The sequence below is a fragment of the Aedes aegypti genome, unplaced genomic scaffold (genome assembly GCF_002204515.2).
Source record: "Aedes aegypti strain LVP_AGWG unplaced genomic scaffold, AaegL5.0 Primary Assembly AGWG_AaegL5_hic_scaff_920_PBJ_arrow, whole genome shotgun sequence".
Lineage (NCBI taxonomy): Eukaryota > Metazoa > Arthropoda > Insecta > Diptera > Culicidae > Aedes > Aedes aegypti.
The window spans coordinates 179298-243612 of record NW_018736624.1 but is presented as its reverse complement, the minus strand read 5'-3'; the positions used below and the strand labels follow the sequence as shown (position 1 = coordinate 243612).

Sequence of the window (64315 nt, the reverse complement as noted above, 5' to 3'; positions counted from 1 at the left end):
CAGAATGCGGTCTCAAAGGTAGTCAAAAAAGAAGGAATCGCAGTCCGTCTTTCGGCCTGGACCGGCCACAATACTACACGCAAACAAATTTTGTTGTATAATCTACCGAATCCATGGTAGAATTAAGAACTGCACCAACGATTTTCAACCGACTACAAAAATCTGTAAAGTTTACTATAATCTGGTGAAAATCACTGAGCAGTGCAGTAAATTTGACTATGTCCATAGTAGCATCCACTACAAAGCATTGTATTTCAATCCGTGACACCCACCGTACAACTAAGTGTGGTCAAAAGTATGATGCTAAACTTCTCAAATCAAGAATGTTTCTAGTCAAAAATACTACAACTCTGGTTAAATCAACAGAAGAAATTTTCTTGTGTAGTGATGTTGACTATGTTTTGGTAGAGTTAACAGATTAATGTAGTCGGTTGAAAATCGTTGGTGCAGTTCTTAATTTTACCATGGATTCAGTAGTTTCTACAATAAAATTCATTTCAGTGTAGGTAGTGTGAACACAGAGAACAGACGTTGATCTTTTCTCGTCAGCGTGTGTAAAGCATTGTACTGGTCATTTCAAAGTATGTCGTTATGCTCCTGTTACGCGGTGCTGTCGTCAAATTGAGAACGCTACAAATTTGCCGCTTCTTACACTTTGACGCTAGTGTCGATAACCAAAATTGCCACTTGTCGCTAGCGTTGCTTTGTGTTCTAATGCATTTTGATGTTCACTAGTGACATCGTGTTGTCGAAACGAGTTTGTATGTCGGGTTGTCTGCGTTGGCGGCGCTGATGTTTGATTCGAACCTTTACACATGGTTCAGATGAAATTTTGTTCGTACCTCCATGTCTGTTCTCTGTGGTGTGAAGGAATCGGTTGGAGAGTAAGTGTCTCTGGAAGTGACGATTGTGAAACTTTCATGTAAGCTACTAAATTGTAATATGAATGAAGAGAAATGAATTTAAATAAAATATTGCAGCATTGAAGCTGACGTTTCGCATACGCTGTTCTGTTGATCGAATTAGAGACGACTTCTCCCAACACACTGATTTTTGTCAGATTTCATGAACTTCGTTTACTGACTTTTGTCAGACTTCAAGCAAATATTTGAGCATCCAAAAATGTGGCCCGCCACACAATTTTTTTTCTGCTATTTGGCCCCCGGTTCAAAAAGGTTGGGCAGACCTGCTTTAGTGAGACAAGCACAAACTTTATACAAATACCATACAATAGTGTTTTCCTCATACAATACAACGAATATATTGCTGCAATATGCTGCAGGTCGAAAATTAGCACAAGTATGGGTCAAAAAATGAAACAATGGGTCGAAATATAGCACAAAAAGATAAAGAATTTATCCTGAAAAATACAAAAAATATAATGAAATACCTCCTGAAAGAAGCAATACATGAACAAACAATATGTTTTTTTTTATTCAATTGTCAAATTTGAATATTAATTAAGGCGTTTTTGAAGGTTTTATAGGAGTTTTCGTCACATTTGCGAGTTTCATGGGTCGAAATAAAGTGCTTTTACCCTACAAGCATTGCTTAAAATTGTCTCGTTTTTTCTCGTAATTCATAATCAGCATATACATCATCCCCCTTTTGTTCATGTATGTATGAGCTTATTAGAATTTCAAATCATTTCAGTTAAAGTAGATTTGTTGTCTACTCTTTAGACACGGCAACATTTTCAGAAATTTTTTCGAGATACTTATTCTTTAGATTTGTTTGGTTCTTCCACCATAGAAATCTCGATAGATTTTTCAAACGTTCCACCATAGATTACTCCAAGGATTCAGGAACTCTTCCAAAGATTCCACCAGGAGAGCGACTAGTAGACCTAAAATTCTAACACATTTGCCAAAGGTTGCTTCTAAACTCCTTTCTTTAAGACAATGCCATGAATTTCTTATTATTTTTTTCTCAGGATTTGTTGAAAAAATGCTCTGGAAATTTCTCCAGTGTTTTTTTTTTAAGAATAGAAATTTATAGAAATTTCTCTAATGATGACACTAGAAACACCTGCATAGTTTCAGAAAATGTATGGTATTCCAAATGGATTTTCTCTGAATTTTCTACAAGGAGTTTTACTAGAAGTTCTCAAAGAAGCAAATTGAGACACAATCCAAGGATGTTTGGAGGAATTCTACCTTAGTATTCTAATTCTATAATTCTAATTCTGTTGGACATTAGAGATTTTCCAATGCACTCGACGAATACTCAAGACTTTTTACAAGAGGTTATTCAAAAATTTGTAGTGCAATATTCGTCCAAAACTGCTCACAAAATTCCTCCTGAAGTTTATCAAGGTATTCGTGCAGAAATTTTTCTAGTGATTGTGCCACACTCAGAGATAAAAATAGTCACAGAATTATTAAAGTTTATGCATTAATGACTACTTTATATCTGCCTCTCTTTCATTCTGCTGTGAATTTCTACACTAAATGTCATTTCGCGAATAGGCGAATTAACGAATAGGAATGCAATAGACCATTTCCGTCTGATCTAACCCCCAGTTTTTGTTTTTTTTCTTCGAAAGACAATCATTTTTAATGAATATTAACGCTTTCAGATTTTGTTTATATGCACTCCTGATTTTCTTACAAATTTTTGAAAACATGGATACTCACCAAATTTTGAAAAATAATTCGAGATGCGGCACAGTTTGTTCAACCCTATGGGTATCAGCGTGGTGATTTTGCAACAGTTTTTCGATTTCACCCCTGCATTGGGATGCTTGTTTACATTTGGAAACGTCAAATCCAGTGCGCGCTCAAACTGACCGTGATCCCGGTCAGGGCGCCCCAAACAGGAGCGCCAACGAAACTAAACTGAAATTACTCAAGCAAACGTTTTTGAACCAGGTTGGAACTTGCGCAAGCTGTTCCGAATTACAGTTTCAACCCCAATCCGATTCAGGTCTTCCTTTGGGAAAATATATTTTCCTCCACAGATTCAAAATTCAAAACCACCCAACAACAAATCTCTCATCCACCCAACAGTTACGGTACCGGTAGTTTTATTAGAGGCTTTTTATATTATTCATGCCGACAAATGCCTAAATCTATCTGTTGGCTGTTGATCCGGAAGACTTCTTCCGTCTTGAGACAGCAACAGCCGCGCAAAGAAATTTTCCTGCCTCTAGGCGGGAATCTTCCGGCTTATTCAATCCTCATCGGCACAAAACACAGAGATCATGCATCTATCGACTACAATCCTTGCGTTTCAGAACCGTGTAGTGTTCGCCCGGTGCGGTCATAGCCGGCCGAAGCGGTGAAGGTGGTTTCCGCGGTGATTACGGAGACTTCAGGAACCGTGAAGGAAGGAGGGAGCGAAACCAGCGGAGCCCATTATGATGAGTGAAAACATAAACAAAAATCATCTGGTCATGCCCAGCTGATCTTGAATTCACCACAAAGTGGTGGAAAACCATAGGGGAAAAAGGGGTCTGCATTTTTTCGAGGTGAAACAAATTGTAGGGGACCGAGGGGTGAACTAACGTGCCGCAAGTTTTTCATTGTTTTCTAATAGTTAAAGGCTCCAAAACGTATCGGTTCCTTAGGAAAGTTTGTTCAGTAAATTGACAGAAAGCATATAAGCCATTAAAAAAAATTCACGGAAATGGTCTATTTCCTGCAGATATGGCAGATTGAAAATAGTCATAAAATACTAAAATTTAGTAATTCTGTGACTACCCGTGTTTCTGAGTGCAGGAATACCTATATAATTATTCCAAAAACCTTTTTAAGCTTTCATCTAGGATATCGAACATAAACTGAATTTTTATATTCCATGCAGAATAAAAAAAAATCGAAAAACACGTTGGAAAAATTTTAGCATAAATAAATGAAAATATTCTTGGGAAAACTTTAAAGAAATTACAAAGCATTCTCTTAAAAGTTCTTGGAAATATGATGGATATTTTTCAAAAGAATTCAAGGATACTGAGTACTAAACGTTTTTACCAATGATACGAGGTCTATTATCCAAAACTATCCCCCAGTGGTGATACTCAGCAGAGCGTTAATGATTAACGGGTCGTAATGATTAATTAAGTGATTAATGATTAAATTCAATTTTATCATGATTAATGATTGTGATTGATTTTTAAGCTAGAGTATGACTAATGATTATGATTAATGATTAAATGACAATTTTAGATGATTAATGATTATGATTAATGATTAAACTCAGTACGATTAGTGATTATGATTAATGATTACATTCCTAATGTCAAATTTGATCAAAATTTTCAATTTCAAGACAATAGTTTTTTTTAATTGTCATTTATCGTACATAGATAGGGAAATTTTTCATTCTTGGACCTGCTTCGTTATATGATGATCAATTTCGCCCAAGCGTGTGATTTTAATTTTTTGATGTGATAATGTTTAGTTTTACAGCAGTTTTTTAAAATTATGTTTTTCAGTCATCTTCTAACGAAATTCCGTAAATATCAGGATTGCTGTTTGTCTTTGAAACTGCGGATATCGATTCGTAAATTAGGATTGTTCCGAATTCAATTCTGGGGTGTACTGGAGTAGCCCCATAAAAGTCAGAAGACACTTTCATATTGAGTCCCAAAAGTTATTAACGAATAATCAAGCTTCATTGTTTTGCAGACTGAGTCTAAAGGAGGATGGTTCAAGCGCAGAGCGTTAAGTTAATCATGATTGAAAAATTCCAAATTAGGATGATAGTGTTGTCTAATAACACAGAACATCTAGATATAAGAAATGAATGTAATGTATGAAATAATACTAATAAAGAAATTAAAAAATAATAATAATAATTTAAAAATTGATGATTGAACGAAAAATCATGATGAGAACTATTTGATTCAGATTTTTTTAATCATAAGTGTACCGATAAATTTTAAAGAGTGTGATGCATTCGTTGCATACTTGAAGGTTTTTTTTGTGCATCTCATGTCCTTTAATTATTGTTTTTATGATTAATCTTTGATTAATCAATAATCATTCAATAACGGATGATTAAATGCCCGAAAAGATGCACTAAATGACTTGAAGTGTGCAACCAGTGGGTTATATACTAACAGTGGATAATGATGAATATTACTCATGATTAACAGACAATTTTATTTAAAAATCTTTTGAACTTCGTTATGGCAAATTAATCACAGTTTTCAATCACATCAATCACAAATCGTGATTAATTGCTCTGGTTCAAGAGCAAGTATCCTGGAGTATCCATTGAATTCATTCTCAAGGGAATTAGTTTTTTGTATTTTCTGAATCTTCTTCTTCTTCTTCTTTCTGGCGTTACGTCCCTACTGGGACAGAGCCTGCTTCTCAGCATAGTGTTCTTATGAGCACTTCCACAGTTACTAACTGAGAGCTTACTATGCCAATGACCATTTTTGCATTCGTATATCGTGTGGCAGGTACGAAGATACTCTATGCCCTGGGAAGTCGAGAAAATTTCCAACCCGAAAAGATCCTCGACCGGTGGGATTCGAACCCACGACCCTCAGTTTGGTCTTGCGCGTTTACCGCTACGGCTATCTGGGCCCCAATCTACATTAAAGTTTGATCCAGAACCCAAAATTTCAAAATTGTCCGTGTCCTGAAACTATTTTAATTACGCGTTCGATGTTAGTATGGGAATCACTTTTGAATTACCCCAGGCAAATTTAACTTCGAGCGAGCTGTCATTGTTTAAATTGAAATGTCTTTGAGTCTACGGATTGAAATCTTTTTTGATATAATTGATATACTTAGAAAATGTGATCTTTCGAACAGGCTACAATACACTGCAAATATTTCATCACTAAACAATCCAATTCTTGGAGAAATATTGGGCGAACTCAGTTCGAACATTTGCTAGGAGTTTTCTAACGAGATCTTTATGAAAAACTGGAAAAATATTCTTTCAAGCAATGTTTTAAAAAAAATTCGCCTTTCCTTGATTTGAATCTTAATTTCAGTAAAAACGGTTTGCGATTAAAAGTTTGCGAAGTTCATAAGATTTTATATCAGATTTATTGCTAATCAAGGGAAAATTTCATCATTATGTAATGCATAACTTGTTTTTTGCATACTTCAAGGCGTTTATACTTTTTATACTATAGCATACTTTTGGGCATTTAATCATTAGCTTTTAAATGATTAACCATTAATCAATGATTATTAATAAAAGTAATAATTAAATGGCATCTTCCTAAGGCACTGTCCACAAATCACGAAATGCTCGAAGGGGGAGGGGTTTGGCTCATACGGTGCGACTCAAACAAGATTTTGAAAATGTTAATACAAAAGCATTACGAAGAGGGGAGGGCTTTCCCCAGGGTTAAAACTCAATTTTAGCGCTACGCAAATAGCAATCCTTCATGTAGAATGGTACCACTCACAAGCTTCCAACCGTGTCTTCGGATTCGGATCATATAAACTAAGAAATGCATCGTCTTACATGGAGGAAATATTAAAGAGTCTTTTTTACTATTATGATAACGTCTTCGGATACAAAGCTAAGCCATGCTGTACTTGGTTGGATTTGGACGTTCCTTGAGCATAAACTCTCATTGTTCGTGTCACAAGATATAAGAAATGCAAAATTTATTTACACATCAGAAGGCAATGTTGTAAAATTTGTTAAATTTTGTTCAATGATTGATTGATGATTGATTAAATGTTTGACTTATGATTAAAATTATGATTACTGAATAAAATAAGCGATCTTTATTATTGATAATTAATGATTAAAACATAATATTGCAATGATTATGATTAGTGATTAATGATTAACTCTTGATTTTTTGTGATTAATGATTAACATTTTTGATCAATCATAATTATTAATCATGATTAAATTTATGATTAATCATTAACGCTGTGGGTGATAGCATAGTTTTTATCTTTGTCATATTAAATGTTTGCTCAAAAACGAAAGATCATAACAGCCGTGAATCGCAAGTCAGTGCCATCTGCATTTTCAAAATTGAGTTGAGTTCAGTTTTCAATGCTCTTTCAACTTCACTAATGCGATATGATTTGTCCGGAAAATAGGATAAAACAGCAAGTCAAATTGTCCTATAATGAAAAGTAATCGCATACCAGTCCCACTACAGATTTCCGCACCGTGTAACATAAAAATGAATCTTGTTTTGATCATCTTTATATTTTTCTTTGAAAGAAATCTTAATTTACATACAGTAGTTTCTTGATTTTATCACTGCTTGTTTTAATATCGCTTCAATATATCACTTTCGATTTTAGCACGGTTTTCTGTTCAATTTTATCACGTCACAATAAGTGTATGAAGTTCATATATTTTACATAGAAAAGTAACCTCAAACAACCAACATATATCTATCTGACCCATCTCTTACCTGCTTTTTGTGTCATTCGATCTATTTCCGCTCAAATTTTGATGAAAATTATATGGCAGAAAATGCATTTTCATTATTCACACCAAAAATTTTTGGATCCGTGATATAATCGAGAAATTACTGTATTTCATAACGCCAAAAATGACCATTTTCGACACCCACTCACCCCCTCGTAACGCTTTTTATATGAATTTTCTACTAATTTTGTATGAGCCGTAACAACACAAGGACACCCACCAACCCCCTACAGCTAGGGTTACCAGATGTACGTTTTTTAGAGTACCGTCGATGGGGGTGACAATGGGTCTAGGGGGTGAGATTGGGTCAAAACGGAAAAATATGTTTTGTGAAATATTTCAGCTAACAACGCTGATATTACTAAAATTAATAATTCATAGGTTAGGGAACATATTATTACACATAATTCATAACAATATACATTTTTAGAAATAGTAGTTTTTGTTTACTACATCAATAAACTTGCATGTTGAAACTAGATAAAATTTACAACATTAAATTTCTCCTGTACAAAGTATCACGCATGCACTCTAGCCTCTATCGTTGTATTGGTAGAATGGTGAAAGTCTATTCATTACACATCACAGGTATTTTCCGGAATCTGTTTGATTTTCCCACAAAAAAATCATTTTTTTCGGTACGATGTCTAAAACATTGAAAATGGGGGTGAGATTGGGTCAAGCAAGAACGATAGTAAATGAAATTCCAAGTCCACTTTTTTGACATTTTACGGTGCCGAGTGTTCTCTTTTTTCATTAAGATGTGTTTATTCTTTCTTAATACAGCATCTCTGAAACATAAAACAAGTCTACTTGAGGATTCCGTGCATTGAATAACAATATAACGCATTTTGACAACTGCTCAAACCAGCAACTGTGTTTCGTGCGCAGCAACATCGTAAATTTTTATCAAAAAGGTGTTTTTTTTTTAATTTGATTATTTATCAGTGTTTTCATATTATAGAAACATCTCACGGAAGTATAAATGAGTTGGATCGCTGAAATACTGGGATTATGACGTCAACTTCTGCCTGAAATTTATTGATCGTGGAATGTCGCACCGAAATTTAACTATTTGCGAAGGTTTAAAATAATCACTGTTTCAGTACACCTTTGGGGAAACTGAATGGGCTTTATAGCAATGGGGATGAGACTTTGAAGACAATTTGAGGGAAAAACCAAGAAAATTTATGTAAACTTGACGATAAATGTTGGGTTTACATATTTTTTCTCATAGCTCTTCAATTTTCAGTATAATCTTTCATTTAAGTGAGTTTATCATACTTGTGAAACGTCTTAGATATCTTTTTGTCTTGTTTGCATCGTTTTTTGACAATATTTTTCAGTTGTGAATGGTTTTGAAATCATATTCTCAAAAACAAGCTATTTCAATTACAGTGACCCAATGTCACCCCCTCTATGGGGTGAGATTGGGTCATTTTTCATTCACTTGTGGTGCCGCTGTGAATAAATATTTGTCTTTAAGTTTTTGAACAGTTGTTAATGTACCATCAAAGTACATACACACCAAATTTGAAGTTTATTGGAGTTAAATTGCGATAGTTATTCAAAAAATAAATCACACATATCCCTTTTTGACCCATTGTCACCCCCAACGACGGTACATGTACTCTTTTTTGCCTCAAAAATGTGTGTACTATTCTTTTTGCTAAATGGGCTCAAGTGTACTCTTTTCTAGTTATTACTGACGATCGCCGAACAAATCAAATAATCTTTTGGAAAATCCACATGTTTCCCATGAAAACAGGATATCCAACAATTTTCGTTAAATAATAGTTGAATCGAATTGGAACGATTAGCTCAAAAATAATTAGAAAGTATTCATAAGCTCATATACCTCACTAAATTTAAAAAAAGTGACCATGTGGTAACACCATTGATTAACAATTAACTAACTATTGATTTTTAGTTTATAGTTTATTATTAATTTCGAATTGGATTCAAACGATTTGGAACAGCTTTTATTCATGCACTTTTATTAGAAACGTCGTTAACCAATGGTCCAACGGTTGAACAAAGTTGTGGGAATTGAAGGGTTTAACTTTAAAATATAGTGTATTAAACAAGAAAATAAACTATCAAATTGATTAAGCTTACATTTTTTATATGCTTGAACAATACCTTAGAAACACTCAATTATTATTATTATTATCTTTATTAACGAGATTTGCAGCCCGAGGCTGGCTCATCTCGAGAAACACTCAAATGAATAACAATGCTTGAGATTCTTTTCAGCTCCAAGGTTGAAAAATTTGCTCTTTCTAGTTCTAGTTTTCTGAATAAACAAATATTTTTCTATAGCTAAGTATGCTGTTCCGCTCAAGAAAACTAAACATTTCTGCTCAAGAAATGGTCAAGAAATTTCCTACAGTGAGCTCCATTTGAAATGACATATTTTTCAACTGCGTACTGCGATCAAATGCTTTTCTTGAGCATTTCTTGCAAGAAATTTCCCACGCATCGAGATAGGCGATTACTTTTCTGTTGAAGTGCATACTTCGCTTATATCTGGAAAGGAACCATCTTGCTAAGTACCAACAAATATTTGATAGACTATAATGTTGCCAAATAAGAAATATTCTGATTCTACGTTCAAAACTGAGCCAGAATCCAAAGTTTTATAATATTTGCATTTATTTGCTTTTTTAAAAAGAGACGTAATTATTAAATATTTCCAAATTTTTCAAAATTGCACACTCGTCAATAAAGTTAAGGCTTTAAGGCTAATCGTACTCTTTAGTATTCTTTTCCAGAGTTGGAAAAATCTACTCTTTCCGGTGACAGCAAATATGGTAACCCTAAGCCTACAGCGTTATGAAATTTGTGAATAAGCCCTAAGTTATGCGAGAATTATTGAAAGCTTCGAACACGATTGGTCGATGGAGATTCAAAATTTTCTCTAAAATATTTGTAACACCGCTTTCAGTTTCACGAAAAAACTCCACTTCAAACACCCCACTGTGCATCATACCGCATCTGACAAGGAGCGCTCCATTGAAACGTTCTGAAACGCAACAATCCGCAGCTAACGGTACCCACCGTAGTCCAGACAGTAACTGTTACCCACAGCAGCGCTCGACAGCCGAAAACAACAGTAAAATTACCGCTCTGTCGTCGCTCTTGCACAAGCCTCGCGCACACCACTACATCCCCATCCCCATCCGTACGAGCAGTTTTTGAAGGTAAACAAGTCCCCGGCCGTGATGGTGTGCGTGAACGCATGAATGAAATTGAATGTGCTGTCAAACTCACCGTCCAAATCGAACCCACTGAAGAAAAGTAGGCAGGATTCGCGATTCTCCCCACAAGAAGAGAAGACGACTTTTTTACTTTTTCGGTGCGTGTGTGGTTTCGTTTCTAGAAGAAAAAGAAAAATAGCCTCCTGGGCCAAGTTTCGGTGTTATCGGTTTCGTGTTCTCGCGTCGCGGAAAGAAAAGTGAAAAACGTGCGTAATTTCGGCGGGTTTTTGGAAAACGGCGCGCGCGGTTCAAATGTCCGGTTCGGGAAACATCCGGCGAGGGAAATAAAATTCACGGTGTTGGTTCTGGCTGGCGCGGTAGGCGCTGAAAAAAGTCAACCACGAAGACCTCCAAGACGAAGACGAAAGGCAAAAAGAGCTAGCATCTGTCCGGATCGGAGAAAGGTCTTCCGGTGGTGGCCACTGGTCACATTGTCCGCCGCGGTGCATCAGCAGGTGAGTGTTCCCTAAAGGGTCCACGGGGGGGAAAATCTCCCTCCTTCAGTGACAGCAAAAAGATCCATAACCTCTCGTGTGAGTTGTGGAAGACGTCCCTCCCGCTCTCAGTTGCGTGTGCGAGAAAGAGACGGCCATCGAAGGGCTAAGAACTTGGCTGTTTGATAGCGCAGTGAAGAAGACAATCAAAAGTCGCAACGAGTGAAACATCTATTCGGAATCGAAACGACAAGGAATTGCAGGAAAAAGTCCTAATTTCAAAGTTTTAAAACCAAAGAAAGAGCAACACTTGGACGTGGAAAGCCGAAAAGGGATTTGACGAACGACATTCAACTCGAATCAACCGGAACAGGTTTGTTATGGTTGGGAGAAATGCCTTCACAAGGTGGGATTTGCATGAGTTCTGCTTGTTGGATTTGTTTACGTGATCGGCAGCTTGTCCGCCTTCCGGAACCATGCGTACCGGAACGGATTTCGCGGGATCAAACCGAACAACATCATTTCGATCAGGTACTTTCAGGATATCCCGCGAAAATCGCCGGAAATCGACCGAAGCAGCTGACAAACATTGGAAACGACGGAATAGAGGTCATTAACCCTTGCGTTCAGAGACCAAAGCAACAACAGCATATAGAGCCATAGAGTGGATATCGACACGGGCAGCAGCTTCTAATAATCGGTGGAATGTAACATTCGAATTGAGATATTTACGAGAATGCGTAGTAAAATTGTTTTTCAATGCCACGGGCGAAGCGAAGATAAAAATGACGAAGCAAACATTACAAGAAGACAAGGGTTCGCTTCGAATGGTTATCAGAATGTAGTTGTCGCTGTCGAAAGCTGTGATTCGGAAACTGAGTTTTGCCACCAGCAGAGAAGCATTTCTATCGCCAAAGACGATCTGATAAGGTTGTTATCGCTCGAGTGGATGGTAGAGAAGAAAATGACGACGATGCAGGACCGGAAAATCCAAACGTTTCGGAGTTTACTTTCCGAATTATATGTATCAGTGTACAAAGAGGATTTTAAATCAGTGCATTCGGATTATCTTTTCGTCATTCAATAATTTGTATTAGTTACGAGACCGTTCTCAGCTCAAATCCTGCAATGGAAGGAATATGGACTGCAGTTTGAAGACACTGAGTTCAAACATAAGATTGATCGTACAATCGTTCCACAGTTATGGATAGCCCACAGATATGAATCAGTGTTGTGTTAAACTTCCCTTGAGGGAATTACAGTCTTAGTAGAAGGAGAACGGACGCCATTCAGCTAGATCAGAGTCGTTCGAGTCGGCTAGCAAAGCTCACAATAGTGATCTTCGATCTTCAGAACGATTCGGCTGGAAAAACCTTCGTACAAATGTTTCTAGTTTGAGTAAAGTTAGTCGGCTGAGCAAAATCCTTGCAAAATCTAAGGATTTCCAAGTGAACAAAATTAGTTTGCCTAATGGAGACTTAACTTTTTCTGATGAAGAAGTTTTAGAATGTTTATTCAATACAAACTTCCCCGGATGTGTGCACATAGCATCTACGGATGAACCAAATGTCTGTTCACGTATTTATGAGTCTCTGGCTTCGGTTTGCAGTATCGTAACTACTGAATCGATTCAATGGGCACACAATAGCTTTGCTGCCCATAAATGCATGTCAGTCCCATGTTTGCTGGATTTCCTATGCACATGGGACAATTATGCGTTTATGGGCAGTTTGCTACTTTCAAACCTCCAGGAGCAGATGGGATTTATCCTGTTCTGCTCCAGATGGGATTTGAGTTTATCAAACATGTTTTGAAAAAGCTACTTGTAAGCAGTTTTGCTACCGGGTATATTCCCAGATCCTGGCGTGGTGTTACTGTGAAGTTTATCCGAAGCGAGAAAGTACGTTGTATGAAGACGCAGAGTCTTAGGCCAGTCAGGCTGATCTTTTCACTGAATGTCTATTGTGATGCCTATTTGGCAGACATTCCTCTTCATGTGAATCAATATCCTTACCAATGTGGAAAGTCTACTGTGATTTACTTGAGCTTGAGCTTGATTGGCCGCCCGTGGTTGCTACTCCAGTATCGCCAGATCAGCTGCACTTATAAAAGGAAGATTGTACCCCGTTTGGCATAAAGTCGTTTGGCATAAGGTCGTTTGGCATATAGCCTTTTGGTATAAAGTCGTTTGGCATAAAGTCGTTTGACATAATGGTCGTTTGGCATAATGGCTGTTTGGCATAATGGTCATTTGGCATAATGGCCGTTTGGCATAATGATTGACTAAGAATGAATATCGGCATTTTTGAAGCTTTTACCGAGATCAACCACCGAGCCCATCGCAATAATTTTTGGTAGGTTCTGAACAAGCGTGGTGCTCGTTCAGAAATTTTTCATGCTATCAATGTCAAAAATTGTTGTAACATTCGAGAGCACTACTAATGCAACTCGTGACGGGTCTGGTGGAAGATCTTTCTGGAATATTTTTTTTTTCTACATCCCAGAACATAGAGTATCTTTGAGCTTGTTGTGATATATATATTTGAGAATAGTAAATTGCCAAAGAAAGTTCGCAATTATTAATAAAGGGAATGCCTATAGAATATTTCGCTGCATATCAAGCTCTGTCCCAGTTTGGACGTAACACTTGACGAAAATCACTTGATAAAGGAAGGGTAATTGATTTGCAAAATATTTAAAGGTCTAATCTTAAAATCTTTTACTGCATCATTATTCAAAAACAGCCTATATAGGGTAGAAGCACCGGTTTTGGCCATACGCCAGTTGTAGCCATAGTGGATTATACACCGTTTTACATAGCCAATCAGCATGAAACCTTTTGTGTGCAGTAGATCACATTCATATGATAGAGCTACATTCATTTACTTGTCCAAATTGATTCAAAACATAAGAAAAACAATTAATTTTTCTTGTAATTTTAACTCCCATACACCTAATTTGGCCAGGACACTCCTAATTTGGCCACTCTCATGAGAAATCAATGCAATTGGCCAATTTAGGAACCGAAGTTATATCTCTGGCCGAAATTGGTTCCGTTGGCTTATATTGACCAACGGGATTTTCAAAGCGAAAAAATGGTTTTGGCTCAGTTTCGATATTTTACACATATAATATGGATTGAAAGCTTGCATTTGACATATTTGTTGTATAAATACGGCTTTTCATTCAGTATTTATTGACATTTTCTCTTAGGCTGGCCAAAACCGGTGCTTTTACCCTACGAGAGCAGATTATTTTTCGTTTAAAATGTTTAAAGCTCTAACGCAAAAAATCTTCTCACAGCATAACTCAAAGGATCAACACATTTTTAAAAGAAAATATTTGTGGCAAAAATTTTCAACGATTCATCATAAATCTTAATTTTAGAAGTGTAGATCAAAAACACCGTCTATTATCGAAAGAAGGGAAAATTTGTAATTGATATATTATTTTTGCCAGCATATCTCGAAAGGAGATCATGCGTCTGCAAAAAAAAGTTGAATATTGGCAGGTTCTAAAGTAATTATCATTATAACAGCACGTCTTGTAAGAATTGATAAAACAGTAAAATTTAAAAATGGTTGACATTTAGCTTTACTAAATATTAAAATTTAAAACAGTATAGATATAAAGAACAGCCTTTTTAAAAGAAGGCAAAATTTATTATTAAACCAATAGAAGATTGGACGCGAAAAACTATTGCGGAAAAGACATTAACAATTGCGTTCAGAATCATCGGAGTGATTGTGATACTTTTCCCCGAATGTCGTTTCTCCAAATGACGGTTCCCCGAATGCCAGTCCTCGAATGACCGGTTTCCCCGAAAAGTGGTGCAGTTTAAATAGGTGCTATAATAATCTTCAGTGGCTGGATAGGGAAGGTGTACCAGTTATGGCCATAGTGGTTCCCTATTTGGCCATAAGTGAAAATTCGATAACTTTCACATTTTTAACATTATTGAATGATTTAACATCAAGATATATCTTAAATCTTACCCCTGGGCAAAGGCACAACCTTGTGATCAGCTTGATTGCTGTCAGGTCTCGGGGCTTAAATGCATCTTTACTCTGAAGAGAAAGATGCACACTAGTGGTGCCAATGGTGATAATAATCAAAAGTGTTTTCTAATGAACGCTATTGATTAACATCGCCGTGAACTGATACTTTACGTGGTCTATGATGAAGCGGCCCTTGTTTGTTTTTTCTATACGTATTTTATTTATACTTCCAGATACTCATCCGGAGCATTATTTCATTTGTTTTAATGTGCATCAAAACCTCCTAACATTGAAGAAATCGTGCTGAACAGGAACACTCATGGCCGTACAAGGATACAACAGAATCTTAATTAATCCGTTACTTATGCTAATAATATCACTATTTACTAATTTACTAATTATATCTTCTCGTCAGCGTCATCTCAGGAAGCATGGAACATATGCGTTATGAAAAAGTTTTGTGCTGATCAAACGAATGCCCTCAGACTAAAAAAAAATGTGACTAATCGCTATCTCTATTTATAGGTACCCGTAACCGCAAATAGGAAAAGTAACTCATAAGAAAAAAGATATAAGTGAGTAGGAACTAATCACTAACACCCCCAACACTGAAAAGGTAAGCACATGTCCACACCTTAACAAACAAATTCTAAAATAAATGTTATTAAGGATTATTACCTTATTCGAAAATAGTTTTAGTGAAAACAGGTAGCCTAGTGTAAGTGATTAGTATAATCTGTACTTGTGATTGCTGTGCGGTGCGCTTCATTGTTGCAGGACATTGTTCTCATTATTATTGCGGCCTTCAGCCCTCGGCAGGATCCCCTTAAGAAGATATATGAATAATTCCGTTGCTGGTTTTGATCATGTTACTAAGAAAATAGTTATAATGGGATAATATAGTGAGATGACGTTATTGTGTCGAATAAGTTGTGTGGTTAATTGTAGTAAGCTACAAAGATGGTGATTATTAGAGTGATGATAGTTGGTGATGTTGTGAATATTAGTGATTTAAGCAACAAGAACCCTACTTTTATTTTAATGAAGATAATGATATTAAGTGTTGATATGTTATTTATTACAGTGATTATTTTTAATGAGAAGTTTTATACTTCAAACTTGGTGAAGCAGTAGTGTTGTGTTGTGGTTGGGTTATAGATGTGATGTTAAAAATAAAATTGGTATAGATAATGGTGACGCTGTTAGTAGAAATTCTGTTGATAATAAAGATGGTGATATCAATACCAGTGAATAGTGATATGAAGTAATCTAATAGTTATCAAGTGAAGTGATAGTGTGAAAAGAACGTTTCCCACCTTCTACCGTAACCTTCTGAGACAGATCGCAACAGTGTCTTCTTGGAAGCCATCTTTCCGTGTACGTCTGGCGAACTGCTTCAGAAGGATTACGTCCTCTTTCCTATCTAAAGTCTAGTTTAGAGCTTGGGACAGTATTCACTGTACGGCTAGCAACAACAACAAAAAAAAAAAAAAAAAAAAAAAAAAAAAAAAAAAAAAAAAAAAAAAAAAAAAAAAAAAAAAAAAAGGATATATTTTAAATCTTACCACTACAACACACAAAGCATTTCAAAATTTGAAGATATTCAAGTAATCACGTATGGCGAAATAGGGAACCACTATGTCCATAACTGGTACACTTACCCTAGTGAACGATAAGCAATCAAAAGAAGGAGTTCTTCTGTCATTCTCGGCTATACACATTATGGCAAAAAAAGCTAAGGACGGTAAAACTCGAAAGAACCGCCAATTAAATAAAGAAGGGTGCATATTAGATGGCCAGTTCGTTCACCACCCTGACATGTATAAAGTTACGACAGTTATGAGTGCTAAAAACTTTTCGATGAAATGGGCTAATTGAGGAAAGGGATCGTCCATAAATGACGTAGCATTTTAGGGGGGAGGGGGGGCTTCTCGAATTTGTGACGATGTGTGACGAGGGGGAGGGAGGGGTCCCAACTTGTGGACGTAGCATTTTGAATAATTTCGTTACAAAGAATTAAAAAAAAGACAGAACAGTTTTATATCAAACTATGTTGTATGAATTTTTAAACTTAACTTAAAAATGTTGATTCTGCTTCAAAACATCAATATTATAGAATTCAAAAATTTCTAAGAAATTTGTAATTTTTCTGACAATTAAACAGATTTTATAAATCTTTAAATAGTTATGTGAATTTTATATTGTATTTATGTCCAAACTATTTTATTTATGAATTAACAAATAGAAAGTATAATAAATTAAGAAAAAATAAATGCTTTATTGACTTTGACGATATTGTTTTTCCCTTTATTAACAAGACATAAAATAAACTGATTTACTTTAATTCACATTTTTTGTTGGAGCTTTATTCTCTCAAAAGAATATAGGAATATATGCTCATTTAGGTAAATATTAATGTTATTATAGTAAAACAAGACATTTAAGTGCGTTCAATGTAACAGGAGATCTCTACTCAGTCAACTCATCAATTTGTTTCGATATATCAATGATCTAGATCCACGTTTCTCAACAGGGGGTCCGCGGACCCCCGACCCTGTAAAAAGCACGCTCGAACGAACACCTCACAGCGAGCCGTTTTTTAGCCGTTACCAAGGTTGAGAAACAGTGATCTAGATGGAACAGCCTGGATAATAATAATCTGGATAATCTTCCCAGGACTACCAGAATTCTTATTTACCAATAATTTCAGGATTTTCGTGCATTTTATTTTCTTTTAGGGTTTTTATTACAAATTTATTCCAGTATTCTTTACAAGTGCTCCCAATAAAGATGGTGTACTTCAACTTATTTGTCTTCAATATTGTACGGAGATTTCCAGATTGGACACGGCGGTTCTAAACCGCTGTTTCGCAAATCGCCGTCCAAATCGTCGGTCGATGAAAGAGAGAGATGTATTCGAAATCGACTGAATCTCTGACATTTTTGTATACACCGTTGCCGTTGGTGCAACACGTACGTTAGATTGCCTTTTCACTAACACGATTATTGTGTGGTTTGTTTTGATTCCTTTTGACAATTTTTTTATGTTGCTTATGCTACAGCTGGAGGGAAGCATATTTTGAGGGGCGTTTTGATGCATATTTGGAAAATTTTATTTTGGTAAAGTTTTCAATTATTTAGATTTCAATCAAATATTTAGAAATGTGTTCGAAACTGGACTTCAATGTAATGGATATATCTAGAATCGTCTATTCACAGATGTTTTATGTGAATTATGAGTAACTGCGAGCCACAATCCTATTGAGTTAGAGGATATTCATACCGCCTGAATGTATTGAAGTGCCCCTTGAAATTTACCGCTGATTTCAAATCAGCTAAAGCAATATCCCTTCAAATCCATCTTCCAAGAAAATTTACAATAACTTAAACAGGAAATAAGTTAGTTTGAACTGTTTTTCAAATTATTCTCGAGCGTTTGACGTTTCAGTCAGTTTTTAATATCAAACTTTGAATTTCTGGATTTTAATGTTTCGTTTTAGCCCAATCGCCGAGGAAAACAAATTAAAAAATTAGGGGGGGGGGGGTGTGCTTGATATGCTACGTATTTTCCAAGGGGGGGTATCAGCATTTGTGATGAAATGCTACGAGGGGGGAGGGGGGTGTAAAAAATCAGTGAAAAAATGCTACGTCATTTGTGGACGGCCCCAAATGGGATATTCGGGGGACTGGCATTCGAGGGACTGGCATTCGAGGAACTGGCGTTCGGAGAACCGACATTCGGGTAACCGACATTCGATGAAAAGTAGGACAACCCATTGAAGTAACTGCAGTAATCGATGCCTCTTTTCGCTGATAACTTGAGCAGATCAATGTTAGTGAATGCCGCTCTTTTGTCAGTTAGGAATATTGCTCCAAAGAACAACCTATGTATAAAAGAAGGTGAAAATTATTTAAATTTTTAATCAACAGTTTCTTTACCTATAATTATGATTATATCATATTTAGAAAAAAAATATAACGTTTGAAAGAAGGGTAAATTTATGCTAAATATATCAAAATCATCAGTGCATAAATTTATGCCAATAGCGAAAGTCAAGAGAAGAATTAATATTTGAAAGCAGGGTGATTTCTGGATAAATAATAAAATACTATTGGCAATAACTTTCCTAATATGCTTTAGTTTATTCAAGAGCATATGATTATTGAACAAAGTGTCATTTTTTGGGGGGTCCCGTAGCCTCGAAGTTACGCTTTCACTTCGCAAGCGGAAGGTCATGGGTTCGATTCCCAATCCCCCCACACAAAAACTCTGTTCAGTCACCAGAAGACGCCGCACGAAGGACCGTGTATTGGGGAAGGACACATCCATCCTTCGTCAGTATCGGATGATGACTGAGACACACTGACCCTCTTTGTAGGCTGTTGCCTCACACGCTACATAAACATGGCAAAACGAACCACCGCACACCAATGGACTTCGATATGGATATGGATTGGACCAACGATAGAACTCTCCTCTACCTGCTCGGTATGAGAGAAATAGCAATAAGAACTATGAATAGATTCTGTAAATGAAACTCGGCATAGTAGTGGCCAAGTGCACGGAGTGCCTAACAAATAAAAGCAAAGAAAAAAAAGTGTCATTTTATGTCAATTGATTCCAAAACAAGCCTGATGTCATCAGATATATTCAAAAGAAACGTAAAAACGAACATCTTAAGATATTCTTGGTTTCAGACTAATTTTGCCAAACGACTATTATGCCAAACGACTGTTATGCCAAACGGCTTTATGCCAAACGACTTTATGCCAAATGACCTACCACCAAAAGGAAACAACCGAATGACTGCTTGAGACTAACAGACACGCTCAGTGCATAAGTGCCACGTCAGAATGCAGACCAATGAGGAGAAGGGGAAGGAGTTGATGATGCATTAAACTGGCTCCCACAGTAGATCGTATATACCACTGCGTCTACGCCAGTTCATGCGGGAGTGTATAGGCTGGGGGAAAGGAATGGCAGAGAGGTTTGGTCTTCGGTTAACAGAAGGCCTATGTATCAGGCGTAAGGAAAGGCGTGCTATAATGATGATAGAGTGGAAGCGTAGGGAAACGGTTTTTTGTCCGCCTCTGGTTCTAGCGTTTGCTATAAACGGATAGGATGTGAGTGCGATAGATTGAGAGTGGAAGATAGAAACAAGTGAAAGATACAACTACAATGTCAAAGGAAGGGACGAGTCGGTTTCTTGGATATCGAAGGGGCTTTTGACAACGTGTCTTCCAATTTTTGCTACTTTCAGTAAACATGAAATGGTGAACCCGCGTGATATGCTTGCTCGTTAATAAAGCAATATTTGCTACACTCATCTCTGAGCTAACAACCATAAATGTACACTCCCGTGCTAAAGTTTGGGTTCACCCAAACACACCTTCAACACATACAGAAGTGTTTTGTCCATATCCCTGTGATTACACATCTAATTGAATCTTTCTATGGCGCATTCGAAAGGCATTCAAACAAAAACCTCATTTGAATTTTGTATACTAAATTTTTACCTGAAGTTGTGACAGTTTTCAAAAAAAAAAAACATTGCCGAACCGTTAACTTATATTCTTTCAAAACCACTTGCTAATTTTTCGCGGAAAAATCTGAAAACTATTTAAGCGGGGGCAAGAAAGAAACCGGGGTAAGTGGGACATTCCGTCATAGCTCGTTTAGGAAAAGTTTTTCAAGGAGGTTTTTTTTTCTAGAAAGTTGAAGATACAATGATAAGGAAAGTATTTAGTACGAAAATTATTGTTATTTTTAATACTTTGTGCTCTATGTAACATGATAAATTGTGACACGTTTCACGTTCTGCATTGGCTCTCAAAAAATAATTGTGTTATAAATCGAATTACCATCGGTAAGCTACAACTTTAAGTATTGTAACATTCAAACAAATGATTTTTATCGAATTGGGAGAAAAAATGTTAATTTTTCTAAATATTTATTTTTCTATTTTTATTTTTGAAATATGAATTTAAAATTGAACGAAGACAGAGATAAAATTTCAAATACATCATGAGAACGATTACTATACTATTTTTATTGAACTTTATTTGATATTTCTACCAAATTCAGTGGCTGCGGAAAACAGTTCCATCCCATTAAGTGGCTTTCCGCCATGCATAGCAGTAATAACAAATAATAATAAAGTATTTAAAAATTTGTCAATTATTGAATGTTCCGATTTGATAACTTATAAACGCATTCCGATTGATAACTTATAAATGATATATTTTGAACATGTTTTATATCTCTTTACGCTTTTAGTGAGGAATTTTAAGTTAAAATTAAATGCAATGTGATATAACCTTACATTTGCGTTTTCTTTCTGAAACGTTAGGTATTTTATGGTTGATCCCTTATGTACATCAAATATGTACCCAAAATTGAAAATCTATGATTTATCGATCCTATTATTGCAATGGATGACTTACTGATGTGGTTTGGCGCATGAAACTGGATGTGTCCCATTTGCCCCGTTTAGCAAGGTAACTGCTTCTAATGGCTAATTGTCCATCTTTCTTCTAGGGTTTTCACAATTTCGAAATTATATGATCAAATTCATGCACATACCAGAAAATATGTTGCCGAAATGTGACCGTGTTGTTGGATTTGCAAAATATTGACATTTTTAAATTATATTGAATAAACTGTTTGAACTATCGTTTTTTTTATGTCCCACTTGCCCCGGGGTACCGTAAAGTGCTCTAATTCAGCGCATTGCCTGATTCCGCGCTTTTCATACAAAATTATTTATATTTGGGAATACACATTAATATTGCAGCAACTTTTAATGCCATTTGATGCTCCTATGATTTAGAATAAATTTGAATCACAAATAAAAGCAAATAAGACATTTTTTCGCGGCGTAAAAAAATAATAAGTGGAAGCCCGTCTAAGTTGACGCAATTTTTCCAATTTCTTTAGCGTCCGTGCTAAGACTGTAGGACACAAACAAACGAGATTTCTTTCTTTATTGAAAATGTTTATTTTTATGCAATTTTCTATGGAACTACTTGCTACAGATACGTTTCATGATGCTTCTATTAAAACTTATCAAATATTAGCATATAAATTGAGTTTTATCCCAAAAAGTATTGCGCGGAATTAGCACACGTCTTTTTTCATAATGCCTTAATTCCGCGCTCTTCGCAGAACAACAAACAAGTAAAACATGCTAAGTTCGTCTTCACATATGACAATTTCTCTGAGAAAGTATCTTCATGCATAAATACGTTTCACGTACAAACGGAATATCTGGAAATCCCACTTACAGGGAAATTAGCGGCCTTTCAGAAACCACTGTTCATTCATGGTGGGAGGAAAAGTTTGTCCAGACACCAAGGTCCAAAAAATATCAAAATTGTTGTGTGAACAATAGACCACAAGAGGAGAGGATGGTAGTTCTGAAAAACAAAAACAAAAACACCACGTGGTTTATGGACAACCCCGAAGGATTATGCTATACATCTGAAGAAACGAAATTTACTTAACATTGTGAACCACAAATAACACAGGGTGGCCACCGAACCGGGAAAAACGGGAAAAGCGGGAAAAAGACGGGAATTTGAATCCACCGGGAAAAAGACGGGAAAAAACGGGAATTTGAGGTGATCACCGGGAAAATCAATTTTTCATACAAATCACCAAAAATAAGTTGTAGAAAGTGGATATGATTGATAGTATTGCCATTAGGCATCTGAAATTTTGAACTTATAATATTTAAACATTAATGATTTAATTTCTTGTACAAATAGTCTATTTTGCTACACTAAACTTCTTAGAAATATTTCAAATTGGTTGGCAATTATACGGAATATATTATGATAATGTTTATGTTACTTGGGCTTGATTGTTTTTTCTCTAACTTATCCGACTCAAAAATTTTAATCAGAGTCTGAAAACTTCTTGCAGAAGTTTTATGCATTCAAACATATTGGATTCATAATTTTCTAAATAATAAATTAATATTATCGGATGCTTTATCTATAAGAGCTTCTAATGTATCATTAGTTCGACCAAAATAGACTAAATAGACTAAACATTGAATAAGTAAGGTGAAATACAAATCTTCATTTTTATGAAAAAAAAATCATCGTGTAAAATAACAATAACATCATGTAAGTTTCCGCTATACATCGTGTAATCTAGGATGGGTTCTAGTCGATTACGCAACAATTCGCTTAAATTTACATGACGTTGATGTAATTTTACACGATGTGTCATGTAAATTTTCGACAAATATGGCATTCCCCGCATGTGCATGATTTTACACTGAAATTTACATGGATTTATCTCTCTGTGTACCTAAAAATTCCGTCGAAAAGCTTGAACAAGAATTTTTAGTATATTCAATTTAAAAACCGACCAAATTGTCCCCATTTTGCGTTTGGGCCCCTCAATGAAAAACCGGGAAAATTTTGAAAATTTTACCGGGAAAAAAGCGGGAATTTCAAAATGGATATTTGGTGGCCACCCTGATAACATTGCCAATGTTCACTTCATTGCGATTCTTATTTATATTATACAATCCTTATAGTGACTTATTGACATAACAACAAATAGGGGTCTTCTATAAATTACGACACACTCTCGGGGAATGATTCACGGAAACGTGACGATCCATACATAATTTACGAAGCCTCGATACAAAAAGTATGTGATATGGGGGAGAGAGATTGAAAATAGCTATATTTTGTGTGACGTATTTTATGGATAACCCTTATGGTTCTTCTGAGGTTTTTGGTTTGCTTAAGAAATTAAAGTTTCAGTTACCCGCGGCATTTGCGGCTATCGTCAATTGAATTGTTTAAAACATATGCGAACTGGACCTTGTAGTGTATGATTTCGCAAACGGGGTAAAATGAGCACCGCTTGAAAACTGCATAAATTTTTGAAATTTCTCCTGAAATAACATGCAATCCCAAAGCTGACATGGAAATGAAGCATTAGGCATGTTAATAGTGAGTATTTTGAACTCAAAGAAAAAGGAAAAATTATATTCGAAAAAACTACACATATTGCCCCGAACGGCTCTCAGAATTTTCATCATTTTAGAATGTTAATGTTTGACTGTCACAATGTTTTTAAAAGTTAATCTTTTTGTACAGAATGTTTCTAAATTCTAATAACTTTCGAGTTTAGTGAAAAAATAATAATTTATTAGATTGTACCTATGAGTTAATTTCACAACCTAAAATAGGGTGCACACAAACCTAAAATCAACAAAAATCGACACGTAAAATGTCAAATCTTGAAAATTTATTCATTCATTCGTGAACTTTATAAGACAACGGAAATCGTGCGGATCTAGTGCATTGATCTAAAATTTGTTGGAAATTATACAAAGATCCAAAAATTCCATAATATGTTCTGCACTTCTATCGACTTTTCCTTAAGGTGGCCAAACTGCCCAACTTTCCCCTACGAAATACACACGTAACAATGCCACGGTAATGAAAATACTGTAACAAATGTTAACTTTATTTCATGTGATAGTCAAAAAATATAAAAAACGCAAACTTAAGCGTTACTGCTCATACAAAACTTCACTTTTTTTCATACAATAAGTGTTATGGAGGAGGCGGAGGGTTGAAAATGTTCAATTTCAGCGTTACATAATGAATGGATGCCTCCTTACAATAAAATTAATGTTAATTTGATTGTTTCATGAGTGCGCGGAAATAGGCATTCTTCTGCGCGGAATATGGAAAAGCGTTTAAAAAATGCGCGGAATTAGGCAATTTCAACGAGTGAACTATTTCAAAAAAATCACAATTGTAAATTATAAATATAGTCTAGTTCATATTTTTCCCGTAATCTAAAACAGATTTACTAGCGATCCACTCAATGCTAGCGTTCCACTGACGCAATACTAAACTTTCATTAAACATTTGAAATGTTTTATTCCTTAACTGCGCTGAATTACGACACTTTACGGTATCTTATTATTAATAAATCAGTCATTCAAGTCTTCGTGCAAAAGTTTGGGTTCACACCTTAGTATGGTGTATCGTGCAAAAGTTTGTGTTCCTGGAATTCTACTAGGAATTCAATCAATAATTCCTCTAAAAATTTATCTACAGATCAACCATAAATTCCTCCGGGAAACATCCTTCAGGTATACCTTCAGGAATTCATCCTGTCATTCTTCCGGAGATTTCTTCAAAGATCCTCTACAAATTATTCAAAGTTTCCTCCACTGATTGGTTCAACGATCAATCTAGAAAAATACACAAGTGATTTCTTTAGTAATTCTTTAGGGCTAACTCCATGAATTCCTCCAGAGACTTCTAAAACAGTTTCTTCGAAGATTCGTTTAAAAATTACTTCATAGTTAGCTACAAAAATTCCATCACGCATTACCCAAGAATCACTTCATGATTTCATTTCTTTGAATAACTTGTCCTTTATTCCTCAATATATTAATTACCGGAAATTCCTCAGGTATTTCACCAGGACTTTTGTCAGGGCTTCCTCCTAAGATTCATTCTTAAATTCCAGCAGCAGGAATTTCTTCAGCGTATCTTTCTAGTAGTTTCTCTAACGATTCCTCCGGCCCATTTATCCAAAAATTCCCAAGGGATTTCTTCAGTGATTCTTCCAATTTTTCAAGAATTCCATCAAACAATCCTCCACAGATTTATTCAAGAATTCCTCCAGCGACACTTCAGGAATTTCTAAACGGATTCTTTCAGGATTGTTTTCCTGCGATTCCACCAGGAATTACTCTAAAAATTTGTGACGATATTATTCAATGAATACCTTCCAAGAAATATGTACAAGGATTCCATCAAAAATTCTACCAGGAATACCTTCGTTCAAAAATCTTCCAGTGATTGTTCTAGCGATTTCCCTAGAAATTTCTCCAGAAAATCCTTCAGCGATTAATCCAAACATTCTTCCAGGAATTGCTTCAGGGATTCCTACTTGATTTTCTCTAGAAATTCTTCAAATATTCCTACAGGAATACATGCAGACACTTACTCCAAGAATTCTTACAGTGATTCTACCCAGAATTTCTCCAAGTATTCACCAAAACTTCTGCCACGGGATTCCACAACGAATTTCTTTAGAGATTCCGCTTGCAATTTTTTGCGATTCTTCTAGGGAATCTTCTATAAATTCTGTTAATAAATTCCTTCAAAGATTCTTTCTGGAATCCCTGAAGGGACCCTACGAGGCATTCGTCCTGGCATTTCTTCAGCAATTACTTCAAGAATCTACCTGAAATTCACCCAAGGTTTTTAAAAGAATTTATCCATCAATTCCTTCCATCATTTCTTGCAGGAATACTTCCAAGGAATCCACCAAGAATTACTTTATAAATATTAGGGATTTGTCAAGAAATTGTTCCATGGATTTTTCCAGGAACTTAAAAAAAATCAGTTCGCTTCAGGGATTCAACCTGGAGGAATCCAGAGAAATGCTTTGTTTAATCCTCTGAGTAAATATCAGTGGGAAAAAGGGGACGGCCCTGGTGTAGTGGTTAGAACACACGCCTCTCACGCCGAGGACCTGGGATAAAATCCCATCTCCGAGTCACTTATAGCAAAAAGGTTATAGTGACGATTTCTTTCGGAAATGGCAGTAAAGCCGTTGGTCCCGAGATGAACTAGCCTAGGGCTAAAAATCTCGTTAATAAATATATATAAAGATAAATATGGAATCCCTGGATGAATAATCGTTTGGAATTTTGTAGAAGCTTCTTGATGGAATACCTAGAGTACAAAAAGGAAGAATTTCTAGTTCAACTCTTTGAAATATATTTGGTTAACCCCCTGGAGGATTTTCTGATAACCCTGAATAAATTATAAGAAAAGAAATCCTAGTAAAACCTTTGAAGTGTTTTCTGAGGGAACCTTTGACGAAATTCTGGTAGATTTTTCTGTTGGAAATTCTGGTGATATTCCCAGAGTTAACCCTGGAACAACTCCTGGGGAAATTCCTTAAAAACTCTCGAAAAATTATTGGTAAAATAATTAGAGAAGCTGGTGAAGTCTCTGATGGGAATACTGGTGGAATCTTTATAGAAAATTGAGATCGACACCTTGAGAAATTCGTTATGGGATCCTTGGAGAACATCTTGGAGAAATCTAGAGGGTTTTTCCAGAATGTTTTGGTATCATCTGGAGGATTTTTCGAATTCCCTGCAAAATCACGGGAAAAATATTGGTGGAGTTTCGGGAAGAATTTCTAGTGGAATCCCTATGAAGTTTTTCGCTGAAATTTTTGGAGATTTTCCTAATGGAAATCCTGGAAAAATACCTGGGCGAATTCTAGATGCAATCCATGGAAGAACCTCAACTGAATTTCAAGGAGGATTTATGTAGGGGATATTTTTCGGAATGCTTTGAGAAAATCCTCGCGGATTTTGTGAAGGTATTCCTAATGGAATTACTGAAGGAAATCTTGGAAAGGAAAAGGAAAAATCCCTGAAGGATTTTTTTTAACCTAGCAGGAACTACTGATCTAGTCATTGGACGATTAGTAGTAAAGTTACTAGTAGATTCCCTGGATGCATTTCTGATAACTCGAGAATCCTTGTAGGTATTTCGGGAGGGATTCCGAGAAGAATCTTCCGAGATTATTTCTTGAGGGATTTTGAGAGATATTCCTTGAATTCCTTCAGGAATCTCTTGAAGAGTTCCCTGGAGAAACCCCTGGAAGAAATGTCTGCTTGAATCCCTTAATGAATTCCGTGAATAATCCATACTAAATAGCCTAATAAATCCCAGAGGAATTGCTGAAGAAATCTTTAAAATAAAAAACTCTTGATAGAATCCCTGACATAACTTCTAATGGAATCCCAGGAGGAATTTTAGAAGTATTCCTAATGGAATCCATGCATGAACTTCTGATGGAATCCCTGCAAAAACTATATGAAATCTATAGACGAACTACTGATGAAATCCTTTGAGAAACTTCTGAAGGAATCCTTGGAAGAATTCCTGATGAAATTCCTACGGAACTTGAAAAACTTTAGCGAAGTGTCAAAATCAAGTTCTAGAGCTATTCGATTGGATGTTCTCTGCAGACCATCAAAAGCTCCGTACATGCTATAATTGGTTCGTCTCAACGATAAGCGTTTATGACCCTTTTTCGTACACCGGGTACATGTGAGCAATCTTCCTGCAAGATGGAGTAACTAGAACATCAATGTGCTTCTTCAGAAGAACTGAAGGAAATCCATCCGGTTCGGGGTTGGAAGATCATTTCGTTGGTAATCATAGTTTCATCGATATTAAAACTTCCCATCGCATAAGATGACTGGGGAACGTTGCAAATTGCGAGTCCAATTTGATCCGCAGGTATATCTTCGCTAAAGAACATTAGCGAACTTTTCCGAAAACGTGTCGCAGATTTCGGAGGGTGTCGTACCTTTGATGCTGTTCAACGTCATTGCAGATTCCCGATACTTTTCGTTGCTCGTTAACGAACTTCCAGAAGCGCTTTGGGTTTAACTTCAAATTTCGTTGGATCTAGAGAAGCACCGCTGACTGTCGCTGAAGGAACTTGTTATGGAAATCTTGAATTAACTTCTAATAAAATCCCTAGAAGAAATCCCGATGGAATCCCTAGATAAACTCCTGCTGTAATCCCTAGAAGAACTTCTGATGTAATCCCTGGAGGAATTCCTAATGGAATCTTTGAGCGAACTTCTGACGGGATGCTTGTAGGAATTCCTGATGAAATCCCTGGATTCCTGATAATATGACTGACGGAAATCCTTATGAAATCTCAAGAAGAAACCTAGATAGAATATCATGGGGAATCCGTGATATAATCTCAAGAGGAATTCCAGGTGCAATCTCCGAAGGAATACTCGACGGAATCCTTAGAAGAACTTCTGACAGAACCCCTGTTCGAATTCCAGGTAGAATCTCTGAAGGAACTCCTGACTTAATCCCTGGAAGAACTCCTATTGGAATCCCCGAAGAAATAACTAATTGAATCTCTATAGGAACTCCTGATGGAACTCCTGATAAAATCCCTAGTACAACTTCTGTTTATCAACCATCAAATCGGTTTCACAAACTGTCAAAATGGTTCGTCAAGCAGCATCACACATCGTCAAACATAGCACCAACATAAGCACCATGGGGGCGGAGTTAATGTTGGTCAAATAGTCTGAGTCGTCTGTGGGCTGCATTAGAATAACACAAACCGCGCTTACCACGACACAGTTTCTATGACTTTGTATGACCACTTCAACAATACATATGAAGCAATTCTGAGCATGAGCATGGATGACCGCTTCGTAGCTGCATTCCGTGGTTGAGATTTAATGAATGGGGCTTGGAAATAGCTAACCAAATAAGCTCAAATAGAGAGTTCAAAGTTTAAAAGTCCAATGCGGTCATCGGCGAAGGGAAAGAATGTTAGTTAGACAACCATTGCTACTAGAGACCGATTATACCTCTGCATCTTCACAGTTGTCATGGTAGGAATTTGGGTTAGTGGGATAAGGTAACCATTGTACTGCTGTAAAAGCGCACCGACTGACTCCTCAGCTTTCATAAGTAATTTAACTTCCAATAAATCAATTCAAGATCTTTCCGTAACGGAAGTAATTCGACCAGAACACTGTCAAACAATCAAGATGGAACAATTCAAAATTTCGATGTTGAAAGCGAGGACGTTTATGTTCGAACCGCGTAGTCATGTGAATGCAAAGTAAGTAAATAGTTTCCAAGTAATTCTAATTTGTCGTTTTTCCTCTTTCCAGTGCCCAACCCTGCCCCAAGAATTGCCACCAGCTGACGGCCTCGGAGGGCGACGATGAATAATGCGCCGGCTTCGTCTGGCCGGGGGCGCGGAGGCAAACGCCAGCAGCAGTCTCTGTACAGCCCCGGCAGTGGCCCGCTGCGGAAATCGGAAAACTCCGGCAGCAATCGGTCGCTCAACTCGCTGGGTGACGGACCTGCCCCGACTTCGGGGCGCGATCGGGACCGTGACCGCGATCGCGATTGGGGCCCAAGCGACGGATGGCGATCGGTCAATAAAAAGGAACGCAATAACAAAAAGCATGACTATTACGATCAGCAGCCGTCCCGGCCCCGAAACGATGCCCCGCCAGGTTTCCGACAGGCTTCCGAACCTCGGGTCCTGTCAACCAATCCGCCTAACGTCAACTACAATCGGCCTCAGGATCGTCTACGCAACGAGCGGGACACGCGAAGTGTCGAACCCAGCTTTGGGGGTCGCCTAGGCCCCAAGAAACCCATGTTGCCTTTAAATATTGAGACCCTAGCACCTCGATTGCAGCGTAAGATCCTCCAGGATCACGGTCTCCCGCTGGACTATTTGGAGACCCTACGCAACGAGCATCCTCCGCAGAGCTGGTCGCATACGCTTCCCATGTCACCTCGCTCGCGTCCGCCGGGAATGCGAGGTGGCGGCCGGAATCGATACTCAGGGAACTACCAGCAGCCGGGAGGATACCAGCAGGACTACCGGGCACGAACTCCGGTGGATATGCAGCGTCCCCGGAGCCGATCGTCGGATGTGGGAAATGACCAGGGTGATGTCCATCATCACCAGCAAGTGCATCCACAGCAGCAGGACTTCGATAGACCTCCGCGGCCCCACAGCAGGAACTCCAGCTGCGATCCGAACGATCGATGGAACAGTAACTATGGGCTTCCCCCGAGAGACGGCGGAGGCCGAGGGTATGTCGATGAACACATCCCCGTTGGACCACCGCCCGGATTCCGCAAGGACAGCAATCGCAGCCGACAGTATTCGGAAGGCGGCAAAATCGATGAGGACGATGGCAGGAAATCTGCCGGAAAATTGGTAATTTGGTGTGAGTTGTTTATAACTTAAGATCTTTCTAAATTTATTCTGAATTTTTAGGACTGGGCTGACGATGTCGAGCGGGAAGCAATGCAAGAGAAGACCACCCTCAACAACAATATCGGTCCGAATACGGGCTCCAACAGCAGGAACAGACGTCGACATCGGAGGTGAGTACATGAAGATTCCATTAGGAGTAGTCTTCAAATTTTACTTCCAAAATACGATTCTCACATTCGCGTATTTTGTGTAATTTGCGCCATGCTCCCATACGATGGGTACCCGAGCAGAAATGGAAATCGGAAAAAGCTAAAGGGAACAACGTAAGATCGTTCAACTATATTTTTATTTAAAAATCATCCAAGCAGTACGGTGCTTCATTTATCGTTGTTATCAAAACGGATTTGGCTATCATGACTTTAAATGACAGTTTGTTTATATAGTTATTCTACACCTCTATACAAATCATTCGACGAAATTTTGAGTTATGCCTTTTTGAAGAAGTATAATCTTTTTTGACCGCAGTTTCTTGTGGAGGCCATAGTAGGCCCGACTTCCACCGATGATGCGCCTCCATATTGCACAGCTAACGTTATTATCAGCCGTCAGCAAGGATCCGAGGAAGACGAACTCGTCGACCACCTCGAACGTATCCCCGTCTATCGTAACACTGCTACCTAGGCGAGCCCTGTCGCGCTCGGCCCCACCAGCTAGCATGTACTTTGTCTCGGTCACATTCACCACCAGTTCAACTTTTGCTACCTCGAGTTTCAGGCAAGTGTACAGGTCTGCCACATTTTCAAATGTTCGGTCGACAATGTCCATATCATCCGCGAAGCAAACAAATTGACTGGATCTCTTAAAACTCGTACCCCGGATGTTAAGCCAGGCTCTCCGCGTAACACCTTCTAGCGCAATATTGAACAACAGGCTTGAAAGGCGAGATTCAAACGAACTGGAATATTCGCCAGTCTTGTACCTGCCCGGGACAGCTGTTCTCGTCCATGATTTTATATAGCTCTACGCGGTCGATACTATCGTCGCCTAGAAAGCGATGAAGAGTTGATGCTTCGGAACTTGGTATTCACGACATTTTCACAGTAAAGATTTGGTTCGTTGTCGACCGACCGTAAACGAAGCCGATAACTTGATAACTTCCCACAAACTCGTTTACTGAAGGTGACAGTCGGCGGAAAATGATCTCGAAAGTTGTCACAATCTAACTTGTCGCCCTTCTTGTAGATGGGGCATATTATTGGCAGGTGGCTAATGTGGAATCGACCCATGCTAGTGAGAGACCTTTTGGATAACAAATACCGTCTTTATTAGCTGAAGAACTGAATTGGAATGAAAGTAAAACTTAAGTCATGGATGATGATTGGATGCACTCATGTTGTTTGGTTGGTTGCTATCCAATACTCCTCCTCAACGTGAGTTGCTTTCTTGAGAATGTTTCAAGGATAGTCCACACATTCTTCTTAACCCGTATAGGCCTTAGTGAAAGCAAAAATATTGAAAACCTCACCGCTTAGCGAATTATAAACGGATTCAAATGAGTTTTTGTCAGTTCACTGGCCCATATATCTAGTTTCTAGAAGGATCTCGGAAATATTATTGTGACCAGAGTTGTTCCGGTGGGTCACTGGGTCAAGTCGGGTAAAAAATGGCTATTTTTTGGGACATGCCAAGTTACCTGTATTTATTGACAATGACAATCATTTTAATTTGCATAAATTATTAAGATCTGATATTCAACATTAAGGGGCCTATTTTGTAAATCGAGCAGATTCATGTGACTCGTCTGTATTCATTGTCGATCAAAGCAAGCATGCATATTTCAGATGTCACCCGTCGACTCCCATAGTAATCCAGTCACGAAGAGTGACAACTGTCGAAAAATTCGAGTGACAGAGCTGAGTCGAGCGATTTATTCGGTCGACAGTGACTCCAGTCGAGTCATTTTGATCGACTCAACTTATGAAATAGACCCCTAAAAATGAAGAGTTAAAATATACCGGATTAGGCCATTCGGACGTAATGGCCTTAGAAGAACCGGCTGTAGATTTGTTGGGTACTAAACCGTTTCAATTCTCGAAAAGTAGAAATCAAACATAATTGTGTACTAAAATGCGTTCCCATAGGCATGGCACAGATGTTCAGATACAAATTGGACACTTTATCGTAAGTTTGAGGCGTCCCGGGACCCGAAAATGGTCATTAGTGGGATTAATCAAATGCAAAATTCATAGTTATCCAATTCAATCGTTTCTCAAAAGGTTCACGCTGATGCAATTTTCTTAAAATTCCGTCATGTAGTGGCCACATTATAGCCGATTCCGCAATTTATCTATGACTTTAAGGACCCTATTTTATAAGTCGAGTCGATCAAAAACGACTCGACTGGAGTCACTGTCGACCACAAATTTCGCTCGACTTGGCTCTGTCACTCGAGTTTATCGACAGTTGTCACTCTATGTGACCTGATTACTATGGGAATCGACGGGTGACATCTGAAATATGCATGCTTACTTTGATCGACAATGACTATTGACGAGTCACGTGAATTCGCTCGAATTACAAAATAGACCCCTAAATTTGCCTACCTTCAGGGGCACAAACGCACAGTACCCTTCTCACCCAACCTGACCCAGTGATCCACCGGAATAACTCCGGCCACAGGAATATTTCCGCGTTCCTCTATCAACTTCTAGAAACTAGATATGTGTGCCAGTATACTGACAAAAAATCATTTGAATCCATAAAGAATTCGCTGAGGGGTAAGGGTTTTAGATTTTTTGCTTTCACTCAGGCCTATACGGGTTAAGAGTTCTAGTCGGATCCTTGGGAGTGGTTTGGTGAACATATCAGCTGTCATAGTTTGAGTGGGGCAATATTCGTAATTCACAGTTTTCTTTAACTTCAGATCTTTGACAAATTGATATCTTGTTGCTATATGCTTCGTTCTGTTACTAAATGTTTCAATGCTTAACATTTGACAGCTTTGATTATCTTCATAAATTATTATTGATGTGTTTTCTCCCAAATCGGTAAGCATTCGTAAGCGCTATTTGACTTCCTCACCCTCATTCTTGTTAACGGCGGATCCAACTTTCGATCGAATCCATGGCCCATTTGATTTTGCTGGCGTAAACGAGAATGCGAAACGGTTTTCGATCGAAAGCGCATTCGAACGTAAACAAAAAATAGGGGTGCCAGTTTTCACGGCATTTCTCCTAATCAGCGTCAGCGTATCCAACAACGTGTGTAGGCCTTTTAATGTTGCTCAGTCGTAGTTTCAGATCGCCTGTCCTTTTCAGATATCGAACTACTCTCTTTAATTCATTCCAGTCGTGTTGTGATGGATTTGCTGTCTTCCGGCTTAGGATCGATACTGAAGCTAAAATATCCGGTCTTGAATTCACCGCCAAGTATAAAAGTTGTCCTACAATCTTTTGATACAGGTGATTGTCTTGGAGAGATGCTTCATTTTCATAATGTTTTTCGTAATGTTTCTTCAAGGGTATCCAAGATCGATTGGTCTTCACTGGCTGCTATCAGGTCATCCGCATAGATTAGCACGTAACTGAATTTTTCATTGACGTACTTCCGATAGACATGGATCAGCATCACCTTGTTCGTAACCGATTGACACTAGCACCTCGTGAAGCCGTTGATTCTAAGAGCGGGCAGCCTGTTTCAGACCATATAAACTTTTCTTTAAGCGGAAAACCTTGTTTTCAGCACCTTTCACAGCAAAACCTGGAGGTTGTTTCATCAATGTCTCCTCTTCAAGGTGTCCGTGCAGAAATGCCGTCTTGACGTCGAATTGTTTAACCATCATTTTTCGTTTAGCAGCCACACTCATCAATGTTCGAAAAGTTGTTTGTCGAACGACAGGATCAAATACCATCAGTGCACCAGATTCCGCTCATTTAAGGGAAGTTATGAATTCAAATGTTGAATATAAAATAACTATTGTGTCGATCAATACTATTTTTATGTCACAATGTAATTCCAAGTATAGATAATCAGCAGCAAAATAAAAATAATTTTAAAAACTTTAGTAAAAAATTAATTAATTGCATTTGTTACTGCATCTAAGTGTTCCTATTTCCGCTCACGGTAAATTTCGAGACGAACTTACTAAAAAATGCATTATTTCGAATTTTGTTATTTATCCTGATATTTTTTATGGTCAAACCTTAGCTACTACTGCAATAAAGAAGGCTGTATACTAAAATCGACATTTCTTCAAAATTTTGTTTAATTTTTTGCATGAGCGGTTATTGGAACATACAAAAATACCTAGTGACCCAATAACCGGGGGTCTTGTGTTTTGAATATAAAGAATTATTTTATCAAGTGAAAATAATGTCAGACGACTTCATTTGAAAGTTGTTAATATTGCTAGAATATATCCATGCGAAAACTTTTGGTTTTTGACACAAATATTCAATTTTTACACTAGTGAGCGGAAATAGGGGCATGAGCGGATACTAGTACACTGATGGTACTTCATAATAATCCGTGCCATATTGTTGACTGAAGCCTTGTGCCACCAAACGCGCCTTGAATCGCTGTACCTTTCCATTTGAATCTCGCTTCTGCTTAAAGACCCATTTGCAGCCGATCGCACGCTTCCCGGGAGGTAGATCAACCAGTTCCCAAGTTTGGTTTGATTCTATGGATTGCAGCTCTTCCATTATTGGTTCTCTCCACTGTAGCTTTTGTGGACATGATAACGCTTCCTGTACATTCCTTGGCTCCTCTTGATTATCAAATGAGTCACTACAAACATATTTGTTCGGCATCTTACCTTTTGTAGTTCTGGTAGATCTTCTCAACTGCTCGGTTTCATTGTCCGTATCAAATCCCACAAACGTGTCCTCGCTAGATGTGCTTGTATTAACGTCTTCAGAAAACCATTGCTCATCACCAGATTCAACCGCTTCAGCATTCTCAAATTCAGAAGTAGCGTTAATGATGATATCACGGCGTTGTTTGCAAGTAACTTCCAACGGCACGACAATTTCATTGAGGGATCTATCATTACTGACCATAAGACTTGAGCATTCAAGAAACCGTACGTCACGGCTTACAGTTATCTTCCCAGTAACGATGTCCAGCAAACGATAAGCTTTATACTCCTCACTGTAATCAACAAATTTCAACTTAACAGCTTTTTCTTCCAGCTTACCTCGTTTCTCGCCAGGTACGTGGTAGTACCAGAGTTGCTCGCTGTCACTATCAAGGCTTAAAATTTGCTGATTTCGACTGGCCGACTGCGATACAACTCAGATCATTCTGTATACCATCAACATCATGCTGGTTATTCCATCATCAGTGCACTGATGGCGATAGAATATGGATATCACTGAAAGGTTAAGTTGAGCCTTAAATTAGGCTAATAAAACGGCAACTTATCAGTACGATATATTTGACGGTGCTATGGATGGATGGCAACTATTTTTTGGTCACCGAAAAACATTAATAGCTTGGATAATTACCACGTGATCACTCATTCTGTAGTGATTATGATCTAGAGGGCGGTATCGCTTCACTGCTGTTGGTTGTCAAATCAAAATTATATTGATAGCTAGATAGTGATATTGATAGTTTTAGGCGATCAGCCATCAGTTGATATGACTGATATTGTGCAACTCTGGGTAGTATGCATCAACTCCAAAACGGCGGATATGCTGGAGATTCGGTTTTGATTCACACCAGCGTTCATATGGGGTTCCTTCCATTGACCTGGATGGTAAACGGTTTTGCAAGTAGTTCGCCGTTACCACTGCTTATCCCCAAAACCTTTTGTGCAATCCAGCATCAATCAACATACACCTTGCCATTTCGACTAAGCTTCTGTTCTTTCGTTCGGCTGTCCCATTTTGTTCCGGGTGTACGGAGCGGTATACTGAAACTTGATTCCGTTTTCCTTCAAATATGCTTTCACAGCTTCTCCGGTATACTCTCCTCCTTGATCCGAACGTATGATTTTAGGTTTTCTTCCGAACTGAGTCTTTGCCATTTCGACAAATTCCTTCAGTCTCGAGAGCACTTCCGACTTCCTCTGCAAAACATAAACTGTAGTGTACCTGCATCGGTGGGTATTAGCTCCATAATATCCTTTGACCTGTTCCTAAGCGCTTTCGGAAATGCATTACGGTGCATTTTTTTTTCGAGCTGGTAAATGGCATCCTTTTCCTCCCTCAAAGTGGGACCTGGTTGGTTTCCATCGTCCGCAGTACTCCGTTGTCCTGTCTTTCATTGCTTGTGCTCTAAGCGCCATTCAGGTGTTCGTCGAAATGCTGCTTCCACCTTTCGATCACCTCACGCTCGTCCGACAAAATGTTCCCATCCTTATCCCTGAACATCTCAGCACGCGACACGAAGCCGTTGCGGGATGCGTTGAAACTTACGTGTTTTTTGAGACCGACACAGCTGTTCCATCTCCTCGCACTCCGTCTACTTCAGGCGGCGTGTTTTCTCCCGAAAGAGGCGGGTTTGCTGTTGCCGTTTCCGTCTATAACGATCCCCGTTCAGCCAGGTCCCTTGCTGAAGCATAACCGTCTGCGCTGCATCCTCCAGAATTTTCCTACATTTCTCGTCAAACCAATCGTTCCATCGACTCCGTCCCACGTACCCGACGTTGCAATCAGCTGCATCATTGATGGCTACCTTCACTGTACTCCAGCAGTCCTCAAGATCATCCAGCCTACCCTCTTTCGGAAATACAACCTTGTGCTGCGCGTATGCAGTTGCGACATCCGGTTGCTTGAACCGCTCTAGGTCGTACCGAGGCGGCCGTACCGTAGGTACCGTACGCTGTTAACGACGTAGAGTTTTGGGCGTAATTTAACCATTAGCAGATAATGGTCAGAGTCGATGTTAGCACCACGATAGGTCCTGACGTCGATATTGTCGGAGAAGTGCCGTCCATCAATCAGAACATGGTCGATTAGTGATTCTGTCTGCTGTGGTGATCTCCAGGTGTATCGGTATATATGGCCGTGCACCTACTTGCAACGAATGGTCATATTCTTGGAGGCGGCGAAATCATCACTCCGGATAATCGAGTCCGACCTGTATTGAAAGTCAACTTCTACTTACTTAAATCAACGATTTTAACGGTTAGGTCTTACGATTTTTTTTTCTCAAATCAGTCCAGAGGTGTAGAATAACTATATAAAGATACATTTGAAGTTTTGATGGCTATTTCTTACAATAACGGTAAATGAAGCATCAAGAGCACTGAACAAGTTTTTCATTCAAACATGTTTTTCAGTGCGATCGACTATCAATGTACTTATTCAGGGTCTAACAATCATCTTCCCTACTTTCAGCAATTCCCGTTCCAGTAATGACTTCTACGACGAAGGCGGTTTCAAGGTCCCCTATCCGCCAGTGACAAAAGGAAGCGGAGGAAGCAGTGGCCGCAGCCGTCGCAATTCACAGTCCTCCAACTTGAGTCGCGAGAATAGCATGGATCGAGCGGGTTACGCAAGTGGCCATCGTGGCGGCAGTCGTAGTGGGAAACATTTTGGCAATCGCGAAGGCAGTCAGGATCGGTATTACGAACGGGGCGACGGAGGAAGGTTCCATAGGAAGAGCGCAGGTGGAGATCGGTACAGCAATAGTCGAGATAACAGTATGGACCGTGGCGGCAATTGGCAGAGGGGTGGTGGAGTTCACTCCGAAAATTGGCGAGGGGCGGGCGATGGCATCGAAAAGACGGACGTCAAAATCGCCGAAATGACGAAGCAATTCGAGGAGCAAATCGGAATCCAGAAGGCTCCTGGAGTGTTGGTGCTTCCACCGAAAATCCCCGCTTCAGGCAATCTGCCACGGGATGATCATCTCAGGGAAGATAATTCAGGAAATGCACGGACGCTGTTCGATCCCAAGAACCCCAACAAGCCAATCATGATCACTCCGTCTCAAACTCGCAATTACAATCCTCCGGAGAACCTAGACGAACTAGGATCCTCTACCGAACGCAAACGAATTGCCAGCGGCAACCAACTCAGCAGCGCACGTCCACCCTGGTACGACACTAGCGCAACTCAAGCCAACCTACTCCGCAACAAAGATCTGGTCCACCAGCTGGAAGCTGCCGATAATCGCCTTCAAGACTTGCTATTCACCGGAAACCTATTCCGCGAGTGGGACATCTACGTCCAAATCAGAACCGACCTGCAAAGACTGTTGGAATCGTTCCTCCTGACCGAAATGCGTTTCTCCCAGGACATCAACATCGAGCACCACTTTTGGAAGCTCCTGTACTACAACATCATAGAGCAGTTGCGCAAGCTCCTGGCGGAAGATCCGGATCAGAACAACCGAGCCTACTATCGCGAAAAAGCCACGGAAATCATCGAAAACGGAGCGCAGTTCTTCGAACAGCTCCTTACCCTGCTGGAGGGCAAGTTCAATTTTTGCCTGGAGAACTACATCGGACCGAATGCGGCCACCAACACCAAGGGGATTAAGTGCGGCCTGGCGTTGGTTTCCGCCCAGAAGATTTTCCTCTTTTTGGGTGACCTGGCACGCTACCGGGAGCAGGTCAACGAATCGAACAATTTCCGCAAGGCGAAACAGTGGTACGTGAAGGCTCAGCAGATCATGCCCAAGAATGGTCGCCCATACAATCAACTGGCGCTGCTCTCCGTCTATGCTGTAAGTTGTTGGGTGAATTGCGGAATGTCCAATTTGCTTATGGTTGTCCTTCTTTATTTTAGAAACGCAAAATTGACGCCGTGTACTTCTACATGCGCAGTCTGATGTCGTCGAATCCGTTCGAATCAGCCCGCGAAAGTCTGATGGATTTGTTCAACGAGACTAAGAAGAAGGTAAGTGAGAGGGGATTTGGATCTGTTTGGATAGGTGACTTTCCCGCTCCTAGGGGGATGGGTAACGGGACGATGAAAAGTGATGGGACTAGATCATGTGGTAATCCAATGCAATTTAAACGACTAGCAGGCTAAAAAAATTTTCAAATAAAATTCTTTCTCTTTTGCTGACGTTCTCACCCAATAAAGTCATGTTCACGTGTAGCTCTGCCTATTTTGTTAGGAGAAGGTTTCGACCGTGATTGTTTTTAAATTATTATTGTTTTATGGCTTTATCGGTCATGCGACTCAAAGGTAAAGGGAGTCTATAGAAGCAAATGATGGAAACGAATAGATGCATAGGCGTCGCAAGGGAGCGACAAGATTGAAATTCAATTATGTGGTGAAAATTGAGCAAGCCATTTTAAAGTCAGTAAGCATCGAAGCGTCTTGTATTTTGCCTAGCTTCTCTACTGGAAAAGGGTTGGCTTTGAGCTTTGCTACCAACACAGGCAAAATACAGGAGGCTTCAATGTGCTCTTATACTGACGGCAATCAACCGAACGGTTCTATCGATCGATGACTGATATTGGGAATTCATGCGGTGGTGATGCACTGGCAAGAGCGCTGCACTGGGTTATTTCCAAGATTTGGGAGGAGGAAGTATTGCCGGAGGAGTGGATGGAAGGTGTCGTGTGTCCCATCTACAAAAAGGGCGACAAGTTGGATTGCGCCAATTATCGTGCGATCACAATTTTGAGCGCCGCCTACAAGGTACTCTCCCAAATTCTATGCCGCCGTCTATCACCAATTGCTAGAAAATTCGTTGGACAATATCAGGCAGGATTTATGGGCGAACGAGCAACAATGGACCAGATATTCGCCATCCGCCAGGTGTTGCAGAAATGCCGCGAATACAATGTACCCACACATCATTTATTCATCGATTTTAAATCGACCTATGATACAATCGATCGAGAACAGCTATGGCAGATTATACACCAATACGGTTTCCCGGACAAACTGATAAGATTGATCAAGGCGACGATGGAGCGAGTGATGTGCGTAGTCCGAGTATCAGGGACACTCTCGAGTCCCTTCGAATCTCGCAGAGGGTTACGGCAAGGTGATGGCCTTTCGTGTTTACTGTTCAACATTGCTTTAGAGGGTGTGATAAGAAGAGCGGGGATAGACACGAGTGGCACGATTTTCAGAAAGTCCGTTCAGTTACTTGGTTTTGCCGACGACATTGATATTGTTGCACGCAACTTTGAGACGATGGCGGACACGTACATCCGACTAAGGGCTGAAGCTAGGCGAATCGGACTGAACATCAATGTGTCAAAGACGAAGTACTTGATAGCGAGGGGCTCAAGAGAAGACACGGCACGCCCCCCACCTCGAGTTCATTTTGACGGTGATGAAATCGAGGTTGTCGAAGAATTCGTGTACTTGGGCTCACTGGTGACCGCCGACAACGACACCAGCAGAGAAATCCAGAGACGCATCGTTGCTGGAAATCGTGCCTACTTTGGACTCCGCAGAACGCTCCGAAGTTAACCATCTACAAGACGCTGATTAGACCGGTACTCCTCTATGGGCACGAAACATGGACCCTACGTGCAGAGGTTCAACGCGCTCTTAGTGTTTTCGAACGGAAGGTGTTGCGGACCATCTAAGGCGGAGTGCAGATGGAAGACGGAACGTGGAGAAGGCGGATGAACCATGAATTGCACCAGCTGCTGGGAGAACCAACCATTGTCCACCTCGCAAAAATTGGGAGGCTGCGGTGGGCCGGGCATGTCACCAGAATGTCGAATACCAACCCGGTGAAAATGGTTCTCGAAAACAATCCGACCGGCACAAGACGACGTGGTGCGCAGCGAGCAAGATGGGTCGATCAAGTTGAGAACGATCTGCGGACCCTTCGCAGAATGCGTGGCTGGCGACGGGCAGCCATGGACCGAGTCGAATGGAGACCTACGTACAGCAGAGGCCACCCAGGCCTTAGCCTGACTGGTAAGGTAAGTATGGGAATTCAAGCCAATTCTTGGTTAAGGGGGGATTTTAGAGTTATAACCATAGCATTGTAGTATGCCATGTATTAGAATTATATAAAATCTCATTCTGTATTACACTACCAAACGTACTAGACGTATTATTCAATAATTCGCGACAGATTTCGACAAAACGCCAGTAGCCAAGACTATATCATCATTGTCTCGGACCGATTGGAGCTGATGGACAGGATCAAACAACAGTTATCCAACCAGTTTGAGATGTCCGATATGGGGGAGTTGAAAATCTTTCTAGGCTTGAAAGTGGATCGAGATTTGAGTGGAGGTACCATGAAAATTAGTCAACCAAAGCATATTGCCGATCTGCTGCAAAGGTTCGCCATGTCCGACTGCAAACCGGTAGCGCTTCCATGGGTACCAAACTGAAACTGGAGAGTAGAAAAGAAGTAGATGTAATGACGAAGAAGCCATACAAGGGGCCGCATATCGGTACATCAGTGCTGCTGTAATTTTATTCAGCAAATTCCAATCTGCACCAAACGATGTTCACTGATGTCATCTAAAGCGTATACAGGTCGGACTCGATTATCCGGACACTCAATTATCCGGGGACTCGATTATCCGGGATCCGATTATCCGGAATTTTAGACTCGATTATCCGAAATTTGTTTTTTGATGTTCTTGTTTTTCAAATTTTTATGCATAAATCTGAGATAATATGGTATTGCAATATATAATATGAGTGGTTTTGCAGTTTAGAACGTATTTAAGAAATGGGGATTTGAAAATAGTATTTTACGGAACAAGTTGCAGAATGATGATTTTTACAGCACGAGTCGTAAATTTATCCTACGAGGCTTGCCGAGTAGGATAAGTCCGACGAGTGTTGTAAAAATCGAGTTCTGCAACGAGTTAAGTACATTTTGTTTTGCAATTTCGTAAAAGACCACTTGAGAGAATCAGAAATAATATTGCAATGCATTCACCATCATTTTACAATTTCTGAAAATTTGTTGCGTAATGATTCATTACGTATCTCAAAACAGTTGCGTAATGAGAAAGCGTTGCGAAATAAATCATTACAGCACTGGTTTCAGCTGCGTAATGACTATTCTTGCACTGCATACTTCAGTGCAGGAAAGTAGGCCGTTTCATGACAGATTGGCGTGATGAAAATCAGCCTATTACGAACGATGAGAAATTGCAAAAAGTGTTTTTTTTTGTGTATGGCGATCAATTTTTTTTCTGTGGAGACCCCTACCGTTCCTAAAAAAAATCTGGCCACGCAACCGCATCATACAAATAAAATAACGAAAAAAAGATAATGTTTTAGTTCTTTTGTAAAAGATTTCAATTTTTTCTTAGTGATTCGATTAGTGAAATCGATACTCCGGATAATCAAGTCCGACCTGTACTGTGATACCTGACGGGGACCGCTACCCTGGGTTCAGTGTTCCATCGTCATGGAGATCAACCACTAGTGGGATACGCTGATGCTTACTGGGGCATCGACCAAGATGATCGTCGATCGATATCCGGCAATGTGCTGCAAGTTTATGGTGCTACTGTCTCGTGGATTTACGGGTCAACAAGCAATTGACTGTGTCGCTTTCATCAATGAAGGCCGAGTACATCTCTCTGAGTCAAGCTGCATGAAATGCTATTTGGCTCAAGAACCTTCTGAAAAAAATTAGGAGTTGTTTTCCATCATCCAATATTGCAGGGAAATTTAAAAATTTGGATAGGCTCGCGGAAATAACGCGCAGTGGGCTATCTCCGCATAGAACAAAAATCACATAGTGTGCGTTGAAGGCTTTGAAAAAAAAAACTTCAATCAATCACTACTTTTCACATCGTCGATTCACCTATCATGTCCTAGGAGAAAACTTGAAAATTGAGCTTTCCAATTAATTCCAATGCTCTTAGACACCTATCCCTCCAGGGGATGCTAATTGGAATCGTGAAGATGAAGACAGTGTATAGGTGAGTCGACAACTAGGAAGGAGCGTCCAACATAGCTCTGGTCCTCGCAAGTCCCTACCTCACGCTTCCTCGGGTCTAACGATGACAAAGACCGCCAGCTAAGGGTTGCGTACTTAGCTGGTAGTGCAACCTGGGCACTGTTGTCCTTCTGACATCAGCTAGAGTGAGGGGGTGCGTCCCGAGCGTCTGTTCACCAGGAGGTGCGGCTCAAACAGCGTCTGTTCTGGTATCCAGCGGCTGAGTATGAAATGTTGTATCACGTCAACTAACCTAAGGTGGCAGCCCCATCAACGTGATGTAGGTAGCGCAACCCCGGTAAGGTAGCATACCGAATTTCTCACCTACCACCAAAAATGGAGAAAAAAGAAATAACGAACGATATTTTCGGCAACCGACCTGGCAACGAAATAAAAAATAACTTGGTACCTGGAATGTCAGGACGTTAAATGAACCCGGACGAGCGAGCCTTTTGGCTCGTGAACTGCAGAAGGTTGCAGTGGGCGTGTCCGCCATTCAAGAAGTGCGGTGGCCTAGATCTGGAGAACATAAATTCCGGGCGGTTGATCCCATCGCCAACACTACGTTCAAATAAAACATCTACCACAGCGGCGGCGATAAGGCAGAACATGGAGTCGGTTTCATAGTGATCGGGAAGCAGATGAAACGCGTTATGAAGTGGAAACCGATTAGCAAACGAATCTGTGTACTGAGGATACGGGGCGAATTCTTCAACTACAGCCTGATCAACATCTATGCACCGACGAACGACAAACCTGATGACGTGAACGACGCGTTCTATGAAGGCCTTGATAAGGCCTATGGAGAGTGCCCAAAACACGACGTGAAAATCGTCATCGGAGATGCGAACGCGCAGGTCGGAAGAGAGGACTTTTTCCGTCCGATCATCGGTAAGGAGAGTCTTCACTCCGTTACCAATGACAACGGCCTACGACTAGTGACTTTCGCTGCTGCCAGGGCGATGGCCATCTGTAGCACCTACTTTGCACGCAAGGATATTCGGAAGCACACCTGGAGGCATCCAAATGGTGATATTTGCAACCAGATAGACCATATTCTGGTGGATGGCCGACATTTCTCAGATGTCATCGATGTTAGGAGTTTCAGGGGTCCTAACATTGACTCGGATCACTACCTCGTTGTCAGTAAAATTCGAGCGCGGTTATCAACTGTAGCGAATTCAAGACCACAGCGAACAATGCGATTCAATATCTAGCGCTTCTCAGCAGACGGTGTTACAGCTGAATACCACCAAAAGCTGGACGAGCGGATAAGTGAGGTCAATGTGAGCGAAAACCTCAACAATCTATGGGATGCAATCCATGGAATGGTGAGTGAAACAGCGCGAGAAGTGATAGGTACTGCTCGAAGACGCCCCAGAAGCGGATGGTTCGACGAGGAGTGCCAGAGGGTGACGGTTGAGAAGAACGTGGCCAGACGTCGGATGTTAGTGTCTGGTACCAGGCTGTACAGGGAAGCAAGATCAGCCGAAAAGCGAATCCATCGCAGGAAGAAAAAAGAGTATAATGAGAATGTGATGTGAGAGCCGAGGCGCAAAACTGTATGGAACAGAACGATATGCGACGATTCTATAAAACTGTCAATGGCGTGCGGAAAAAGTCAGCGCCGTCTTCCGTCATGTGCAACGACCGTGAAGGTAATTTGCTGACGATGGTGGCTGCCAGGTGGAAAAAGCATTTCGAAACGTTACAGAATGGAGGGAACGATTGAGCACCGGAGAACAGAATGAACATCGACAACGAAGGACAAGCTGTGGAGCCTCCATCTCTAAATGAGGTTAGGAAGGCGATTAAAGTGCTGAAGAACAACAAGGCTGCTGGGAAAGATGAGCTCCCGGTCGAACTTCTCAAGCACGGTAGTGAGCAGCTGCATAGAATAATTCACCATATACTACTAAGGATATGGGAGGAAGAAGAACTGCCTGCTAGCTGGATGGATGGCCTCATTTGCCCTCTCTTCAAAAAAGGGCATAGATTGGAGTGCGCCAATTACCGAGGAATAACACTCCTCAATTCGGCGTACAAAATAATGTCACGTATTCTGTTCAACAGATTGAGACCGCTTGAAGAGTCCTTCGTCGGCGAATACCAAGCCGGTTTTCGTGAGGGCCGATCGACGTCGGATCAAATGTTTACCCTGCGACAGATCCTCGATAAATTCCGGGAGTACAACTTGCAGACTCATCATCTGTTCATTGATTTCAAGGCGGCGTACGATTCAATTAAAAGAAACGAGTTGTGGGAAATAATGATGGAACATGGCTTTCCAACGAAGCTGATTAGACTGATTCGTGCAACGTTGGAAGGATCGAAATCAAGTATACGTGTTGCGGATGCGATTTCCACATCCTTCGTAACCTTAGACGGATTGAAGCAGGGCGATGTACTTTCAAACCTATTGTTCAACATAGCGTTAGAAGGAGCAATAAGGAGAGCTTGCGTGCATAGGAATGGCACTATTATCACACGTTCGTATATGCTCCTTGGTTTTGCGGACGATATCGACATAATCGGGATTGATCGCCGAGCCGTGGAAGAGGCATACGTGCCTTTTAAAAGGGGGACAACGCGAATTGGGCTCATTATCAATACCACAAAGACAAAGTACATGGTCGCTGGTAGACATCGTGGGTCCATAGGTGATGTTGGTAGTGAGGTGGTGATAGGTGGTGATATATTTGAAGTAGTTGAAGAATTTGTGTACCTTGGAACTCTAGTGACTTGCGATAATGATGTTACCAGCGAGGTTAAAAGGCGTATTGCAGCTGCGAGTCGGGCTTTTTACGGACTTCGTAACCAGCTTAAGTCCCGCAGCTTACAGACGAAGACCAAACTCGCGTTGTACAAGACTCTAATTCTTCCGGTAGCTCTGTACGGCCACGAATCTTGGACGTTGAAAGAGGTCGACCGGAGAGCTTTTGGGGTCTTTGAACGTAAAGTGCTGCGAACAATACTCGGCGGTAAATTGGACAATGGCATCTGGCGGCGTCGCATGAATCACGAGTTATACCAAGTCTATAATGAAATGGATATTGTTAAGCGTATAAAACACGGCAGGCTGCGGTGGGCTGGGCATGTAGCTCGCATGTCGGAGGAACGTCAAGCTAAACAAATATTCAGCAGGGAACCAGGGAGAGGCCGTCGGCTCCGTGGAAGGCCGCGCACCAGATGGCTTTTTGCAGTTGAGGAGGATTTAAGGTCGCTTAACGTTCAGGGCGACTGGAAGCGATTGGCCCAGGACCGGGTTCAATGGAGAAGGCTTCTTCATTCGGCGTAGATTCAACGCAATAGCAAGGAATTGTTGCCCATCAAGTAAGTAACTATAGGATAGACAAGGGACATCGATTTCATGAAGGCATCATGTTAAGCGTTCCTGTTAAAATGCGTAAAACACAAATATCGAATCAAATTGTGGCTCACATTTTTACTCATAGAACAAATAGGTTCAAATCCCATTTCTATCTTGGTTTCCATCGTTGTTCTATTGTGTATTCAATTAAAAACTTCAAAGACTAGCGTAGGCAAATTTATACTAGCAGAACTGCACCCCACAGCAGAGTTCTAAGAACTTAGATATTCGTGATAAATTTAATATATTTTTGTTTGACGATTAGACGTGTACTTGCAATAATGCTTCATGGGTTCATACTTCATATAATACAAAATTTTGTGATTTAATCACTGTCGTAGAGGTGATCTTTAAATTTGTTCCTGATTGTCACGCCAATCAAAACAATCACACCCAACGATGAGCAAGGCTGATTTTGATGTTTAGCCTGGAAAATTTAGCAGCCTGAGGGTTTCAATTTTCCAGGAATCAATTTTTTTCTTGCAGCGCGTAATACCGTTGTTCGAGAATAACCAGTTCTGCATTCGCATCGCTGAAGAGCCACGGAACCATAAACGAATTAAACATATCGTCATCTGGTATGACTATCCGGGAGAAAATCCAGTAAGGCAACATCCGAGCAAGTTTTGGACATCTTCACCAAAGGATTGACACGAGGTCCGTTCGAAAGATTGCGGAACAAGCTGGAGTTGTTAGGTTGATTATTTTTTCCTCGGTTTTCGTATTTGCTGGGCAGTATGCGTCCGAAAGCCCAACCAAGCGAGTTCGTTTTGTGCGTTACCAGAATGATTGTTTTTTCTTGGTTTTCGTAGCAAATACGTCCATCACGCGAATGCGATCCATGTCATCAGAATCATTTGCAAAAACCCGTTTATATACATGCTTTATTTGGACGGTCGATTGAACTGTGAATTGAAGAGAGGCTTCAAATGAAGAATTTGAAGAGTTTGTTCCAATACGAACCAATGCCAAAATAGGTATTTTTTATATGTGCCAGAACGTCTACCAAACGTATCCTATGGCCTATCCCATCCCACTAACATTCCACACTGTCTTCTCGTAGCACCTATGAAAGGTCGTAGAGTTCTCTGCATCTTTCTTAAGTAGGTGTTCAATTAATTATTCCCTTTCCTCAGCATCCGCAAGGATGTAGCCAGGACAGCTGTCGACTGCTGGAGGATGCGTCAATCTTGTCTAAGAGTCAAGGGTTGGTCCAAAATTTTTGGTCCAATCCAATTCAGTAAGCACAATATTGTGCATATCCGTTTTAGAATGTAAGACTAAAAATCTCATAAATTGATGTTCAAACAGAATTTTTTAGGTTTTTCATCACCTATCTAAACTATTGACATGACATCACCAAGAGGCGGCTGTAATGTTATGATCTTGACTCTACGATCTTTTAATAAACCTAAAAAAATTCAATTCGTATAGATTAACGGGCTTTCCTTACCATAGTAACTACAGTACACGCATACACTGTTGGCATTGACTCTATATAAACAAACCACATTTTGAATCAGGAATATTCTTGATTCCAATCTCCAATACCTGACTATTCAAAAAAAAAACCCTCACAATGTCTAACTTTGGAATTGGTCATAGCTCATTAAGCCAAGAAGCAGGCCCTCTACTAGTTGACATCGAAGTCTATGAAAAATATGAATATAAAGACGTGGTGATGACACACGTAAGATGTACTAATAATCTCGAAAATTATCACCACATTTACTTAATATGTTTGTTTTAAAGTGACATAAATCATGCAACATTCCGGCATCCAAACCAAACAACGCTCATCTTTAACCTCCGGGTAGCCTTCCGCGTTTGACCCATACCGCGTTAGCGGCTCCGAATGATCCTGAACTACATGATCTGTCTAGAACTAAATGCCATCACTTTTCATCTCGTGCCCCCCATATTAGAGAGACATTAGCAATTTAGTGTAGCCTAGGCTTCTTAGTACCCTAACATAAGTAACAACCCATAGAGAGAGAGGCTATGTAGTGAATGAGTGGCGCAGCCGTAACCTTTTACTAACCGAGTGTTTCTTCGCATATTTATCTGCTTTGTAATTCCCACTACATGCCGCGCTGCCGCTGTCGTAAATCACTAGCATAAGCTTTTGGTGAGTTTCCCATCATTCGTGCAATCCCTTTCTTGAAGCGAATTGACTCCGGTTGAGACAAATTTAGACAAGATGATGACACCTGTCCTGTCCAAATACGGAATGCGTGTGTTTTCCATTTTCCTTTGATTGACTGATTTGATACTGATACTGATCGTTTGTACGTATACACTTGTTTCTCTTTCCTTGGCACAATTTGTCATCACTTTGCGCCGAGTGCAGTACGAGAGCAGCCAGCGGAAGCGGGAGGAGAAGAACCGGGCCCGGCTCAAAGAAAAAGAGCACCGCTTCGATGGGCACCTGCGGCGCGAAACGTGGATCCATCCGGAGGGTGGTTTCCGGGTGCACCGGACGGCGCCATTGGATCCGATGGCCGGTCGGACCGGGGACACCAGCGAGGAAGAGGAAGAGGAACTGCGCCAGCTCGATTCGATCGAACTGAACAAGCGGTTCATCGTGAGCTTCCTGCACGTGCTCGGGAAGCTGATTACGAAAACCGGCATGGAGTCGTTCACGCCCTGCGCCATCCAGATGCTGCGGGAGTTCCGGGCACTGATCCAGCACTCGCCGATCGCGGTCACCTCGCACCGGTTGCTGCAGCTGATGTCGCTGAACATGTTTGCGATCGAGATCACCAAGCTGAAAGGTAAGTGAGGATTTTCTATTTGCTACATGTATTTCAGCAAACTATCCAAGGTTCTCTTGGTTTGTTGTCTAATGGATCCGATTACGAATTTATCTATTTGTTTGGATAGCATTCCAAACAATCATCTACGTTTTGTTTCAGCAAAATCCTGAATCCTGAAAGAAAGGTTTTGGGTTTTCGTTTATTCTTGTGCATAACTAGCTTTGGAAACTGTTTGAACCATGATTAGAACTTTGTATTTGATACATTCTCACAGTAATCAATACTTTTCGCCTAACACATTGGCAACTCGCCAATCAAAAGAAACTGTGTCGTACAAACTATTTTCCTCGATATCTATACGGTATGATTTTCTGGTCAAAAACAACATTTCTAGACAAACATTTGAAGAGGGCACATCCAAAATACGCTTTTGAGCCCAATTCAACTCGATCACGCTCACCAATACCATTATCATGAAGGGGACACGGGAGACCGTGTTATTTTCCCTATCTTTCGTCTCACTCTAACAATAATCATCAAAACTTTGTGGAAGCAAATCTCGAGTTTTAGTGAACCGATGAAGCTGAAAATTTATCGGGTTGTGCACTACATATATAGAATCATAGTGATACATTTTCGCATCGATATATGGAGTGGTTCTTGAGATTTGTTTCTTGAAATGGATCCTATCCATTTGAAGAAGCAGATCTCAAGTACCACTTCATATATGGATGTGAAAAATTTATCACTATATTCTATATATGTGGTGCACAATCGATTAAATTTTCAGCTTCATCGGTTCACTAAAACTCGAGATTTGCTTCGGCAAAGTTTTGATGATTATTGTTAGAGTGAGACAAAAGATAGGGAAAATAACACGGTCTCCCGTGTCCCCTTAAGAGCTAACACTTTGGAGCTAACATGGGAAAGAGAGGGTGAACCAACTTGGAGGACCTTTGTGAGTTTTCCTGAAAGTACTTCGTTCCAAATCTCTAAAAGATCTCCTGAAAATAATAATGGAAGATTTTTTGTAAGAATTTTGAAGAAAATCCTGAGAGTTCCGAACAATTTGTGTAGCGTTTATTGTAAAAATCAGCGCAAAAACTTCTTTAGTTACAAAAATTACCTTAAAACATGAAAATCATGGTTGATTAAAAGACAAATTGTGAATGAAATTTGTCATCATTTCTGATGACATTCGAACTGAGCGCTTAGAAATTCCATTGCAAATGCTACCAACGATTCCTTCGAATCACAATCATGATTATGTGCATAGTACTACCCAGAACAACCTCAGAACCTATGCAATGCACAACACACATGCGGCGGAAGCTGCAGCTAGTGCACGAAGAGAACAAAAAACAATCACCTGCGGGGTGTGCAATTAATCACCGGTGCCAATTAGAAGAAAGGAATCGTGACTGCTGGCGTCGTCTTCGCGTCGTTGTCGCCCAGTTCCTAATTGAATATCGCCCCAGTATCCTCGTCTCGGACCGATGACCGATTCTCCTCCTCTAGAAGTAATCGCTCCACCATCCCCATATCAATGATGATGAATTGTTCCCTCCGGTCGGATTGTCGTCGTCGTCGTCGTCGTTCGTTGGTGAAGATGATAGTGCGCGCAGTTGCATTCTGATCCCACGTTGCACGCGGCGTTCGAGAAACAGAGGCACATTGGGCCATGAACAGAATTCAGGAAAGAATCGGTGTTTTAGAAGATTTCTCGTTGAAGTTTTCTAAACGACCTATTGACCATTGAGAGTCTTCCTTTGTATCCTTTCTTTTTCATCAATATCTACGCCGAATTTACATCTTCGCTTTTTGTACAAATCTCTAGCTAAGGATATTATCGCTCGATAGAACAGATTAAATACTTCAAGGCTGATTCAAAACAAGGCTTAATGAAATATTTATTTATTTATTTTTTCATTTATTTTTAACTAGGGCAATTCGCCTAATGTTGAACGGCTAAAAACCTCGCCTATTGTTGAACAGTCCGTGTATTCCTTATGGCGTGTTCAACAATTAGCGAGCATTTTTTCGTTCAACAATTGGCGATTTACCATAATAATTTTGAAAGAGGGAAAAGCCCCTTTGAGTGATTTTAAGTAAAAATCTTCTCAAAAAGGCACAAAACCTCTTTATCTTTTCTAAAACATTATAAAATAAGAAATTTAAATCTAAAGGTTCATCCGGAATGGATCCATTACAGAACCGAAATCGCCAATACAAGGATCATCACGTAGAATGCCAGTTCCAAAGTGAGGTCAATCTGAAATTAAAAACAAAAAATATACAAAAAAGAGAGTATCAAACATGATAAGAGATTTCATTTAGGAATTCAAAGAAAATTTTCATCAAGGTAAAACATTTCTGAGCCAAAATATCTCTTATTGAAATTGGAATTTCATATTTGAAGCTGATTATTTGATTGAAAAGTTTGTTTCTGGGTACAATAAAACGAGAACATTTTAATAAAATGTAATCAATATCTTCATAAAATGAACCGCATTCACAAAGATTGGTATCTTTTAAATTCATACGATATAAATAACAATTACAAATATAATGATTGGATATTAATCTAGAAAAAATACATATGAAATTTCGTTCAACAGATAAATTTTTGAACCAGGGGATAGTATTAACCCTAGGACAAATAGAATAACAGTATCTTCCTTTATCACTTGTATCCCATGAAGTTAGTTGGCAAACTTATGGAATCTCTTTTTAATTTAGAAAAATATTCGGAAGGACAAATGATACGTTTATATATTCTACCACGAATAGCACCAAATTTTGCTAAAGAATCAGCTTGTTCATTACCGTAAATGTTGCAATGAGCTGGAACCCAAACTAATTTTATGAAATAACCCTTGCTATGTAATTCATGTAATAAGCTTTTTTACATTAATATAGTATGATGTGATTTAAAATAAAGTTTGACAAAGTTTAAAGCTTGAAGACAGCTCAAACTGTCAGTACATACAAAATATACATTAGGAATGCACGATTTAATCAAATTACACGCAAAATATAAAGCAGTCAATTCAGCTATGAAAACAGAGCAAGGGAATTCCAACTTTAAGAAATGAGCCAAATGCATATTATACACGCCGAACCCTGCAGTATTGTTAATTAAAGAACCATCTGTAAAATAAATTTTCTCAGGGTCAACTCCAACAAATTTACGTTTGAATGAGTTATCAGCAAAATGAAAATGTAAATGATGAGGAATATGATTCAGTTCTGCATGTAATGATAAATCGATACATGGGCGAAATGCATGAACATTTATATTATGATTATAAAAACCATTGTTAGATGGGATGAAATTTTCAGTATTAAAATATGTGAAAGAATTTAAAAGTCTACAAGTAGGATTAATTTGATATAAAAAATTCAAATTATTGATTATTGGATGATTATTTGAAAAACATTGTACTAAAATTGAATGAGTAGAATTCAACAGTTTTAAACAAATTTTCAAACTACGGAATTGTATCTTTTCAAGTTTTGAAAAATGTGTTTGCACAGCACTTGAAAAGGTAAAACAACCATATTCCATTACTGAAAGTATTGTTGTTTTATAAAGTGTTATCATATCATGAGGATGAGCTCCCCACCAAGAACCAGCAATCGTACGAAGAAAGTTAATTCTTCTAAAACATGTTATTTGGATATATTGAGTGAGATTATTCCACTTCAATTTTGAATCAAACCATATGCCAAGGTATTTATAATCAAATACTTGTTCAATTTGATGGTTATTGAGATATAAATTGATGTCCATGGGAGAATGTTTTCGGGAAAATAAAATAAATTTGGTTTTTTCAACTGAAAAGGTAAATCCATTATTATGAGCCCATGTATGAATATTATCCAAAGAACATTCCAAATGACGAATAACTTCTCGATTCTTTCCACTAACAGAAATTACTTTATCATCAGCAAACTGGATAAAATAAGTTCCATTAGGAATTATAGAAGTTATGTCTCTTGTAAATAAATTGTATAAAAAAGGGCTTAAACAAGAACCCTGCGGTAGCCCAAAATAACTATAACGTATCATTTTTGAAGAACCATTATGATAAAAATGCATTATTTTGAATGAAAATAAATTACATATAAAATTGGAAATTAATGAAGGAATTTTACAGTCATTCATTTTTTCAAAGAGTAAATCTATGAGAACTGAATCATATGCACCAGAAACATCAAGAAACGTAGAAACAACATCTTGTTTTCTATTGAATGATAGTTCAATTTGTGAAGCTAAAAGCGCAATACAATCACGAGATCCACGACCTTTTCTAAAACCATATTGAGATGAAGGAAAAATATTATTTTTTTCAGCCCAAAATTCAAGACGATTTAATATCATTCTCTCCATTAATTTACGAAGACATGATAATAAGCTAATTGGTCTTCTACTATTGACTAATGATGGATCTCTACCAGGTTCAATGATACTAACTACTTTAATGAAACGCCATTCAGTAGGAAATACGTTCTGTAAAATAAATTCATTATATACAGAAAGTAAATATAGTTTACCTTCTAAAGGTAAATTTTTCAAAATAATAAATTTTATGTTGTCAATACCAGGAGCAGTATTTTTGGTACTTGACAAAGCTAAATCCATTTCTTCAATCGAAAATTTAGCACAAAGTTCAGGAAAATAATTGTATGATGTTGTATTTTTAAAAGGAATATAACGAGGTACAAAATCAAGACAAATTTTAGAAGCAAATTGACTAATCCAATCTTCCGCAATGTGGAACATGGACGGAGACCATAAATTCTTTTTTAAAAATTGCATACATGCCCCTTGTTTAAATTGGGAATTATTTATGATGACCATTCAATCGCAGGACGCTGGTCAGATGGACACCCATGATACTGGATTTTCTACAATGTAATACATTGGTTGGTGTTACATTTTATTGTGACTATACCAAATTATATTGTGCTATATTATATTGTACTGTGTATTTCATATTGTTGTACTGTCAACTCTCCTTTATTCGATATCCCCTAAACTTAATGTAATTGGCGAATTAAAAAAAGCTTGTTTTCAACTCATAATAAGCAGATACGTTTCTATTTTCTGTATTTATCGATTAAGGGAGAGCTGGCTGTATTGAATTACATTTTATTATATTATATTATATCACACTATAATATATTGTATTATAATTTATTACTCTATATTATTCATTATATTATATTATATTGTATCATATCACATCATATTGCTTTATATAAACCATATATTGGGAAGGGAGGGAGCATCAGGGCATCATTGAAGTTACAACTGGACAATGAAGTGGAGTGCCAATCGGAGTCAGGAGGAAAAATGTTAATCGTTCGCGACTAATACTTTTCTCTCCAACAGTTGTAAAAGATTTGACGCGCCCTTCTTCTAACAAACCATCCCGTGGAAAGCTCGACAAGTACTGCAAATTTCAATATTCAATCTGTTGGATCATACTGTTGGAAGGAGATTCTCCTTTTCCCGCGGGTTTCGCGTAAGTGTCTCTACTTACGGGTCCGCCACCCCCCTTTTGGCCCTTCATACAATGGTATGTTGAATGCAGATCGATAGTGAAATTTGACCTTACTGTTGAGTGGAGCCGCAAGCAGAGCAAGACTCAAGCAAGGATGGTGGTTATTTACATACATACATACATACATACATACATACAAATTGACTAATCCAATCTTCCGAATATTCTGAAATGATTGGAGAAGAGGCATCAACATTTCTCAAATTTCGTGCTACAGTCCATAATGTTGATAATGAAGTCTGAGAGTCAAGATTTTCGTTGAAAGTTCTCCAATAATTTCTTTTCTTATATTTGATAGTTCTAGTGAATTGTGCCTCAGCTTTACAATATAAGAAATAATAATCTCTAGATCCAGAACGACGAAAATTTTTGAAGGCATTAGATTTATGTTTTAAAGCTATACTACAATCATTGTCCCACCAAAGAGTTAGATTATTCTTTATTCTTTATTTTTTAAAAAAAAATCATAATTATTAATTGGAGAAAGTGAATTATCATAATTAATTAAAGCAAAAGAAATTAAATCAGAAAATTTGGACCAGTCAATTTTTTTTTGTCAAATCAGGAATAAAGGATTCATTAGAAAAATTCTTACGGATGGGATTTTGAATTTCAATTATTGCTGGTAAATGATCACTTCCGTTAGGATCATCAATAGTATTCCAAACAGTTTTAATTGATAAATTATTTGAACATAGAGATAAATCAATACACGAATGACAAGCAGGTGGTATAGCAATCCTAGTAAAAGATCCATCATTAGGTATATTTAGATTTAATTCATCAATTAAATCCATTACTAAGAAACCTCTACCATCAGTTTTATCACTACCCCATGCTAAATTATGTGCATTTAAATCTCCAAGTATGTAAAAAGGAGGTGGGATATTTTATAAAACTGATTTAATATCATTTACAGAAAATTTCACATTGAGAGGAATGTATATACAAACAATAGAAAATTGTAAATCATTATATTTTACTAAAACAGCAACACATTCAATTTGTGAATTGGATGTTAAATTTAAAGATTTGAACTCAATATTTTTACGAACTCCAATTAAAACACCTCCATATGAAATATTTCTATCCTTCCGAATAATATTAAACGATGGAATACGAAACGATTTTGAATCTTCTAACCATGTTTCATTGAGACAAAAAATGTCAAAATTATGATTAGTAATCAATGCTTTCATTCTGTCAATTTTTGGAATGATACTACGACAGTTCCACTGTAAAATTATTAAAATAAATTTAGCCATTACAAGGCAAAAAAGGAACTGATGAGGGGTCCAAATGAGTTTAACTTTTCAAGAATAGAAGCTAAAAATGGTAAAAACTTTTTAATTATTTTTTTCCAAAAGTCACTCAAACCTAAAAACTCTAATATATCTTCCAAAATGCTCAAAATAGAATTTTCGGATGTATTACTAGAATTAGTGTTATTTGTATCATCATTGTTATTTTTAGTGAATTCATTATCTTTCTTGAAACCAGGTATATTTTGAGAAGATTTAGTTTTACTTAAAGGGGGGAAATTAATATCGAAAGACGTTGATGGCTGAGGATCAAGTTTTTGATATGACTTGTGAATCCTTTTTCTTTTACTGGGAGGTTTTTAAATGAAGTTGTTTTCCTCATGTTTTAGATCATTATCATCAATACTAGATAAAGGTACAAAAATGTTAGGAGAACTAAAATTTTCAGAAGATTTAGTCACCTCTGAATATGATAATTTACTTTTATTTTTAATAGATTGATTAAATTTTTGTTGATGAGCAATATGAACAGAACATTCTTTTAATGAATTATGTTTTCCCCTGCAATAAAAACAAACATCAGAAATTTTTTTTCACAATCTGAGGATGAATGATTTTCATTATATTTTGAGCATTTAGGTTTGTTAGAGCAAAAGCTAGCTGTATGTCCAAAAAGAAGTCATTGATTGCAATGCATTATTTTTGGAAAATAAAGCCTCACATGGAATTTAACATTATCAATTATAACATAATCTGGCAAAATTGACCCTTCAAATGTAATTTTAATACAATTTGAATGGGTATAAAAAGAATCCTTGTCAGTAAAAATTAATTTGGATAAACGATTACATTCTAGAATTTTAACTGACGAAATTGATTTATTTTTAAAAGATCCTAAACCATGATTCAAAATATCTTCACAGTTCAGGTCTTCATCATAAATTACGCCGCTTATTTCACATGAATCTGAAGGGGCATAAACTCTATATAAATTAAAAAAATAATTTAGATTCCAATAAAGAGTTGGCATCTTCACGGGATTCAAATATAACCCTAAGTTTGTCAAGAGAAATTAATAAAACATTAATTGGTTTATCCTTTTTACGGAAATAAACAACAAAAGGACCAAGAAATGTTGAAGGATATGTTTTAATTCGAAACGATTTATCTGATCACTTCTTTCTTCTCCTCCTGAGTCACCGGGCACCAAAATCGTCGAGTACCAGAATCGTTGAACACCAAAATCGTCGGGCACCAGAATAGTCGGTCTATTAATTGTAACACCAGCTGCTACGGAAAACTTCTGTTTTGATGACTATTCTATCGATCCTTCCCTTCTTTCTCCAGATTAGCTCTCCTACACACGGAAATTACTGCTTCAAATCCAATTCTTCAATTCTTCAGAGATCACCTGAAAAACAGAAAAAAATGACAAGCGCAGAAAAAATCCACCAACCTTTGTCAAGGCCTACTTACCGAGTATGAAATATGAGTTAAGAAATATTTACGGATTTGACCAAAATAAATCAAATAAAAAATCGAATGAAGATAATCGATTTACCCGATTTTAGATATCTCTAAACATCTTTTAATAGAATCGGTTAATCTATAGAGCTGAATGCCCCTTCTGGGTAAAGTCTCTCTAAACAAAAAAAAAAAAACGGTTAATCGAAATGCAATGCATCGATTTAAAACCGCCCAATGCTATGTTTCAGTTTCGATGCAAGTTTACCTCTCTAAAGCCCCAAACACAATGTGAACGGCAGCACGGTACAACGGCAAAACGGCAAGCCCATCTTGATCTACACTTCACTTGTCAAGTCCTTGTTGAATCTTATTTAGTCGACATTGATCAAAACAATGACTTGTCAATCCAATCGGTGTTGCCGTTTTGCCGTTCTAGCCGTAATGCCGTTGCATTGTATTTGACCCTTAACTCGATATTTCCAAAAACGGTTTCAAATGTCCTAGAATGTTAATAAATTTAATAAATTTGAATGTTACGATTACTAAGCAAATTGCTTTTAGTTGTCAGTGGAGAAATTTATGTCTTCATAGCTAAATTTGGTTTAGGATTCCAACTCTTATAGAGCCCCTTAACATCGACTCTTTTGAAATTAACAACTTGATGTCTGGGGTCGGAAAGCAATGAAATGCACAAACATGCTTTGGCACAAATTAATCAAGTCCTAAATTTGCATTTTTTCGGGCTGTTTGAACATCTCACAAACTATGTGATTTCCCGAAGCATTTTTCCTACCTTTGTAAGGTTATAATCAATTAGCTCTTGGATTTTTACACATTATTTGATGATTTACTATTTATTTATTAATAACGCAAATGGACAAACATTTAACACAATTTATTGTAACAAAAATAATCGTAGCAACCTGTAAAAAATGCAATCCCGAAGCCCTAGAGATTTTGTTTACTGAATTCCTAAATTCCTCTTCCTGGCCCAGTGTGCACTGCAACTCCAAGAAGCTCCTTGGCCAACTGATGCACTCAGGAAGATGGCTGAATGAACTATTATAGGTGCGCATCTTGGTGACAGTGTGAAAAATGTTGTTTGCCCGTTCGTTCGCAACATTACCTAACTGGTCGATCCGAAGGGAAGGCTAAAATTAGAAATTCCTCATTCCCCATGCGCATGTGTCAACCCGGACCGGACTGCATTTGACGGGTGGTTGATCTTCTGTCCGCACACTAGGTAATCGATGACAGCAGAGGGTCGAGTAGAATCCGGTCGGTCCGCAGAGATGATCGATTGTGGCATGCAGCGGACCCAGCAGTGCAGCAAGTGCCGCAGAGAGTGAGATGATGATGAATCACCTGGTCGTCGTCGTCGTCGTCAGTTGTCGTCGTGATGCGCGGGTCAATCCGCGAGATGCATCACTACATTATACTGCAACTGAACACCTCTCTCTCTCTGTCTTGTCGGTGCATAATGGATGTGCGAAGTTAAATGGCGGTTAAACGGGGTGCCAATCACGAGGCAAAAGAGGGAGGAGGGATAGTTTGTTTAACCCTAGCAGCCCCCTCGGTGAATCATTGCGGGTTTATTAATGAGTTCAGAGTCATCATACTACTGGTTTGCCGGCCATAGTCGCCTGGGCAAGGGATGGTTTTGAGAAATGGATGCCCCTTCAGGTGGGTAATATTTTACGCCATTGATTTGCTATTATAGTGGAAAAAAGTTGCGTTTTCGTGCTCAATGGGTATTGTGTTTGCTTGGGAAGAATTAATCATACCTGCATCTGATTGAATTGATGACTCTATCGGGAATGGTTCCAAGGTTTCCGATTCTGAATCAAGCCGCTGGAAGATATTATTTTTAGTGATTTTCCATAGGTGGGAAGAATTTTACAGTTCTCCATTAATCGATTTTCCGTATCTCGTGCTAATGGAAACATTTTTGGCATAATCTATAGAGGGAATACTAGAGTAACCTTTGCACGAATTCCTGAAGAAATATGTTGCGATGTATTGGCTATCAGTTTTTCGATGGCAAAAAATGGGAAAAATAGAAACTTGTAGGTCAATTAATAGAACAATAGCTAGGAATAATTTCAGCAAAGCAAAAGAAAGAAAATAGTTCCTGGCTAATAAATTTCCATAGAAATTACTGCAGGAATTTGAGATTTGTGAGCACACCGAGAATCCGAATAAAATATAATAAGGGATGAAGCGAATACTGTTGAAATGAACGAAACAAGCTCTCCGGAATTCCTTTAAGAATCCATCCCGGAATTCCTCAAGGGATTCCTCCCTTTCAAGAAATTTCTCGCGGAATATCTCCATGGATTCTTGGGGGTTTTCAGGAATTCCTCCAGGGATTTTACCAGAAATTTCTTATAAGGATTTCACCAGTAATTAGGGAATCCATCAATATATCCTTCAGTGTAGAGATCAGGAGTTCATCTTGGGATTCAAAAAAGCAATTCAATTCCGCCAGGAATTCCAGGAAAAAAATCCGCTAGGATTTCCTCTAAGAATTCCACCAGAGGTTTCTCCAAGGAACGCAGCTGATTTTTTTTTATTTCAGAGGATCCACCAAATTTTTCCGGTGGTACAACAGGGCTTTCCAAAACATTCTTGGAAAAATCCTCCAAGGATCCTATAACGAATTTCTCAAGGGCTTCGACCACAATTTCCTATGAAGATTGCCCTAGTAATTCCTTAAGAGACTTTACCAGTTTCTCTAATTAGTTCACTAGTACTTTTTCCACAGAGGAGTTTTTTTCATGACATTTCACCAGGAGTTCTTACCAGGGTTAACACCACTGGAAATATCACCAGGGTTTCGCCAGAATTCCTCCAGAGAAGTCTATCAAAGTTTTGCCAGAAGTCCTACCAGAAATTGAAGTAGGTTTTACTAGAATTTATTCAGAGTCATCAGAAATTCCTCCAGGAAATGAACCAAAAAAATCCCAAGATTTTTTTTTTCTGGAGAACCATCTACATTCCCGCGAGAGAGTCTACCAGGAATTTCGCGAACGATTTAACTAGACATTTTTCCCCCTACTCTACTCTAGGTTTTCTATCAGAAAGTTTCTACAAAATTCCAAAAGTTCATTGCTTTAGGGATTCCACTGATATTTACTCAGAGGATTAACCCTTGAATGCCCGAGACGAACCTTGAATTTTCAAATAGCCACAATTTGGAGACCAGTAAAGCAATAAATTTTAAAGTAAAAGCGGTTAGTTGGTCTTGCAAGTCTTGTGTGAGACATCCCCTGTGACTCCTCCCCCTTTTATAAATAACGGGAAAAGCATGCACACGGGGGGTCCATAATTGGCCTTAAACAGATATCTCGCGTAACAATTCAAAAGGGCCAATCCTCAGATCGTTGACTCTGTGATAAATCGATTTGAATATTATTCACCACATTTTCAATTCATATTTCTCAGTATTCAAATCAATCAATGTGATTTCTTGCTATTTGAGTGACAATTTACTATTACTACACGCTAATAATCGATTTTTTTTCTGAAAACTGACAAAAATGTGGAAAAAATGATGAGTTTAAATGTTTGAGCCATTTTCGATTTTCAACAAAGCATGGGTCTTTTTTAATGGCCAAAATTGAATTTTATTAGCGTGCTAGGCGGTTTTCGGTTTTCAATGAATGAGCATCATGCTAAGGCCAATGGCAGTTTGCGAAATTTCCCGATTGTAGGCTCTCTTGATAGAGCGAGAACCGATCATTGGCCGTTTCAAGCAGTAGGCCAATGAATGATTTGGAAAAAAGCGGTTATTGGCCGTTTTGAAAATCCAGTTTATAACGGTAAGTTTTATGATTATGTTGACAATGTTTGCATAGTTTGTGGGTGTTGGGAGATGCTATCGAATGACATCAAAACCCGACTTGTTCACAATTTGTTCATTGGCCCTTTAGAATTGTTACGCGAGATATGTTAACATCCAAATGAGCTAGAAGGTTGATGTCTTCGGCAAAGTTATCCAGCATGTCAAGGGCTATCTGGCGATGGAAAATCTGATTGTGAATTCATCTGCTAGGTGACACTAGTGACAAATTTTAATCAATTATTTGTATCTCAAGATCCTTACCAGCTTCAAAGTTGATGTCTTCGGCAAAGCTGTTCAACAGATCAAGGGCTAATATGGCAATGAAGTAAAACAAAAAAATCTTCAGTATTCTCTATCTCAAGATCCTTATGAACTCGAAGGTTGGTGTCCTCGGCAAAGAAATTCAGTAGATTGAGGGCTATTTGGAGGTGAACAATCTTATTGAGAATTTATTCGATATGTAGATAACGCTAGTAACAAATTTTCCCTAATTGACTGTATCTTAAGATTTTTTTTTCAGCTAGAAGATTGGTGTCATCGGCACAGCTGTTCAGCAGATCAAGAGCTATCTGGCGGTGAGGAGTCTGATTAAGTGGCACTAGTAAAAATAAATCTTCAATATTCTCTAACTCAAGATTATCAGCTAGAAGGTTGGTGTCTTCAGCAAAGATATTCAGTAGATTAAAGGCTATCTGGAGGTGAACAATATTGGCGCCGATGTATGGCCGACCACAAATTATTACCAATGCTATTCAAATAGTCACTGTCTAAAGCTGACTACCAAAAAACGCTGATCAGATTTGGTATGGCCGTTCAAAACCTGATTGGACACATGACCGTAGCAAATCAGCAACATTATGCAATAGTATTGTTGCTTAAGATCCTTATCAGCTAGAACGCTGGAGTCTTTGACAGAGATAATCGGCTATATTCAGTTTTCTTCGGCCAAGCCGTTCAACAAATTCAGTGCTATCTTATGGTGGACAATCTGATTAGCAACACATCCACGAGGTGGTGCTAGTAATAAATTTTCTCAATCTTTTGTACTGTAAAGTGCCCTAATTCAGCGCATTGCCTAATTCCGCGCATTTCATACAAAATTATTTATATATGGAAATACACATTAATACTTCAGGAATTTTTTACGCCATTTGATGCTACGTTGATTTAGAATAAGTTCGAATCACGTATAAAAGCAAATGAAGCAGTTTTTTGCGGCGTAAAAAAATAATCAGTGGAGGCCCGTCTAAGTAGAGGCCATTTTTTCTATTTCCTTAGCGTCCGTGCTAAGACTGTAGGATACAAACAAACGTGATTTCTTTATTAAAAATGTTTTATTTTTCATGCAATATTCTATGGAACTACTTGCTACAGATATGTTTCTTGATGCTTCTATAAAATCTTTTCAAATATTAGCATAATTATTGAGATTTATCCCAAAAAGTATTGCGCGGAATTAGGGCACGTCATTTTTTATAAGTCCCTAATTCCGCGCACTGCTATTCACAGAACAACAAACAAGTAAAACATGCTATATTCGTCTTCACAGCTGAATATTTATCTGAGGAAGTATTTTCATGCATAAATACGTTTCACAAACAACCGGAATATCGGGAAAGCCCACTTACAGGAAAACTAGCGGCCATTCAGAAACCACGTGGTCATTCATGGTGGGAGGAACAGTTTGTTCAAAACCAAGGCCCATAAACATTTGTTATTGTATGAACAGTACAGAATACAAATATACAGACTTAAATTATTTTACAGCAATCCGTGAGTTTCACCGTAATCTCAACAGCTGAAAAGTTCGGTGAAATAAATCAACGGAGTACGGTAAATTTTTACAGTTTTCGGTAAAATTTCACCGGAATCCGTTGAATTTCGATGGAATTACGGTGTTTTATTTTACCAAACTGTTCAGCTGTTGAGATTACGGTGAAATTCACGGATTACGGTAAAAAAATTTAAGTGTGTAGAGGTAGTCGGGGCGGTTTCGCCAAACTGCATAAATTTTTGAAATTTCTTCTGGAATAACATGCAATCCCCGAAGTTGACAAGGAAAAGAAAAAATATTAACGTCATATGCAGCCCAGATTCCGCTGTCGCGAAACGTCCAAATGCAGACAGTCGTTTTTATAACTGAAAAATTGAAAAGTATTGTATTCAAAATAAACTGTTATAAAAACCTCAGTGTTCGGAGCAGTTTTTCCAAAGATGCTGATAAATCTAAACACAAGACTATAGTTATTTTTAATGTCTGCTACTTTTTCTGGTATGATATTTCACTTCAAAGGCTTTTTATGCTTCAGTGTGATGCAATTGCAAT

At 38.7% G+C, this 64315-nt stretch overlaps 1 protein-coding gene across 6 annotated transcripts; it reads left to right on the top strand.

Moving 5' to 3' along the window:
• The first annotated feature begins 10663 nt into the window (after positions 1-10663).
• LOC5579826 lies at positions 10664-49887 on the top strand. Of its 6 annotated transcripts, none has more exons than XM_021857198.1 (8): positions 10664-11086; positions 29802-30871; positions 30932-31041; positions 31162-31194; positions 38218-39550; positions 39613-39723; positions 49207-49218; positions 49441-49887. In XM_021857198.1, the coding sequence occupies exons 2-8, from the start codon at positions 29855-29857 to the stop codon at positions 49870-49872; spliced, it is 3048 nt and encodes a 1015-aa protein (XP_021712890.1). In that variant the 5' UTR covers positions 10664-11086; positions 29802-29854; the 3' UTR covers positions 49873-49887. The 6 variants fall into 6 exon arrangements, with proteins under 6 accessions (XP_021712890.1, XP_021712893.1, XP_021712892.1 ...); XM_021857199.1 differs by lacking the exon at positions 10664-11086 and adding an exon at positions 11259-11438; XM_021857201.1 differs by lacking the exon at positions 31162-31194.
• The last annotated feature ends 14428 nt before the right edge of the window (positions 49888-64315 follow it).

Excerpts from the sequence above, each read along its gene's own strand:
- LOC5579826 (XM_021857198.1), top strand. The coding sequence starts at position 29,855 with ATGAATAATGCGCCGGCTTCGTCTGGCCGGGGGCGCGGAGGCAAACGC. Across the intron at positions 30,872-30,931 it reads GGAAATCTGCCGGAAAATTG|GACTGGGCTGACGATGTCGA; the intron begins GTAATTTGGTGT and ends CTGAATTTTTAG. Across the intron at positions 31,042-31,161 it reads AACAGACGTCGACATCGGAG|AAATGGAAATCGGAAAAAGC; the intron begins GTGAGTACATGA and ends GTACCCGAGCAG.